Below are 67,577 nucleotides of genomic sequence, written 5' to 3'. Positions count from 1 at the left end.
TAACAGTGAATGGAATCTGTGGTAAATCCTTTGTCACAATCATCTCCAAATCCATAAAATAAACCATCTTTCAGAAAAACTCTTTGAATTTAGTGTATGTATTCTGCAAAACCATGAGAAAAATCATACTATAGTGAAACTCTAAGTGAATTAAGTGTTTTAATGTTTTGTACTTCATATAGGAGTAAGGCTTTTGTGTGTAATCAATCTAATAAAGTTTATGCATATTACCCTAATCATTTGGGCCTGTGGAAGAAACAGAGGGCTTATCATGACTTATTTTTAAAAGATCTTAAGCCAACGCACATATAGTCAGTAAACCAACAGCAGTTATTGTCTAGAAAAAAATGGATAGTGTAATAATCTGTTCAAGCACTATGATATCTCTTTTTAATTTGTTTGAACCAGCAAGCTAATGGGCAAAACCACTTTTTGTGCCTATGGGTGGGAGAAAGGGCTAGTCAAAGAAACACACCTTGGACCTGAAAGCAGAGCCAAAGGAAAGCACTTTTTCTCTGAATCTAGAACTGGCTAAAGAAACAATATCTCCCTGAAAACAGCCCAAACATTAAAAATTGCCAGTGAAAGAAACACACACTCAAAACACAACTAAATAATAAAGCCCCATATTCTACCCTTCTCCAAGTCAGCACAAATGTAACCAATCCCTCAGTATAAAATCCAGCCCATCTCTGATTTTGTTCAGGATCAGGAATTATAATGTAGCAAATTCCCTCCTTCAAAATCTCCTTTGATGCACCCTGGTTTTAAAAAGACCTATATGAGCCATATGCAAATGCAGTAGCAGCTGCCCCATTCCACACTGGCAGGGTTACTTATGCTTTTGATTTCTTCCTCTCAAATCTGTTGATTAGAGATTTGTGTGAAGACATTCTTTCACTGGAATGCTTCAAAAACTCCTCGAGTTGTGCCTAGACACAATTGTTACTTTCATTTGGAAACCCTTATGAGAATTTATACATTTCAAAAACTGAAGCAATTATTGTTGTCCTTCCTTAGTACCCCTGGCCTTTAAATATCTATAAGTAATGTACAAACAGCTGTTTGTTATTTTCCTGGCCTATATTTAACTTTTTGAATATTATATACAAATTACTTCTTATTTTACTATTACTTATTTTACAATTATACTCGAGTTACTCCTTACTGGTTTTTCATGCTGTACAGCTAACTTCTTTTTAATATTTACACCATACAACTGCTGATGCTCCCAGGATATCCTTAATGCCCCTCAAAGCACCCTTGGATATTTGTGGTGTCCCTATGAAGACACCCCTCCCAAGAAAGCTGGACAGCTGGATGTCACCAATAAGAACTGCTCCTATGAGGTGAGCTAGGGTTCCTGGATAGGGAATCCTCGAGGCCAAAGAAAAGTCAGAAGAAACAGAAGACAGGATATAATCGGGAGGTGTGTCCAGTCATGCTGAAGCAGCCAAACAGCCCAGGGTTTATTTTAGAACTTCCTTTAATACAAAAGCAGATCCAAGCACAGCACAGATGATCAGTCAGTATCTGACCACAAGGTCATTCCTGTCCTTGAGTTAGTAGCCTCTCCACATTTATCTGAACCCAATTCCAATTTACCATATCCATTTAATTCTCATCTGAGGGAAACCAAGGATTATATAACTTGATAGTTTCAAAACACATCTCTAAGTCTGATATAGGCACATGGATGCTGTGAGTTTCCAACAAATTCTTAGGCATAGAATGAAAGAGAAAAGTTATCTTGTCCCATTACCTTGTAATTACGTTTCTTATTATTTGACACTCCTGACATTCTTTCAGGGTCCCTGTTTCAGGCACCAATAGCTGGGGTGCCTTCCCCAATTATCTCTGTTATGGATGACTCTGTGTAGTACCACCAAAATCAGAACACAAAAGATGCAGGGTAGAAAATACAACTGCATACTTTATTGCAAAGTCAGTGCTCTCTAATAATACTCAAATCACAATCCAAGCTAGGTTCTCATAATACTTGAAATAGTTACAGAAACTACCAACTTTGATACAAGTTATTTCAATAGTTTTGTGCTTTAGTTAATCTAAACAAGAAGTCTGTTGTTATGGGAATAACGTTAGCTGTAATATAATATATACAAACACTTCATCAGAAGACAAACCACAACCTAATCATAGCGAGTGAACTACGGTGAACTTCTGTGTACTCAAGGACTGACTATTGGCAGGGCATTCTACTGATAGAGGAGGTATGCTTTCTCCTTACTTGGCCTGCCAAGCATGTCAGCAAGAGTGCGACTTCAAGTCACCCCTGCACAGAGTTTCTATGAAGTTCAAAGATAGCCCTTTACAGTTATGTTTCTGCATTAGCATAATCTCTGACTGGACCTACTGAACCTCTGATCTCTTTCTGTCCTTGAGTTGTTCTCATGGGTATCTTTTTCACAATCACTGGAATCTAACCACTATAGCTATTTATTGTAAATTCATCTCAAGGTTTTTTTTTCCGTATTTGAAAATTTTTTATACCTACACACCAAAGGAACAAATGAAAGAGCGGAATTTAAAAGAAAGAAAGAGAGAGTCAGCAAACCTGGAAGAAGTCTAGGTAACTGGAAGAGTGGATAGGTAAGGAGAACCTTGAAATGTTGCCCAATATGGTAGCAATTAATAACATGATCAGTGAAGAGGCAGCTTGATTTAAATGAGATACTTAGAGTACTATATACTATCTCTACTCCAAAGTTTAGTAATCAAAGTTAATACACTTAGTAAACAATGTATGACTGTATTCACAAGTTGAAATTATTCATATTTCTTCTTTCTGCATTTCTGTTATGACTGCCAAATTGCTTGAAACATGACTTTGATCGCATTTTTACTTGTGCCCATTTGTTTTCTATTGTGATATCGATCACAATGTCCTTAGCAGCTTGAGGAGGAAAGGATTTATTTGCCTTACATTTCCCAATTCAACCTGTCAATCAGGATGTCACTGCCAGAGCTAAAGAAGAGGAATGTTGACAGGTGCTTTGCTCCTCATTTCTTGCTTAGCCTGCCCAGGGGTATCATAATGCATAGTGGTCAGGGTGATCCCACTTAAATCATTAATCACAAAACATTCCTTATAGGTCAGATCTGATAGAGACATTTCTCTTTTGAGATTCACTATTTCCAGATGTCAAAAAGTTATACCACAGTGGGGAAAAACTAAATGACACATTATTGAGCAGAACAACTTCTCAGTTTTCGTTCTTCAAGCTGCGTTTTGATTTGGAGCAATCTGAGATGAGTCCAACATTGTCAGTGAAGTCAGAAAGCTGTAAATTCAGGACCGAGATGAGTTGGACAACAGAAGTCCAGGTGATTTCTGCTGTTGTGAATCACAGTGGCTGCCTTGCTGAAGATATGGTTTGATGCCTTTATATCAGGCATAGACACTTTCCTGGACAACATATTGAAATGTCAGTACTTTTGAACATGTTAATATACTAGGGTACACAGTGTTCAAGGATCACAGCTAGAAAGAATCACAGATAGCTTTGTATCCTATAAAGGTGCAACTGTGCAGAAGAAGGTAGACTAGTCCTCTCCTAAGTAACACTGGTTGAGATTCAGGTAAATGAAAGCTAACACCCTCACTAGTGCCTTCTACTCATGGATGCTGAATCCTGTTCTACATCCTATACTGAGCTACAAGCTTTTATTTATTTTTGGTAAGGTCAGGAAATTCCCTGGAATTCAAATCATATGAGGCTTCCTATTCCTATGAGAAACACTGGTGACTGTTAGGGAGATAGCTTCTTAGCAGGATATCTGTATGATTATGAAGATCACCAAAAGTAATGTTTAATTACCACAGTTTAATTGAGCTTCTTGAAAGTGGTCCCTGGAAATCAACATAAATTGCCATAACAGTAGCAATCATCAAGGGTCAGCACCCAGGGAATATAACATGGCCTTCAAGTTGACTCTTTGGGGATGGAGCTCTGGGAACTGAGGGTTATGAGCTGGTCATCCTAAAAATTTTAGTTTATCTGCTTGGATGCCCTAAAACTCATCAGACCATGGAAGCCTTGTATAAAGCACAGGTAAGCGTGTGAGCAATGAGAGGTACAGGAGAAATCACAGAGTGTAAAAAACACATGAAGAAAGACCTAGTAACTCACATCATGGCAATGACAGGAAAGAGAATTGGATTGGGGGTAGGGGTGATCTAAAAATCTAGTGACATGGAGTTCATGAGGTATTTTGAATTTCTTTGTGTGGAAAAGTATATGGAACTGAGTATAACACCTATGCTTCTGGGTGAACCGGCCATTGACTCTTTTACAACAGCAAGCAAAATGATTGGCACAGAAACTAATTATATAATACAGAATATGAATGAGAAATGCAATATAATCATAATGTGATTCTTAAGAAAATGGTAATCAAATTCTAAACTTTTAGAAACTAAGACTCATGTTTTTAGAATCAGAAAAGAATGGGAGAAAATACTCCAAATTTGCAGAATAACAATTATAAAGTAATACTGAACATGTTGTAAATCATGAAAACCTAAATATTTTAACAATGCTTTTAAGCCTGAAGGATACCATGAAGTGAAATATGACAGGCATAAAGAGTCAAATCTCATGTGAGTTCATTTGTATGTGTTGTTTAAAATTTCTGTTATTAGTTGGGGGTATAATTATGGTTACCAGAAGATTGTGAGTGGTCATCAGGATGGAAGATAGAAGGTGGTTAAAAGGAATATTTTCTTGAAGTAGGAAGAGGGCTACAATTAATATACTATAAAAATATCATCCTTAAGAATAGCCACAAATAAAATATAATATTGTGGAATAATTCTAAAAAAGTGGAAGACCTGTATGACAAGAGCTTTACACTTTGGAAGAAAGAAACTGAAGGAGAGACCAGAGAATGGGAAGATCTCCCATGCCCTTTGGTAGGTTGAAAATAATATAATAAAAATAAAATCTTTCCAAAAGATATCAACTGGTTCAATACCATTCTCATGTAAAACTCAGCAAAATTTTTCAAAAACCTTAGAGAAAATACTCAACTTTATATAAAAAAGCAAAAAGCCCACATCATAAAACCAACCATATTGAATCACAAAAAAAAGAATGTGGGAAGTATATTTGAGCTCATTTGCACAGGAGACCATTTTCTAAATATAACCCCAGCAGCACAGACACTGAGAGTAATAATTAATAAATGGTACCTCCTGATACTAAGACATTTCTGTGAACCAAAGGACATGATCAACAATACAAAAAAGATCTTCACCTACCCCCCACTGGACAGAGGACTGATCTACAAAACATACAAAGAACTAAAAAAAAATTGTTATCAAAAGAACAAATAATCCAATAAAAAGTGGGGTGCAGACCTAATCAGAGAACTCTCAATACATGAATCTAAATTGCCTGAGAGAAACTTAGGGAAATTTCCAACGTCCTTAGCGTTTAGAGAAATGAAAATCAAAACAACTCTGAGATTCCATCTTACATCTTTAACAATAGCCAAGATCAAAAAAACCGATGACAACTTAAACTGGAGAGGATGTGGGATTAAGGGAATGCTCCTCCATTGCTGATGGGAGTGCACACTTGTACAGCCACTTTGGATATCAATATGGTGATTTCTCAGAAAATTAGGAATCAAACCACCTGGTGATGGTACTTGCCTTTAAACCCTGCACTTGGGAGGCAGAGACAGGCAGATCTCTGTGATTTTGAGGCTAGCCTTGTTTACAATAGCTACTTCAGGACACGCTCAAAAGCTACAGAGAAAAAATGTCTTAAAAAACCAAAAAATAAAAAAAGAAAGAAAATAAGGTAACAACCTATTTCAAAACACAACCATACAACTTTTGGTTATGTACCCAATGGACGCTAAACCACACTACAAGGACAAGTGCTCAACTATGTTCACAGCAACATTATTTTTCACAGCCAGAACCTGAAAACAACCCCTCCACTGAAGAATTGATAAAGAAATTATAGTATATTTGCACAATGGATACTACACAGTGGATAAAAATAATGAATCTTGAAATTTATGGCCAAATTACTGGATCTAAAAAACATCATAAAAGAGTGAGTTAACCCAGACCCAGAAAGACAAATATAATATGTACTCACTCCTAAGTGGCTTTTAAATATAAAACACAGGACAAACATCTTACAATTCACAATGCCAGAGAATATAGACAGCAAAAAGGAGCCTACTAGTGACATTCATGGGTCTATTCTACATAGGACATAGAGAAAAGCAATATCTGAATAAACATGGAGAATGTGGATTATGAAAGAAGGGGAGTGGAAAAGAAAAGAAAGTAGTGGAAAAATACATAGTTGAATAAAAAACAGTTAAAAAATCCTTGCTACACAGAAGTTCATGGAAGAATTATCCAAAGTGATAGTAATAAATGAATATCTGAAATATGGAACTTTGCTTAATTATGTAGCTGAATAAAATAACTTCTCAGGCTAAGGAAAACTGATTTATGGCATCTAATTAAAAATAATCTATACATACTTTACAACAGAAAATTGAAGATTCTGCTTTTGTTGCCACAGACTTTCCAGGCTAATATTTTGTCTTTCTGGGTTCTTTGATTGAGTTCAAAACTCTATACTGATAGTTGTCCTTAGTTATGGTGTGTGTAAATATAAAAGTTGAGACTCACAAAAGTAGGATAGATGATATACTTTACTTTGCCAGTTATAAGTTGACTAAATATTGTAACTATAATTAAACCAATTAAAATGCCCATATTTTATTAAGCACAACACTCTTGGGTGGCCGAGAACATGGCAGGGGAGACAGAAAACCTGGGAGCACATGCAAACCTCAGACTATGGGTTCCTTTTCTAGAAGCCCACTTAATACCCTGTTGAAGTGGTCTTAACCCCCTCTTGAGAAGGGATCAGGACCTGGCATGCTGGGATTTGAAGTCCAAACCAATGAAACTCCCCGGCTGGGTCTGGGATGGATGCCAGGGGCTAGGGTATTGCTCCCAACTTAATATTCCAGACCCTTTGGATATAGGAGTCACAGAAAGTTGAGATGATAATTATGACTGATATTTTAGGAGCTCTTTGGAAAAGTGATAAACTCAAGTCTGGCTACTTCCAGTGGGCATGGGATGTCATGGGAGGGGCAGAGTTGAAAGTTGGTGGGTGTAGAAGGAGCGGTGGGCTGCTTGCCACCTTGCCCGGCTCCTGCCTGCCTGGCTAACTTTTCCAAAAATAATTACACGGAAACTGTTTTCTTTTAAACACTGTCTAGCCCAGCTCGCCAGCCACTTATTGTCTAACTTTCACATATTGATTCAACCCATTTCTAATAATCTGTGTAGCATCATGAGCTCGTGGCTTACTGGGAAAGACTTAGCATGTCTGACCTGGCAGCTTCATGGCGGGCAGCTCTCCTGACCCTGCATTCTTTCTCCCAAAATTCTCTTCTGTTTTCCCTGCCTGCTTATGTTCTGACCTATCAGGCCAAGCAGTTTCTTTATTAATTAACCAATGAAAGCAACATATAGAAAGAAGACTCTCCAACATCAGGTGGGTATAGAAAGGCATTAAACTGAGAGCTTAAAAAATGTCCTTGCATACATAAATTTCTTTCTTTCTATCTTTCTTTCTTCCTTCCTTCCTTCTTCTTCTTCTTCTTCTCCTTCTCCTTCTCTTTCTCCTTCTCCTTCTCCTTCTCCTCCTCCTCCTCCTCCTCCTCTTCCTCCTCCTCCTCCTCCTCCTCCTCCTCCTCCTCCTCCTCCTCCTCCTCCTCCTTCTTCTTCTTCTTCTTCTTCTTCTTCTTCTTCTTCTGTGTTCTTTCAAGATAACGTTTCTCTGGGACAGTCCTGACTCTCCTGGAACTCACTCTGTATACCAGGCTGTCCTTGAACTCACTGACAACCACGTAGTTCTTCATCCTGAGTCTTAAGATTAAATGTGTGAGCCACCAACGCCTAGCAAGATGCTATTTTTCTTAAGAAGCCTTTAGGGGTGGGATGTATCTACTGCAATACCTCCCCACCCTATCTTTTTTAACTTTTACTTGTCCTGTCTCTCTCATCCATTGTGGTCTTCACATTAAAACCCTGTCAGTGAAGAATAACATGCTGTTTTCAGCTCACTGGTGTACTTAAGAAAATATTCTGGGAATATCTTTGCTGTGTAACTCTCCCATCTGCCTAAATGTCCAGACTGGTAATTTGCCCATTTCTATTTCAATTGTTCAAAATATAATCTGGATTATGAGCCTAAAGGACACTTAAGGATAATACCATATGTGGAATACAAAATCTGTCTAAGATGTCTCCTCTTTGAGCATAAGCCAGAGATTAATGCATATCATCATTAAAGAGATTTTTCTGTACTAATCTCCTAAATGTGTGAAGTGACTTCTCAATGGAAAGGCATATTAATTCTAGAGCAGTTATATTTCCCTCCTGTTAGAAAAGTTGTTTCTGAGACAATTTCTCCTAGGTAGACTCAAGTGGTCTTCATCCCTGTCTGATAGTTTTCAGTGCAATTACCTTGAGTGTCCTCTATGTTTTGCCTTCAAAATTTTTAAATGATTATACCACCTCACAGTTTTAAAATTATATATTTGAGTCATGTAGTTGACTATTCAAGGCAGGCACAGTAAAAGGATTTGCATATGGACCATTCTTTCTATCTTCAAACCAGAATAAGAGGAATAAATTATTGTATACTCTGAAGGAGAAATAGCATTGGCATTCAGTTGTTGGAGTCACCATTATAAAATATTGCCTGATTGTGGTAGTGGGAGTGATTTTGTATTTTCCCTGCATGTTTTAATTAATGTCATGTGAATGAACACAGAACAGATTGTGTGGTTGTACAGATTGGAAAGGTTATCTTGAGCCCTAAAGCATTGAACTTGCAATTACAAAACTATCCTATGCACATATGATTGATCTTGCTTGACACAGTTATGTCAGCTCAGAGATGGGAGAAACAGGCCTCTGACTGTAACTCTATTTTTCAGGATCAGATCTCAGCAGCCAACTTAAATATATGGGCAACATCCACCTGTCTCTTATTAATGACATCCTCTCGTTCGGGGAAGGGTCCACTCTTTTCTCAAAGTCAATATAGAAATGTTGTATTTAATTTTAGGGCTGGAGAGATGGTTCAGTGGTTCAGAACACTGACTACTCTTCCAAAGGTCCTGCGTTCATTCCCAGCAATGACATGGTAGCTTACAATCATGTAAAATGAGATCTGATGCCCTCTTCTGGCCTGCAAGCATGCATGCAGGCAGAACACTATATGCATACTATATAAATCAATCTTTTTAAAAAGTGCATTTTTATCATCACTTTAAAAAATCACTTTTTGGTATCATTTTCAAACACTTTCTTAAGTGTTTTGCTACTCTTATCTCAATTTGTTTCTGTTTTGTCATGTTTCTAAGTCATTATTATTTTCATTTCATTTCTCTAGAGTTATCTTGGTTATTGATTTCTGTGTAGAGCAATGTCTCCTATAGTTAAAGCTTGCTCATTCTTTGTAAATGAGAACTATTTTGAACACCTAATTTTACCTCTCCTGCCCAGTGGTGGGACAAATGTCCTGTATCTCCTTCCAGGTTGGACCTTAAGTAGTCAGTGAGAATGAAAAACAGAGCAGTTAAAGAATGTCAGCTAATCATACTGGCTTGTGTTGGGGACTTACAAGTGAAGAGGGACTGGTACAAGACTTGAGCTCATTGACCACCTTTAAAGCTGGTGGAGGCACAGTGCAGAAAGGGAGCAGCTGGTCTAAGGGTGAGAGCTTTCCTTCTTCAACAGTCATTGAGGTTAGCTATGTGGAATCAGGTAGTCAATGGTCCATGCTCTATCAATGTCCTGATTGACCACTGTTTTCACTCAGTGTGATTATTCAGTTGTAGGTGGCCTGAAATTGAAAGCACAGTGCTGTTCACAGTGGGGCAGGTGGTTTTGGTTTCCAATGGATTATGTATTATTAAAGTGGGATGGAAATGGAACCCACAGCATTCAGTTTGAGGATTCATGGAAACAGGTCTTTCCCATTTGTGTCTAAGAATTCTATAGACATAAAAGAGCGTTATAGTGACTGGCTCCTTAATTTCTCTGGTCATTCTCAATATCTGACTATGGCTTTTTATTGTTGAGAACAACTGGAATTTGTGCTACAGTGATATGTAAAATAAATTTCATTAATCCATTAACTTCCAAAAAGCCAACAAAACTTTTTCATTCATATTGTTTTTTAGAGTCTAACATCATTATTAACCCATCCTTTAAAAACTTTTTTAACCTGCCAAGATAGCTTTCTTTATTAAAGGGGAAATTGAGACAACTGTTATTATTGAATTTTTGGATATCTGATAGAAACACGCCCTAAAATCTGATTGGAATATCTTTGGTAACTCCTATGGTCAACTCAGGTTCTAATTTTATATCTTCAGTTGTAGCAACTAAAGCGATACACATACCACTAAAAATCACTTTAGTTGAGATGATACTAGAATAAGATACTTCCATTTAGCAAGCGATGTTGAATTTCATTTAGTATGTTTATTCAGTTATGTTGATTTATTCTTATTTTATGTACATTTGTGATACATGTGCATGTATGTCTGTGTGATGGTGTCATGTCCCATAGAACTCGAGCTGAACACAGTTATGAGGTTTCATGTGGGTGCTGACAATTAAACTTGGGTCCTCTAGAAGAACAGTCAGTATTCTTACCCACAGTGTCATCTCTCCAGCCACATCAATCAACTACAATTCTAAATGTGGCTTTAGAATTGGGGAAAGAAGTTTTTTTCTCATTTCTGGTGGTTGGAGCTTTAATGGTGGTATTTTCCTTTTAAGCATCAATTTGCTTAATTTTAAATTTTAATAGATGTGACCAAATGACTGCAAGATTAAATTAATAGGTAAATATCTTTCCACAAACAAGTACCAGTTACCTTGATCAAAACAATTAACCAAATCTTGTCATGGATCAACAGTTCTTACTGTTTAATAAATTTTTCATCAGAAATAACACTCAACACTATGCTTCATGGTTTCCTGTATTTTTTTTAACTTATTGCAATACAAAAGTTTATTTTCTGTAAATGTATATAATGTGGTATTGAAGTATTTGCTGAAAGAGTTCAGATGTGTAGTTAGAGTATAAATTCAAAAACTAGGAACTAGCTATATAGAAATTTAACTGACTGAAAATGCCAGTATATTAGTCAGGGTTCTCTAGAGTCACAGAACTTAAGAACTAAATCTTTCTCTCTATCTTTCTTTCTCTCTCTCTTTCTCTTTATCTCTCAACTCTGTGTGTGTTTATATATTTGGATTATTTTGAATAACTTACAAATTTCAGTTCTTCAATGGCTTGCACTAAATGGAAAGTCTGAAAATCTAGTAGTTTCTCGGTCCCACAAAACGGGGTTTCCCAGCTGTTTTGTGTATATGTTGGAATCTCAAAGAAGTAGACTTCAATGACAATGAAGAACCACATATGTTGACAAGGTGAGGGAAAGCAGAGAGAGAAATGACAGCTCTGCCCTCTATTTCTGAATTATAGCTCATTCCAGATGTAGTAAAGTTGACAACCAAGAACAGCTATCACAATGCATCCCTTGTCAACTTGTCATATAATCATATCAACTTATCAATTTCTAAATGGAAAGCAATAACCAGTTTGTAATTATGTCTAAACCTAATGTAAGTATACCAAATACAATTCCAAAGAGATTATAGGTTTAGAATAGTGACAATGTCCCTTTGAGGACATCTTTCTAGTGTTTCAAACTTACTTCCAATAATCACTGATATTCTGTTAATTGATGTTGCAGCATGTGATAAGGAATTGAAATAATATAGCTATAACAATACAAATGCATTATTAACAAAATAGAATGGAAGCACTCAAGTCAGTTAAAGTTTTCATTTCTGCAATGGTCACATGGCCTTGGACGGTATTTAGAACAGTCATTTTCTACTATACATTTTGCATTTCTTTCACCCTCTGCAAGCATATCACATGGTTTGGGGTCTTTTCCTAGAGAAGTGAACCATACCTTCACTTCTGATAGGTATGTGACTTTGTCATCCTTCCCAGATAAAACTGTTGTATTTTCCCATTAACTTTGATCCTAAGGCACAATACCACAAAGAGATATCCTAAAAAATCTCCTGAACTCCAGACATAATCCGTCTTTCTCCATTGTGCAGAGATAACTTAATTTTCCCCATGGTAATTTGAATATATCACCCTGCTTAAGTTGTTATTTCCTTCTTTTTCTGGGGACTTATGGGCATTCAAAGCACATATACCAGAGGGAAGTTTACTTTTAAAGTATAATAGTATATTTGCTGTGTCTCTTGACAGAAGCCCTTCCCTGTTGGTACCAAAACTTCCTTGACATCAGAATTTATGGTGGCAGAAATAGGAACACAAACTTTCCTAGATGAACAGTTGTCATAATAGTGAGTAGAAATATTCCCCTTTCAGACCTAAATTCCTGGGCCAATGGATCCTGGCTACAGGAGACACCATATCAAATATTGTGTGCTGATTCAGAGCACATAGGACTTTCTGGAGGACATTGTCACAGCTCTAAATATGCTGAAGCCTAATTGGTGCTGTAATTGTTTTTTCAAATGAACAAAGTCCATTCAACCTTTCTATCAGTCCACCTTCTTCAGGATGCTGGAGAACATGGTAATAGCAGAGGATTCCTTGATGCAGGCCCTCTCTCAGGCTTCTCTGGCTGGGAAGTGAGTTTCCTGATCAGAAGCAATACTGTGTAAAATACAATGCTCATAGATAAGACATTCTGTAAATACATTGATCATGGTTTTATAGAAGCAGTACATGTAGGAAAGGCAAATCCATAACCAGAATAAGTGTCCATTCCAATAAGGACAAAATCTTGTTGCTGAGGGGCAATTGTCTTCTACCCTGTAAAGTTTTGTTGCTTGTATTGCTATAATAGAATGCTTATTGGCCAGTAACCAGGCAGGAAGTATAGGTGGGGCAACCAGAACAGGAGAGTTCTGGGAAGAGGAAAGGCTGAATCTGCAGTCTCACCCAGACTAAGAGGAAACAAGATGAGAAAGTCTCACTGATGAAAGGTACTAAGCCACGAGCCACGTCGTTAACACAGCAACATTTATGGGTTAATGTATGATGCAAGAGTCACTAAGATGACTGAGCTAACCCCTGCCTTTGCCACTGTGAACACTATATTGTCAAAATTTTCCAGTGATTTGCTTCTTGTATGTTATTCAGTCTCTCTCTCTTTCTCTGTCTCTGTTTCTCTGTCTCTGTTTCCCTCTGTCTCTCTCTCTCTCTCTCTCTCTCTCTCTCTCTCTCTCTCTGTGTGTGTGTGTGTGTGTGTGTGTGTGTGTGTAGACTATGTAGAACAGGCTTTAAAACCCACAGTGATCTTCCTGTCTTTCTTGTGTTGCATGAAAGCAGCCATGTCCTCCCTAAACAGCTTTATCAGAGTGAAAGCAATGTTGTTCTGAGGTTAAGAGAGATCATCATAACTATTCATCTATGAGCACAGTATACAGTGCTGTTAGTGACTTTATCTTAAAGTTTTCTGGTTTTATGCTCTCCATCTTTTGTGTCTGTGAGAATTATTGTATTGGTACACTTACCTTTTAGATCAAACATCAATGTTGATAATTGACTTTTCACATTGTCATTTACTGAATTTTCAACTAAGACCTTATTGTAAAATATGAACATGCCAGAGACATTTCTTTCCACCACTTTTATAATTTATATATATCCCAGCATGACTGAGGAAAGAATGTCCCTAAATGCCCCTGCTTTTACATTGTGATCATGTTCAGAACTGGATTTGTTAACTGAGCATGCTTAAGAAGAGGGAGGATATTACATGAATATGTTCAGACTCCCTTTGTAAAATCTCCATGCTGCCTTTGTTAGGAAAATGGCTGCTTTGGAAAAAACTCCCATGGTTTCTATGTCTCCTGCAGGGACAAAAATTTCCTAATTTCTCTATCTTGGCTCTTGAGATGACTATTCTTGGCAGTCAAACTGACTAATTCTGGGATTATTGACTATACAAAAATTGGTTATATCTGAGAGGGATTTTACATCATTAAAGGTTTTGAAAAAGCAAACCCTTCATTCATGTGGATCATCTGAGGTGATAAGCTCCACATTTGCTTTTTTTGATTTTGTTTTGTTCTTTTGAGACAGGGTAACACTGTAGATTTGGAGCCTGTTTTGGAAGTAGCTCTTGTAGAGTTGGTTGACTTTGAACTCAAAGAGATTTGCCTGCCTCTTTACCCAACTGCTGGGATTAAAGGCATGCACCATCACCTCCCAGCAAGCTCCACTTTTAGCTGCTTGGTGGCAGTGCACACTTTTAACACTATCACTCAGGAGGCTGAGGCAGTGAGATTTTCTGAGCTTGAGACCAGTCTGACCTACAGAATGAGTTTAAAAGCTACACAGACAAATTTGTCTTAAAAAGACCAAGGAAAACAAAACAAAACAAAACAAAAACAGAAAAAGCAAACAAACAAAACAAAACAAAACAAAGACTATGATCCACTTTTAACCTAGATCTCACCTTCTGGTAGCAGCCGATATATAGAAAGGATATTAAAGTAAGAAGCTCTCTTTTTGCTCTGGTATCCAGGTCTGGCGATCAAGTTCATTCCATTGCCAGCATTAGAGCCGACCTCTTTGGAATTTTGGTGTATACTGAAAACCAGCTGAGACATTGAGCCTCATTGACTGAACAACTACTGGGTTCTTCACTTGATCTTAGACCAAAGGCTGTGAAGCAATCTACTGGATACTTCCAGTTTTTATTGGTGGGCAGCTATTTTTTAGACGACCTGGACCACAGCTTGTGAAATTTTCTAATAAGCCCACTTTCTAATAAGATGGTGAGATTCATTCTACCAGTCCTGTTTATGTAGAGAATCTTGAATAATGCAGCTGCATGGTTATATGTACCAGTACATGGAGGAATATTTGCTGGCTAACATCAGTGCACATAAAGACATTCTTCCCGGCTCTATTATTCTCTATGTATTCAAATTTCCACGAACACTATTCTCTTTATTATTTTTCATTTGTCCAGAATTTGCTCTGAATTTCAGGAATAAAACTCAAAAATCCATGGAGCCATCACCTTGCCTTCTAGTGGGGGAAAGATCTTTTTGAGATCTGGTTCCTGCTGTTTTCTCACGGTTCTCTGAAATCCCTGTGACAACCTGGTAAAATGTACCTTCTGTTCATCTGATCTCAGCATGATATCACACAACAAACATTTCCTTTTGTGATCTTAAAACTCCCTTTAGTTGTTAATAGTCTAGGCTTCCTTCTGCATGTAGGACAGGAAATCATTGCACCACCTAGCATAGGTGCATAACAAGCTAGCTAGCCATGTTATGTCCTGGAGGAAAAAGGCAAAGTTTCTATGGAGTACAAGATTGTGACAGTGTCTGCTACTGGAGACAGGCACAAGTGATGCTGAAATGTTTATCTTGGCAGATCTAGAAAAGACCTTTGATGGGGGGCAGAAAAGAATGGCCAGAATCCCTTGTGCTGGGTCTGTAGCCCTTTGGAAGGTGTTCTTGCCACTCAGGCCTCTGTAAACAATCCGGTGCTCCAGGTGACCTGCCAGTCAGAAGGGGTGCAGCGTTCTTCCTGGGACCCACCTCCATGTCAGGCTTTCTAGAGCAGCTGGCACCAGCGGATTCCTGTGCTGTGGTGCATTTGCTGCTACATAGAGATGAGGATCTGAGAGCTTTGGTGAGCTGGGAAACAACAATATGATGAGCAAGGGAATGCAGGTTCCAGATGGGGAGGAGCAGAGGGTGTGGTATGGGAGGCAGTGTGGTGCATTCTCCCTGGATCTGGGTGGGACCCTGCCACGACATTCCCTGTGTTGTGAAGTCCCATGCGGTCCTTGCTAATTTGTGGGCCTGCGGGCAGGCCTCTGAATAACTTAGCTCTGTGGGCTTCATTTGTTTATAGAGAGTTTTGAGCAGGGAGCTGTGTGTACAAACATCTTAATAGTCAATTTCTGCAGGGTTGATACATTCATGGAAACAAGTTGACAAACTTGGAGAGGCCTAGTTTCTCCAGTATTTTCCTGACATTCAGTACTTTTCATTTAACCTTCACATATAGTCATCATTAATTTTAAATTTCTGGAGGTTGTCAAAGGATTCTCGTGTTTTTGGTAGCACTCCACTGCTATGCTGTAATGTGGAAGAGTAGAATTGGTGACATATAGAGTATTTACCAATGTTTAGGAAATAGATAAGTCTCACAAAGTAGAATTTAGCTGAGGGACAGCTGTGTCTAAAACACCAAAAATTTAAGTATATGCTAATCAGTACTGGTAGAGATTAGGATGCTTAGGTATGCATTGTTCACTAGTATTTTGCAGGTATTTGTCTCAAAACTATTACAAAGAAGCCATCACTGACTTCAAACCTGTCACTAGGCCCTTCTGCATATCAAAAGTCACCTCTAACAAGCTGCTCAAGGAGGCATTACAGGGTCACAAAGAACCTTGTGGCCTGGTGTGCCTTAAAGTTCCTGTTTTCTTTTTGAGAAAAGCATAGTTTTGCCAGATGGGCAATATGACATCAGGTGACAAATCCTTGAATGGCAAAATAGGGTTGTGGTAAGAACTGACTTGATCAATTGAGGCTTTCATTTAGGAACTCATGCAGGGAGAGAGAACATTCTTGGGAGCATCCCCTAAGGGGCAAATGTATTAATAATAAAACACAGTTCTTTTTCTAAAACCAGGAATATGTTTGAAAGAGCGGTAATGGTCGAGGGCTAAATCTTCCCACCATATTTAGCGATGGTTGTCACCCCAAGGCCACTCTGCACTTAGTAAAGGTCTTGAGATTCCCTGTGTTGCCCTTATGTAGAATTGTTTGACTAGCTTTCTCCTAAATTTGTGTGGTTGTTTCTCCTGACTTCTGATAATTCTCCCATTTCCTTCCATTCCCCCACCCCCCCGGAAGTATACAAGGTACAGGATGCTTTTCTTCTCTCTATTTCTTTTTTGTTTTTGTTTTTTGAACAGAGTTTCTCTATAGGACTGACTTGACTATCCTAGACTGTCCTGACTCTTCTAGAACTCACTCTGTTGACCAGGCATGCTTCAAACTCACAGAGATTACTTGGCTCTGCCTCCTGAGTTTTGGGATTGAAGGCGTGTGACGGCACTGCCTGGCAAGAGGCTACTTTCCTTAAGAAGCTTACAAAGCATAGGACATTCTTCACCAAGACCTCCTTAGCCTACCTTTTATCCTTTTTACATTTTTCTTTTCCTGTCTTTCTCATCCCTTGTGACCTTCACCTCAGAACCCTGCCAGTGAAGAATGCCCTGCTTTTTCAGGTCACCCCTGTACTTAAGAAATTATTCTGAGAATAACTTTGACTCCTGTCTACCCAGTTGTCTAATATGGCAAGTTGTCTGTTTTTATTTCAATTGTTCAAGGTGTATCCTAGAGCCAGATCCTAAAGGACACTCAAGGATAATAGCATATGTGGAACTCAAAATCCATCTTAGCTCTCTCCTCTTTGAGCATTAGCCAGAGATGGATGCATGCCATCATTAAACAGATTTTTCTTTATTAATTTCCTAAGTGAGTAAAATGGTTTCTCAATGGAAAGCCGTATTGAAAGACCCCAAAAGTCAGAGGGGTCTCAGTTGGAGCCCTCTGCCCAAGGACCAGTCCACTGGATGCAAGAGCAAGAGGCAGTCTATTGAGTACACAGGCGCCTGCAGATGCCTCAACAGCTTAGCTGAATGAGCATGCCGGGCTAGAGATACAACATGCATTTATAGGGGGTTCAGGGGTTACATAAGAGGCTGCATAGCAACAAGCATTTCATTGGTTCTCACATGGTGGACTGGGTCAAGCTTAGAATAGGGCAGTTTATCCATCTGCAGGTTATCAGAAAAACCATAAGATCTTGATAAAGCCAAGTTTGGCACTCTGGTTGTTTTGATAGAATGTCATAGTGACTTGATGTTCCCACTATCCTCCTGTTGTCCAAGTTTCTACATAGTTAGCTGACCACAGATATTCTCTTCAGTAGGGCCCACCTGGTTCCTCTTTTTGTGCATGAGGCCGGTATCAATTGGGTGGGGGTCTTTCAGTATCAGTTCTAAAACAGCTGCATTTCCATCTTGTTATAAAAATTTTTCTGGGACAACTTCTGTTATATTGACTTATGGGGCTTGGTCTGTTGCTGTCCAGGGTAATGACCTTGCTGTCCTCCATATTTTACTTTCAAAATTCTTAAATAAAAGGACTGTACCACCTCAGAGCTTTAAAATTATGAATTTGTCTTATGTAGTTAAGTATCCAATGGAGTCACAGGAAAAGAATTTGCATATGGAACATTCCTTCTGTCTTCAGATCAGAATAGGAGGAATAATTTAATGTGTACACTGCAAGGGACACAACATGGGTAATCAGCTCTTGGTGCCACCAGTATGAAAAAAGGGCCCAACTGTTGTACGGGGGAGTGATTTTGTAATTTCCCAGTATGGTTTATTTTAATTAATGCCCTGTTAAGGAACACAGAGCAGATGGTGAGTGTTGAACAGTTGGGAAGGTAATTGTGAGCCAATGAACGATGAATTTGCAATTAGGAAACAATCCTATGAATATATGAATGATCTTGCCTGACACAGTTGTGTTTGCTCAGAGATTTGGAAAACAGGCCATTGACTACAGTGGTGTCCCAAACCTGAGACAGACAGCAAGCCAAGTTAAATTGACTTTTTTCTTGTCTTGCATGGAAGCAGCTGTGGCCTTCTGCCTTGCCACCCTGCTCAGAGCAAAACCAGCTGAACATCAGGCCTCGTGAGCTGAACAACTACTGGATTTTTCACTTGATCTTTGGGAAAAGGGTGAGAAGCAATCTACTGGCTTCTTCAATTGTCATTTATAAGTAGCTATGTTTAGACAACCTGAAAAACAGCTTGTGAGACATTTTAATAAGCCCACATTTTATGTACCTGTTGAGTTTCATTCTACCTGTCCTGTTCATGTAGAGAATCTTGAATACTGCAGTTGTATATTTTATTTACCCGACCATGGAGTAAGATGGGCTGGCTAACAATAGTGCTCATGAAGACATTCCTTCCAGCTTCATTATTCTCTACATATTCACATTTCTATGAACAGTACTTTTTTTATTATTATTCATTTTCCTGGAGTTTGCTTCGAATTTCAGTAATAAAACTCTTAAAGAAAGGAGCCATCATCCAGCCTTTTGATGGGGGAAAGACCTATCATCTTGTTTCAGACCTGGCTCCTGCTTTTCTTTTTTCTGTTGTGTGAAATATCTGTGAAAACCTTGTAAAAAGTATCTTCAGTTCATCCAACCTCAGCAAGAAGCATGAACAATCATCTCCTTTTGTGACCTTAAAATTCTCTTTAGCAGTTCATATTCTGGGCATTCTTCCCCCTGTGGGACAGGGAATCCCTGCACCCACCTAGCACAGCACAGTGCACAGTACAAGCCAGCTAGCCACGTTGTGTCCTGGAGGAAAAAGGGAAAGTTTCTAAGGAGTGCAAGATTTTGAAGGTGTCTGCTTTTATAGCCAGGGGCAAGTGCTATTGAAATGCATATCTCGGCCTATCAAGAAAAGATCTTTGACTCAGGTGGATGAAATGACCAGAAACCTCTGTGCTGTCTCTTTAAGTACACTTCAGCCTTGTGGGAGGTGTTCTTGTCACTCAGGCCGCACTAGCCAATCAGGCCCTCCAATTGACCTGCCAGTCAGAACTAATGCAGGCCTCTTCCGGGCATCCGCTTTCCGTCTCGATATTGCCGATTTTGCTGAGGACCTGGCACCAGTGGTTTATGTGTTGTGGTGAAGTTGCTGCTGCTAGGAGATGATGAACAGCTTTGGCGACCTGAGAAACGACAGCATGGTGAGCTGGGGAATGCTGTCTCCAGATGGGGAGGAGCAGAGGGTGAGTTGAGGGAGACAGGATGTTGTGTTCTTCCGGGATCCGTGTGGGAACCTGCCGCCAGATTCCCTGCCTTGTGAAGTCCCGTGCGGTCCTGTAAATTCCTAGACCAAGGGGCAGGCCTCTGAACAACTTTGCACTTTGGGCTTAATTGGCTTTGAGAATTGGGAGCAGGATGCTGTGTGTACAAACATCTTTTTTGTCAACTTCAGTATGCCAAAGACGGAGAAGCCTAGTTTCTCCAGTTTCTTCTTGATATTGATCACTTTGCATTTAACTTTATGTACAATCTCCATTTATTTTTAACTATGCGGACGTTATCAAGGCATCTCACCTGTTGGATAGCACTGCACTTCTAAGCTGCAACGTAGAAGAGTAGAAGTGCTGATATGAAGGATTTGCCAATGCTTTGGAAATAGTTTAGTCTCACAAAGAAGAATTTAGGCTCTAAGTCACCCAAAAGATAAATGTGTTGTAATCAGGACTGTTAGAGATTAGGATGCTAGGGCACACCGTGCAGAAAAGGAGAGGCTGGACTGAGGGTGAAAAATTTCCCATTTCTTAAGTAGTTGAGATTATCTATGTGGAATCAGGTAGTCAATTGTAGATGCTCTATCAGTGTCCTGATTGACCATTGTTTGCAGTCTACAGACCAGTGCAAAAAGGAATCTGGGAAAGGGACTGACCTTATCTTTAAACCTAATTGCTATATTTACTGTAGTACATCTATAATAGAAGATCTGGGTAAAATGTTGTGGTCCTACTGAACAGAACTTTTCCGCATTAAGACATTGATCTTTCGAGAAAATACATGAGAAATTTTTAATGTGGTCGAATACAAATCCCTAGTCTCTGGAGTACATGGCCATAAAATCTGTCTCAAGTTTTCAAAATAGTTTTAGAGTTGACAACTACATCATATTTGCATTCTCCTTGCTTCCTCCAAGCCCTAATATGCCTGGATTGTTTTATAATTCCTGGTCTGTCTTTCTTTAACAACAGTTACAAAGTAACCATAGTTACACAGTGACAGTAGTTACTTTATGAATGTGACCTGTGTCTTTAGGATTAATTAGATTATTACTTCATCAGGCATCTTAAAAATATGTTCAGTTAACAGAATGGGGTAATTAAGACACCCAAAGATAGGTTACAGAATGGATTAAATTTTACTTTTTTAATCCTAATGGAAAGGAAACAACTGTGGGGAGACATTGGATAATAAAAAACTCTGCTGAGTTAAATCAACCTCTTTGCTTTAAAGATATGTTGAGCTCAGTATAAAAAAGCAGGATATGTGTTAAGTTGGGGAATAAAGATATAGAGACCATCAAAGGTGTTAGGAGTATTTTCCTAATGTGAGCTCTCTGCCGATGAAAAATTCCAATCAACTCAAATCAAAACAAGCCAAATTAAAAAATAAGTCCAGGTTTAATGGGAGTTCTGCACTCTCAGGTGGCCCCAAGGGGTCACGAACGTGACCACTGGGAGGAAGGGAAAGAGACCACGTGTTCCTCATTTGGGAGTTCACTTAAATATTCTGTGGAAGTGGTTCTGAGCACTCCACAGGAAGTAGCCAGATTTGAGTCTACATCCTTTTTTCCAAAGAGAGCCTAAATGTTTTTCATATTTACCACTCCAATTTTCTGTCACCCCTATATCCAAAGAGTCTAGAATGTTAAGTTAGGAGCTTAGGCCCCAGCCCTTGCATCTATTCTTGCCCCCTGTCCCAGAGAGTTAGCACTTTGGACCTGGCCAGCTGGGATTTGGGGGATGTAGACTCAAATCTGGCAACTTGCTGTGGGCACAGGGCATCATGGGAAAGGGGAGAGCTAGGAGTCCACATTCAGCAAAAGGTGTGGCTGGAGAGGCATCTCAAGTACTGGCATCCCAGAGATGTCAGGCATCTGTTCCTTGGGGGAGGTGAGAGGCAGGTGTCTAGGAAAAAATTGTTATCACCAAAGATGAGTGTGCCAGAATGAGGAGCAGGTAGGTGATGTAGTGGAGAGCAGGCTGCATCCCTGGCCTGGCTAGCTTATACCCAAAAAAATCACACAGAAATCTGTATTTATTAAATCACTGCCTGGCCCATTAGTTCTAGCCTCTTATTGGCTAACTCTCACATCTTGATTCAACCCATTTCTAATAATCTGTATGTGACTATGAACTCATGGCTTACCGAGAAAGATTCAGCATGTCTTACCTAGCAGCTTCATGGCAGGTGGCTCTCTCTGACTCTGCTTTCTTCCTCCCAGAATTCTGTTCTGTCTTCCCCACCTACCTGAGTTTGCCCTGTCAACTAGGCCAATGAAAGTAGCACAGACAGGAGACCCTCCTACACCAGGTAGGCTTTAATTTGTCAAAACATGGTGGGATGGTCTTCAAGGTTCCTGCTACACCAGAGAGTCTGCAAGACATTCTGAAAGACACAGAGGAAAGTAACTGATAACATTTGCCAGTACAAGCTGGGACAGTCTTTCAAATTCCCTGCTTCACTGACAAGTCTGTCAGATACTCTAGGCCTGTAGGTTAAAGATTTATGGCCCACGGATGCCGAGGAACTTCAAGTGACTGTCCAGGCAGCCAGAATTCTCTGACATCAGGTATTATTACATCCTTCTGGGATCTGTGATGGAGCAGAAGACTGAACAATTAGATTTATAGTTTTCCTTACTTATGATGGAAAGTAAATTAGGTGAAAAAGTTTTGAATTACTAAAATAGGGTAGGTAATAGAGTATTTTCTCTAAACTTGCTAAATACAAAAATAATGAATATTTTAAATATTATTAAATATCTTGATAAGTGGATTGTTGTATGTAGTTTAGTGAAAAAACCCAAACCTTTTATTTTAGTTTAGACACAATGTGGAATTGTTGTGGAATATTTGTATGACAGGATTTCTTGAATTCCTTTCTCTTGCATTTTTTAACTCTGTGTAGCTGTGTGACTTTGCCTGTTGAAAATACTTGATTGGTCTAATAAATATCTGAATAGCCTATAGATAGGTAAAATTGGGATAGGTGTGGCTGTTGTTCAGCAAGAATAAGTAGAAGGAGAAAGAGAGAAGTATCCAGGAACAAGACAAGGAGAGACAGACATCAGGGGCTAGTCACCCAGCTATGCAGATGAATAAGTAAATAAAGGTATATAGAATAGAGAAAGATAAAAGCCCAAAGGCAAAAGATAGATGGGACAATTTAAGTTAACAAAAGCCATGTAAAAAGAATCCAAGCTAAGGCTTGGCATTCGTAGGTAAGAATAAACCTCCATGTGATTTATTTAGAAAGCTAGTGGTAGGCCTCTAAAAGTGCCAAAGATTAAAAAAATCAACTAAATAATGAAGCATCCTTTGTGCATATGCCCAAGAGTGGTATAGCAGCATCTCGAGGTAGATCTATTCTGCCATTTGGTTTTCATAATAGCTGAATAAGTCTGTAAAATTTATTTCCCAAACAGGAACCAGAGTGAAGCACTTAAAGTACTGCTCAGTTCATGCCATTCTAATGTATGAGTCCTTCAGCGACTGTGACTTGAAATTCCTAGGACTGCTCTTACTACCGAGAATGGACTTTTTTGTTTTTATTTTGTTTTTTAGCACTGATTTGATGTTCCAGTAATTGTTTTTAATACTTTGACTACATGTATTTGTGAGCTCTTGAGATGATTCATCCCATCAATGCACACTGACATACATGTACAATAAATTTGTTCCAATGGTAGAGAGAATCAGTTCTTAAAAGTTATACATTGGCCTTTACATATGAGGTATAGCATATACCAGGATTCACCTTGACCTTCTTGGTACATTATAGCTGTTATAGAAAAGTAATAATAGCTTTACTTAAATACAGGTAATGTCTTCATGCTTTCATAGGTCTGAAAATATCAATGCTTCTTGTGCTATGAAAAAAATAGAAAAACATGTGTGGTCTAAAAATTTTCTGCCAGAATTACTTATTTTGCTCTCTAATCTTTAGTAGGGGTGGGTGGCCTTGACTTCCATATGCACCCAAGGATGGCCCTGTCTTGATGCGCTTATCCTCACACAATCACTGTTCAGCTCATGATTTCTGTATGTAAAATGTGACAGTGTTGCGCCTTTTTCATACTGCATAGGTTTAGATTCAGAGTTGAAGGATGCTCTTGATTTTCCTTCAGATCTATGTGATTTCTTCTTGTTTTTGGTCCTTCATGGCCCACGTCTACAGAAAATAGTACTAAGTCATCATTATTACTTGACTTTCCTTTTTAAAATTTTATTTGCTTTTACAACTATTATTTTGGGATATCTTTTATTTTCCATTATTCTAGGTAATTTTTGCATTGGGAGTAAAACCCAGCAGGGCTTCTGCTAGCAGTTCTTCTACCACTGAGCTGCTCCCTTCCTAGAAATACTTGTTTAGGGGCTGGAAAGATGGCTCAGTGGTTGAGAGCATTGCCCGCTTTTCCAAAGGTTCTGAGTTCAATTCCAGGCAACCGCATGGTGGCTCACAACCATCTGTAATGAGTTCTGGTGCCCTCTTCTGGCCTGCAGACATACACACAGACAGAATATTGTATACATAATAAACAAATAAATATTTTTTAAAAAGAATCAATAAAAATCTAAATGAGGGGGAGCAAATGCCTTAACAACTAAAACATAAATAAGAAATACTTGTTTAATATTGGAAAATGTGTTTTCTTCACTATGATTTCAGTAAATAGATCAAGTGTTTCCATAACAGTCGATGGTACAGTCAAACAACGCATGTACAGAACACAAGATTTAGATGAACTGAAATGTCAGATAAAATAAAATCCAATCTCAGAAAACAAATCAAAATATTAAGGATCCCTGAAATATTAATCCTAATGAGATCTCACTGGACTCAAGTCGTTTCATAGCGAGGCATTCATGTGACCCTACTAACCAACCCATCACAGGAAAACTCCTGGGAACCCAAGTGGCTGCTTCAGACACTCAGAAAATGAAAACCAGGTTTGATCCGACACACCCTTAATTTGGCTTTAAAGCCAAGCTTTTTCATGTGTTTTCTTCTCTGCCCATCACTTTTAAAGAAACATTTCTGGGACAGCTTGCACTGAGAACTGTTGTTTAAGTTCAGGTTTGGCACCACAGCAAGTCTGGGTTCATGGTGATGCAGAGACGGCCTGCGAGGTGGGTCCAAAAGGTCCCCTCACCTTCTCCTGGAGATACACAAAACCCAAAGAAATGGGTCTGTGCTCAGGGCACAGGGGCTTCAGAGGATCCTTATGAAGACATTTAAAAATGGCAAGTGGGACAGGTGCACGGTGAGAAGGGCCGAGTGGCCGGCTCTCTGTCCTGCACCACTGATTTGATGGAAGACGAAGGACAGGGTGGGCCGGTAGGGAGGAAAAGGCAGACAGCTAATGCGTTTCATTTAACAGCTACTATAAATCAAAGACTTAAAGGAAATTAAAGACCTATCAGAATAATTTGGCAACTTTAATTCTTAGGAAGATCAAAGTTCTCTCCAAACCTAATTTGATGTTTCATTACTAAAAGCGCAGACCAGAATGGTACAGTGTTACTGCAGAAGATTAGGGAAGAGCCTCGGCTGCTTCACTCACACTCATTTGAAGAATGGATGCCTCCCTACCTCAAATGCTCTAGGGAGGAACTGCTACACTTACATGGTTCCTTATTAAATTTGAAAAGTGCCTCAAAGTTTGGACACCAGAAAGACACCCCGAAAAACATGTGTCTAAACTGCAACTTGAGGTTAATATGACTAAAGCAGTTACATAGTGAGAAGTGCTGAAGGTACATGATGTCTTTCCCGGCACAGGCGTGGCCACGGTTCTTCACCAAATGGTGTAGCCACCATCTGAGCCACCCATGAAGAAGTTTTCCTTGCGCTGAGTCACAAGGACGTTGGCTTCCTGCATGACTGCAAGCTGAGCAGCGTTGGGAGGGCATCCAGGGGGTGGAGGGGGAATGTTGCCAGCGGTAGGGCCAGTGCCAAATCTGGCACCTGCATCATACCCTCCTTCTACCAGCACTGCTGAGCCAGGTGGATAGATGGGACCGACTGGATAGTAAGCCATGGGGACTGTGGAGCCTAAAGGCCCAATAGCCACAGACTGGGCCATAGGCAGCTACAGAGAGGCGCCAGGAAACGCAGCTGACGTGGTAGGGACTGTGGCTGCCCCTAGATGAACAAAGCTTGGACGATAGTGCTCTGAGTACGCAGGCGGAGCGTCTGTGTAGGGTGGAGCCTGAGGAAGGTGTAAGGTCTGAGGGTATATTGGATTCCCAGGTGGTTGCACAGGGTAGGTAAGCTGTGTTGGATATTGACCTTTGCTGTTCGTGGTGGCTACGGGTCCGCTTCGCTCGGCGTCATGGACGGTTATTTTTTTCATCCTTTTCCTGTTCGGAGTCGCTCTGTGTCCGGAAAATGTGTTTTCTTCACTATGGTTTCAGTAAATAGATCAAGTGTTTGCTTAAAAATTATTTGTATTGTTTTTCAGTTCACTGTGGCTTTTCTCACAGTAGGATAGTTGTCTTTATAGATTACTTCATTTCTTAATTTTTAAGTTTTTTATCCATGTATCTTACCTTTCAATAAAGACTGAAGCTTTTCTTATGGATGCTATCATGTCTGTACTTAAGAAAATATATTACTTTTTGTCACAAAGTCAACAAAATATCTTAGCTAAATAATATTTACAATGTTGTTAAACTTCTATTTAATAAAGTAATTGCTATATTTGAGCTAATTTTTCTGAATAACATTCCTGGAATTCATTTTTGTAACCCCAGCTATTCTGACACTTGGGGAAATATTGCTAACTTCTAAGAGCTGGGATTATACATCATGACCTGGAAAATATCATTTTTCTTCCAGTTATTTCTTACCTTGTATATGTCTAAGTAAATGATTGTGTATTCTAACAAATATGAAATCTGCTAAGAAATGCTAAGAAATCTTGCTTACAACTAGACAGTCATTGGGAAGGATGTTTCCTATTCTTCAGTTGGAAGATAGATTTTTTGAGCTCAGATTAGTTTAATTCAAGATACATTTTCAGACCTATGAAAGCATGAAGACATTACCTGTATTTAAGTAAAGCTATTATTACTTTTCTATAACAGCTATAATGTACCAAGAAGGTCAAGACCATTACAAATTAGGGAAAAAAATTTTGTTGCAGTCCTGGAGTAGGTTCTTCTAGGCCCCTGAGAACACATTGTTGTCCATGTAGGGAAAAATCTAGTGCCTTGTGTTTTCACAACATTAGACTTGCTTAGCCAGCTTGGTTTTGGGGATCAGTTTGGTGTTTGCCATGGATTCAGGGTCCCTGGGTTAAAAATGAGGTGTACACAAGATTAAACATAGCCAGAAATCCTGGGGTTTCCTTGTCTATATTTCAGCAGCTATTTATGGAATCCTGGTGCCTACACGTATGTCTGTGTGCCACTTGCATTTCTCTTACCTAGTGAGTGATTCCCTGCAAATGGAATTAAAGATGGTTGTTGGTTTCTCTGTGGATGTTGGAAATCATTCCAGGCCCCTTAGAAAAGGAATCAGTGCTCTTTATTGTTGGGCTTTTGCTCCTCTTCCTCAATCTTTTGCCTATCACAGATTTGTTTCATCTTGTCTGTGATGATATTATTACTATTGTTTGTTTAGTTTAGTATTTTGAGACAGGCTCTCAGGTAGCCCAGACTAATTGTGACCTCCTGTGAATCCTTGAACTTCTGATCCTTCTAAGTTTCCAGAATTGCTGGGATTAGAAGTGCACACCACTACCACAGCTGCTACACATGTTTTTGGTGATGTGAATGCAGGGAAACACTCCACCAACTAGGCAAGCTTTGTCCACAGCACCTATTATGTTGTCTTTTCATTGAAACATGGTAAACCGAATTGTCTTCATTTTCATCATATTTTCATTGAGTTCACTAATTTCAGTCGTTAGACCTGTCCTGAGTGACAAATTAATTAGATTTTATTTGAGTGAATGTTAGAGGCTCTGAAATGGATTACTTTGAAGGAATACAAAATATTTCAAGAACTCTTGTCATTATTCATACTGTCATGCATTTGTAGTTTCCCACTCCTGTTTGAATCTTAATTATGTCATAATACTTCTGAAAATCAGCCCACTGTCATCTTTCCAGTACTTTCCTGTCATCCTTTTGTAAAATTTCCAGTTTAAGCAACTATCATTTAGTTAATAGATGTACTGATAGTTCATCTGTATTTTAATAAATAAAACTTGCCTGAAGATCAGAGAGTAAAGCAGTTGCACTGATCAGCCATACTGACCATGTAGTGGTGGCACACACCTTTTTTCCCCATAACCCCACTAGTTTGCCTTAGAAATTGGGCAGTAGTTGTGCACACCTTTAATCCCAGCACTAGAGAGGATTATAAGATTGGAGGAGTCTGATTTCAGGCTCAGTGTAATTCTCATGATTCTTGGAAGCAGTCTTGAAAATTGCCATTTCAGGCTGAGTTAAGAGTGTGTACCTGATTGCTTTGCTTTTCTGGTCTTCAGGTTGATCCCCCACATCTGTCTCTGGGTTTTAATTAATCAAACTACAAACAGGTGTTAGGATGATATATGATGTTCCAGTTGCTTTTCTTCCACCTAGCCCCTAACTGATCAGAAACATGTTGAGAAGTTCAAGTTTTTGACTGTCTTAGTTTGTTATTCCTACATTATCCATCCTTTCTTATTTTATAATTTATTCATTTATTTATTTGGTTTTTTGAGACAGGGTTTCTCTGTAGCCTTGAAGCCTGTTCTGGAGCTAAGTCTTGTAGACTAGGCTGATCTCAGAGAAGCAGGGATCTGCCTGCCTCTGCCTCCCTAGTGCTGGGATTAAAGTCGTGCATCACCACTGCCTGGCTTACAATTTCATATGTAAGTTTAATGTACCATGATCAATCCCACCCTTTATTTCAACCCCTACTGTGCCCCTGTCTCTTTTTTGTTTCCTCTTCTCCAGTTCAGTGGATGCTTTTAGATTCATGGAATTCACTTAGTCCTTGTGGGAGGAAAGGGTTTACTTGGCATACACAGACCACCATGAATGCAAGTCAGTCAGGAAATCAATACAGAAACATAGGTGCAGGAGCATAAATAGAGACCCTGGAGGAATACTGCTTCCTGACTTGTTGTTCCTGACTTCAATTTTCTTTCTTTATTCTTTTCTTTTTAAATTGAAAATATATTTTCAGACAATATATTTTGATTATGATTTCCATATCCCCAATTCCTCTCACATCTTCCCATACAACCCATACTACCCCCCCATTTCTCTCTCTCATTAGAAAAGAAACACACATCTAAAAGTTCTGTTTGCAATCTTATACACTGCAGAACCACCTGACCAGGAATAGTGCAGCTCTACAGTGGGCTGGTTCCTCCGTCATGAATCATTAATCAAGAAAATCCCCAATCACTGAATGTTTTCCTTTACAAATAGAGTTGAATAAAATTTTGCTTTGTTCTTTGTGAACATCTCATAAGAATGCTCCAGATAGCCTAAAACGCACACTGTATAGCTTAATAAATAAATATGTTGGATATTTTAAAACAACTTCCAGGAAACATTCTATTCTATACAATTAGCTCATTTTTCCAGAGCATAATAATTTTCTGTACAAGATGGCATATCCAAAATAGTTGTCTTTATATTTTCTTAAATTTCAATAAACTGGAAGTGGGAGAAATTTCACACTGCTTACATTTTCTCCATTCCTCATTACTTCATTCTATGAAATTAGAATCAATTTTTCTTGAACAGTTGGTAATTTAGGAACATTTTAACTAGTTTCTCTGTAATTATGGTATTTGGACATTTTGTTTTAGTGCTAAGACTCCAACTGTCGAAGGTGAAATAATGCCTATTAAAGTAAACTTTACAGCTACCAGTAAACCAGGTATTTTTTTTTACTTTTAGTTTTTCGAGACAGGATTTCTCTCTGTCTTAGGAACCTGTACTAGAACTCACTCTATAGACCAGGCCAGCCTTGAACTCATAGAAATCCACCTGATTCTGCCTCCTGAGCACTGGGATTAATGCCATTTGCCACCACCACCTGCCAGTTACTTTTTAAGAATGTTTTTCTAAAATAGTTAGAAACAGTTAATTTGAGGCAAAGGAACTGGTGGCACAGATCATGCTTTCTTTGATCCATAAACCAGTTCCAAGATCACGACATGCTGACATTTTTTCTTAGGCTTGTTTCTTGCTAGCTCTTATAACTTCCCTGTTTCTCTTTATCTACATTTTGCCTCCTTCCTTTCGGTATGTCCTATATTTGTTTCTGCTTCTGATATCTGGCTGGTTGGCTGCTGCCTAACTTTAGGTCCTGGGCTTGTCCCTCTCATTCTCGTCCATTCTAGCCTTGTTCTCTCTAGATTCCTCCTCCAATTTATCCCTTCTACCAGCCAGTCCTGCCTTCTGTTAGCTATTTACTGTTCAGCTTTTGGACCAATCAAGTGCCTTAGGCAGACAAGACAAAACAACAATACCTCTTTACACAATGAAGCAAATGCAACACAACTTCACATAGCTAAAATAATATTCCATGGCATAGACAAATGTAACACATGCTGACATTGTGAAAGTATCCTTCCACAACAGGGACAGGGGCATGAAGTGATTGGAGAGAGGAAGGGGAAAGAAGTTGTCCTTTGTTTATGTTTTAAATATTAAACACGGAGAATAGAGCTAAATAGAGAATTCTCAGAAAGTGAAATACAAATGGCTGACAAACATTTAAGTCTTTAACGCACTTATTAAGTATTGGGGAAATGCAAACCAATTACTATTTCTCTCTGATTTGATTTCATTAATGTCAATATACCTATTTTTTTTTAAAAAAATGACAAATCCTGGAAACAATGTGCCGAAAGTTGAACTCCATTTCAGTGCTTAAGGAAATGCAAGCTGGTTTAACCATTTTTAAACTCAATCTGGAGGTTCCTTGAAAGGCCACCTCTAAAGATACTATGTACCCAGCAGTACCACCACTGGCATAAACATCCAGAAGTCTATATCATGTATGGTAAATCTGCTAATTTATGGTCATTGTAATTATATGTACAATAGCCAGGACACAGAAAGCACCCTAGATTTGAATCAACTGTTTAATGAATAATAAAAATTGTTATAGTCATATATGGTAACATTGAAGCATTGAGAAAAATTAAACTACAAAGTTCACTGCCTGATATTTTGTTTGTATTCTGATAAATAAAGCTTACGTGAAGATCAGAGGATAATTTCCTATTTCTCCACTGGCTTTAGCAAAAGCACTGTGGAATCTGTGTGTTTATAAACAATTGAATATTGAACATGTGTATTTACATTAATAATACAGATAGTGTGCATTTGTTCTTTCATTCCCCTAATGATAGGATATTCTCTGGCACCCTATAGGCATTGTTCTTACTGAACTAGTTCACTCTTAATAATTCCTGCTCACTGTCTTAGGTAAAATGACTCTTCTGAATCTTACCCTCTAGGACTTCAATCTACCCACTAAAGTTTCAATATTCATGTTGCCCTCTAGCAACAAAAATCTGTCATATTAATGAACTCCTAGATATCTGTCTCCACTTCTAACTATTCCTAATGTTTAATTTTTCTTTCTTTCTTCTTCTACTTCTTTTTTTCAAAATAATGTTTTCTAATTTCATCCATTTTCCTGCAAAATTCAAGCTGTTGTTATTTCTTTCTGTTGTGTAGTACTCCATTGCTTAAATGTACCACAGGTTTTTTTTTTGTCCATTTTACCGAGGGGCATTTAGGTTGTTTCCAGGTTCTGGTTATCACAAACAAAGCTGCTATGAACATAGTTGAGCACAAGTCTTTGTGGCACAATTGAGCATCTTTTGGATATATACCTAAAAGTGCTATTATTGAGTCTTGAGAAAGGTTGTTTCCAAATCTTTTGAAAAATTGCCACCCTGACATCCAAAGGCGATGTACCAGCTTGCATTCCCACCAGCAATGCAAAATGTTCCCTTTTCCCATAACGACTCCAGCATAATTTGTCATCAGTGTTTTTGATCTTGGCCATTTTTACATGTGTAAGATGGAATCTCAGAGTTGTTTTGATTTGCATTTCTCTGATGACTAGGGATGTTGTACATTTCTTTAAGTGTCTTTCAGCCATTTTAGATTCCTCTATGGAGAATTCTCTGTTTAGGTCTGTACTCCACTTTTTTATTAGACTATGTGGTCTTTTGGTGTCCAATTTCTTGAGTTCTTTGTATATTTTAAAGATCAAACCTCTGTCTGATGTGGTGTTAGTGAAGATCTTTTTCCATTCTGTATGCTGTCCTTTTGTGTTGTTGACCATGTCCTTTGCTTTACAGAAGCTTTTCTGTTTTAAAAGGTCTCATTTATTAATTGTTTTCCTCAGTATCTGTACTGCTGGGTTTCTATTTTGGAAGTGGTTCCTCGTGCCAATGCATTCAATCATACTTCCCGCTTTCTCTTCTATAGGATTCAGTGTCACTGACTTTATGTTGTGTTCTTTGATCCATTTGGATTGATACTTTTTATTTTTTAAATGAATATTTTTTTTATTTTATTTTGTTTCAAATGACAGATCTGCTCAAGGTAATTTTACTCAGTTTATTTTTAAAAGGATAGGGCTATTTAAAAGACTATACATAAAAAAATTTTTATTATAAGGTCAAACTTTTCTATACTGAATTACAAAACTTATAAAATTATTTATTGGAGTTTCTGTCAGTTGTGGTGACATCTAAAGAACATGGCCTAGATAGTATTTTGCTGTTTAGGATGCTAGCACTAAATGAGCAAATCCACTAAATGAGTACATTTAGTAAATTTTAGTGAGACTCTAATTCTATAAATACTGAAATAATCAGCACATATGCATTCAGCTAATAAAACAAAGAACATGTTTTTGAAAATGTATTTAAGATATATTCAAAAGAATTTATGTCAGGTGAATAAAACATGAAATTTTTCTAAAATGGTATAACAAATGTTAGATCCAAAACAAAACAGTAAGTTAGCAGACTTCTACAGAAATGAACAGACTATTCTGCAATCCTAACAGAGCAAATCTTCGCCACAGTGAAAGTCAGATAATATCAGATCCTGCTAACAGCCTGCTTTCTGGTTGCCCTGAGTTGTGGCTCCCACCAAGGATATTGTAGTTTAGAGAGACTCCACTGGGCTTACTCTCATACCTGGTTGTTATTGTAACCACATGTAAAAATAGTACAAATCATGAAGCAAGAATAAATGTTCTTGAACGTTAAGTTTACTATAAGGAAATGCTCAGGAAAGGAAAATAGCTTCAAGAATTATGTCAGTGAGAAAAAAAACTATCTTTAAAATCTCAAAGAAGAGTATATTCATTTGCTTTTAATTTTCTGAAGTTTTGGACCTAAAAGTTTAAAATTCTAGACACTAATGTCTGATTTACCTAAGAAAGTAAGTGGGATGCCCAAGGTCTCAGGACTCTACCCAGCACTCAGTAAGTGGCAGCCATCAGAGCCTTGACAACAGTCTAGTAATACATAGGACTTCAACCTTACACCCAGGACCATGGAACAAAAATTAGCAACTATTATTTATAAAGATAGCTTTGAGGAAAGAAAAATGGTAGAAATGGCTACTGTGCCAACAAGTAAGTTCAATTCCTAACACCACCAAAAAAAAAATTAAATAAAATAAAGATGATAACTTAAAAAAGAGTAGAAACATATATAATATATATAGAATATAATATATAGAACATAGAGTGTATATATATAGTGTACTACAATCGACCTTGAATTTTTTCCAATAGATCAAAATCATACTAATGTATTTATCTCAATATTATATCCACCTTTTTTCTCTAGTAGAGAGACATTGGCTCTGACCATTAATCCTTTATAATCAACCCCATTTAAATGGAAATAAACATCTATAAATTATCATTTTAGAGATTATCATTTGAGCATTATTTTCTTCAAATTGCTTTCTCTTGTTTTTTGGGCAAAGTATTTTTAGGGTTCATAGAGACCTTTCCGGGGATCATGTTTCATCAAATCACATTAGCCTTAAATTAATCTATAGTTTTTCATCATCTGTGGAAACAAAAGCAGAACATATTTTCCAAGTTACATATCATTAGACTCAAATTTTGAAGTCAAGATACTTTTAAATATATGTGTTGGTTTAGCTTAGGAGCCCATACAATAAAATGTCTTTCTGTAGTTAGCTCATGCACAGTTTACAAATTCATAGAAAACACAATAATATACATAACCCAGACTTCTGCCTTTATTTTGCTGTTTTTTTACTCTATTTTTTACATTTATTTTCTTTATTTTGGGTTTTTTGAGAAAGAGTTTCTCTGTGTATCTTTGGTTGTCCTGGAGCTAACTCTGTAGCCCAGACTGTCACTGAACTCACAGAGATCCTCCTGCCTCTGACTCCCAACTACTGGGATGAAAGGCATGTGCCACCACACCTGACTAATCTATTTATTTTAAAGGAATTTTTTTCCCTTTTTCTCTTTTCTCCCAAGCCTGAATGTATTTTTTAAAAACTTTTTAACTGTTTGGACCATATGTATTTCCTTCTGAATCTGGCTTTACCATAGATCTTTGTCTTTTTGGGGGCATATTAAGTATTTTTTCTTTTGTGCATTTCTTTACTTTACTTTAAATTTGTTTTTCACATTTTACATACCAATACCAGTTCCTACTCCCTCCTCTCATCCAGTTCCCTTCACCTCTGCTCCACACATTTCACCCACTCCTCAAAGAAAGTAAAGATTCCCATGGGGGGAGTCAATAAGGTCTACCATATTGTTTGAAGAAGGACCAAGGCCCTCCCTTCTATATCCAGGCAAAGCAATGTATCCATCCAAAGAGAATGGGTTCCAAAAATCCACTACAAGCAGTAGGAACTAATCCTGGTCCCACAGTCAGTGGCCCTGCAGTTTGTTCCAGTTGTATAACTGTCATCCACATTCAGACAGTCGAGTTTGATCCTATGCTGGTTCCTTCCCCATCAGTCTGAAGTTGGTGGTCTCCAATTATGTCAGGTAAACTGTTTCAGTGGGTATCCCCATCATAGTCTTGACCTCGTTGCCCATATTCTGACTTTTACCACTCCTTTTTTAAAGGAATGTAAAACTATTTATTGACCACTCTTCATTATTTACAATAAAATAAATATACAGCTGGATGACATTCGGATACTACAAAGTTACTTTTCTGGCTCATTGAACCAGAACCCAAATACTGAAAAGATTGATCCTATCAATAAGGAATGAGACAGGGTAAAGAAAAAGCATGTAAGTCATTAGTTTATATTACCAAATTTTGTTCATTTATGTCAGTAGGTCATCTCTAGCCATGATTCTATTTCCACAGCAAACAGATATTCCACACATCATAACCTTTTAGTAGATTTCAACTTTCTACAAAGGAATGGTTCACCAGAGGAACCTTATATGCCCAGTTGTCTTTTTGCTTAGTTTTCAGAGACAGGGATTCTCTGTATATCTCTGGTTATATAATTTTAGCTTCTTTTCAAAAATCAGGTTTTTATAGGTATGTAGATTCATATCTGAGTCTTTGTTTCGATTTCATTTGTCAACATGTCTGTTTTTATGCCAATACCAATCGCCTTTCATTACTATAGCTCTATAAGCTGAGGTGGTGATACTTCCAGAAGTTCTACTACTGTACAGCATTATTGGCTTTCCTTGGTGTCTTGTTTTCCCCTATGAATTTGAGTAGTGTGCTTTCAAGGTCTGTGAAGAATCATGTTGGGATGTTGAAGATGATTGCGTTAAATCTATAGATTATTTTTATGGTAGGGTTGCCTTTGTTATTATGTTGATCTTACCTATCTAAGAACAACATTCCATTTTCTGGTATTTTCTTCAATTTCTTTCATTAAAGACAAAGTTTTGGTCTAACACATCATTTTCTTCTTTAGTTAGTGTTACCTGAAGATATTTTATATTATTTGTGCCTATTTGAATAGTGATGCTACTCTGATTTCTTTCTCATGTTCTTTATCATTTGTATATAGAACGATTACTGTTTTTTTTTTAGTTGATCTTGTATCCTGACACATTACTGAAGGGATTTATTAGCTGTAGGAGTTCCCTGAAAGAGTTTTTTAGGTCACGTATGTATAATATCATGTCATCTGCAAATAGCAAGCAAAAGTTTGACTTCTTTCTTACTAATTTGGATCCTCTTGGTCTTTTTTTGTTGTCATTTACTCAAACTGGAACTTCAAGAACTATGTTTTATAGGTATGTTGAGAGAGAACAGCCTTGTTTTGTTCCTCATTTTAGTGATTCTCTCCATTTAATTTGATGTGTACTGTTGCCTTTTGTTTATTTCTTTTATTATGTTAAGATACCCTCCTTGTATCCCTGATCATTCCAAGACCTTTTTCATGAAGGGGTATTAGATTTTGTCAACTACTTTTTCAGCATCTAATGAAATGATCGTATTTTTTTTTTATTTATTTATATGGTGGATTACATTGACAGACTTTCACGTGTTAAACCATCCTGCATCTCTGGGATGAAGCTGACTTCACCATGGTGAATAATTTTTTGGATGTGTCTTAGATTTGGTTTGCAAGTATTTTACTGAGTATTTTTGCACCAATGATCATGAGGGAGATTGGTCTGTAATTTTCTTTCTTGATTGAGTCTCTTTGTGGTTTTATTATTAGGGTAACTGTAACTTCATAAAAAGAGTTTGGAAATCTTCTTTCTCATTGTATTTTCTGTAAAAAAAAATTGAATAATATAGGTGTTAACTCTTTTTTGAAGTTCTGCTAGATTTCTTCACTGAAACCATTCAGCCCTGGATTTTTTTTTTGAGGGGGGCTTTTGATGTCTGCTCTAATTCTTTGCAGGTTATAGGTTTATCTAAATTGTTTTCCTGGTCCTGATTTAATTTTGTTATGTGGTACCTATCCAGACAATTGTTCATTTACTTTACATTTTCCAATTTTTTGGAATACAGGTTTTGAGGTATAACATAAAGATTCTCTGAATTTCCTCAGAGTCTTAGGTTATGTCCACTGCTGTGGGACAATGGTCTGTACCCTGTCACCTCTATTTTAAATGAATGCTGAATGTCCAGCAGCCAGGCAGGAGATATAGCCAGGGCAATGAGAATTCTGGAAGAAGTTGGCAGTCATTACCCAAGACAGAGAGGACACCAGACCCAGAGCAAGCAAGATGTGACTGCCTTGCGGAAAATTGTATCAAGCCACATGACTAACACAGACAAGCATTGTGGGCTAATGCATGTTATAAGAGTTAATAAGAAGCCTTAGATACTAGGCCAATCAATTTATATTTAAAGTATATCATTTTGTGATTTCTTTGGGACTTAAAGACTGCAGGAATCAGGAAAGACAGAAACCTCGGCAAACAATCTACCTTTTCATTTATGATTTTGTTAATTTAGATGTTCTCTCTCTCTGCTTTTTGGTTAACTTGGATAAGGGTATGTCTATCTTCTTTATTTTTTCAAAGGACCATTCTTTGTTACATTGAGTCTTTGTATTGTTTTCCTTGTTTATATGTTATTGATTTCAGCCCTAAATTTGATTATTTCTTTTCATCTACTCATCTTGAGTGAGACTGCTGCTTTTTATCTGGAGCTTTCAGGTGTTCTCTTAAGTTACTAGTGTGAGATTTCTCCATGTTGTTTATGTAGGCACTTAGTGCTATGGATTATCTTCACAGCACTGCTTTCATAGTGTCCCAAAGGTTTGGGAATGTTGTGCTTTGTTATTGTTGAATTACAGAAAGTGTTCAATTCCTTCCTTCTTTCTTTCCTCCCTCCTTCCCTCCCTCCCCCCTCTCTCTCTCTTTCTTTCTTTCTTTCTTTCTTTCTTTCTTTCTTTCTTTCTTCTTTGACCCACTGTGATACAACTGAGCACTGTTCACTTTCCAAGAGTTTGTAAACTTTCTGTGATTGGTGTTATTGAAGTCTAACTTTAAAACATGGTGATTTGATAAGACTTGGGGTGATTCCAATTTTTGTGTCTGTTGAAATTTGCTTTGTTACCACATATGGAGTCAATTTTGGAAAAGGTCCTAGAGGTGCTGAAAACAACCTTCTGCTTTTGGGTGGAATATTCTGTAGATGTGTGTTAAGTCCATTTGAGTCATAACATCTGTAGCTGTCTTAATTCTCTGTTAAGTTTCAGTCTGTTTGACTTGGAAAAAGTGGGGTGTTTAAGTGTCCTACTATTAATGTGTAGAGTTTGATTTATGATTTAAGCTTTAGCAATGTTTCTTTTACATATTTGGGTGCTTTTATATTAGGGGCATAGATGTTCAGGACTGAGACTTCATCTTGATGGATTTTTCCTGTGATGAGTATGAAGTGTACTTCCCCATCTATTCTGATTGATTTTAGTTTGCAGTCAATTTTGTTAGATATTAGGATAGCTACACCTGCTTGTTTCTCAGGTTCATTTTATTGACCATTCTATGGTCAAGTGGATGGACAAATAATCAGAACAAAAGTCTACTCAGAATTTGTACTTTTTATTCAGGGTGAGTTTGAGTGTGTCCATCTGTAACATGAGGGGCCCTGCTTATTAGGGTTTCTGTCCTGCCCAGTTCCCCACAGTTGGCATGCCCCAAATAAAATCAATCACACAGGAGATCTCTATAAGTTATAATGCTGATTGACCCATTAGGTCAGGCTACTTATTAGCTAACGCTCACATCTTGATTAACCCATTTTTCTGATCTATTTTAGCCATAGGCTCAGGACCTTTTTCAGCAAGACAGCTCACATCTTGTTGCTCCAGTGATCTGGGCAGGAGTGAGGGAGGGAGCTTCCTCCTCCCTAGTCTTCTCCTATTTTCTTTGCCCCGCCTCTACTTCCTGTCTGGTTGACCTGTCTCTACTTCCTGCCTGGTCAATCAGCGTTTTATTAAAATACATGATTGACAGAATACAGACAATTACCCGCACCATTTCCCTCTTTTTTTTTAAACAATGAAAAATATCCATAGTCCATTTTTGGGGTAATGTGGGCATAGTATTTCAGGCTACTTCCTGCTGGTTTATGGGTGCTTATAATCTCATGGGGACCTAAAGAAAATCATGAGTGTGATTGTGTGCATGTGAGAATGCTGATGTATGTGCACTGCAAGTATTACAGCTCCAGAGGTAAAGGGCTCCTGACTTGTCAGAAAGTCAGGCTATACTTCATAGTGTTACAACTCTGGGGGAAGTATCCTAACTTTTTGGGAAGTTCAGATATACATACAAGTGTTATAGCTATGGAGATAAAGGTATCCAAACTTCTCAGGAAGTCAGGCTATACCTACAATTCTGAAGGTATAACCTGGTTACCAACAGTCATGAGAAAAGAAGGTATCCTTACTTAATGAGATGAAAGGCCATATCTGAATCTGGGGTCTGGTATGGGATGGTCACCCACAATATAAGGAAACCATGCTCTTCTCTGAGAGAGAGCCATTAGAGCTGATTTCCTCTCTGCTTCTAAGTGAGATTTACTGCAGAAATATCCTTTTAATCTCAACTACTGCAAAAGTTGTTATTACTTCTGCGTCACTCTGCTAAGGAGAAACCATGCAGAAATGGACCAATCTGCTGTTTATGAAAAGAAGTTATTACTTTGTTTGGCCATGCTACCCTGTTGGATCTTCCAAGAATAAACTCTGATCTGTGTCACCAAATGATCGTGACCCAAAATTCTTTCAAAATTTATTACTGATGGAGGAATCCAGGAAATTGGCTGACTCAGCAAATGTGGAAAAAGACAGTTCCCAACTGAACACAAACAGGGGATTTTCTAGGGCTTCTTAGGAATGGAGTTTTCCAGGGAGAAGACTTTCAGGGAGGGTATTAGTCAGATTTCAATCCCCTTGAGCTTAGATAACCTCAGATTGGTTAGATTTCATAATTGGGAATTAGTTGGTTTTATGTTCAACTATTGGTTGATTTTCCTGCAAAGGGATTGTTTAGTTTTATGTTCAGTTGGCCAGAGGCCAATTTGGTTCTGGTTCCAGGGCCAAAGTGTATTCTTTGGCTCTGGTTTTATGTCAGGCTGTGTTCCTTTTGTTCTGCTTTCAGGGTTAGGGTGTGTTTCTTTCACTAAATCAGTGCTCTACCCTCGTCTTCTACCTTCTCTCATGAACTACGTGCTACCAATTTATTCAGAAATCTTGTCTTTTTCTACATACCACATATATCCATGATACCTCTATTAGGGTCCTCTTTGTTGTCTATGTTCTCTGGGATTGTGTATTGTAGGCTGGTTGTCCATTGCTTTATATCTGAAAACCATTTAGGAGTGAGTACATATTTGCCTTTCTTGGTCCGCGTTAACTCATTTTATATGTTTTATAGATCCAGCCAATTGCCCAGAAATTTCAAGTGGTCATTATTTTTTCCTTGTGTACTACTTCACTGTGCAAATGTACAACAATTTCTTTATCCATTGTTCAGTGGAGGGGTTGTTTTCAGGTTCTGGATATGACAAATAATGTTGCTATAGATATATTTGAGCACTTGTCCATGTGTTATGATTGAGCATCCTTTGGTTATATACAAAAAAGTGGGATTGCTAGGTCTTGAGATAGATTGTTTCTTTTTTTTTCCTTTTCTTTTTTTGATTTTTCAAGACAGAGGTGCTCTGTAGCTTTGGAGCATGTCCTGAAACTATCTCTTGTATACCACACTGGTGTCAAACTTACAGAGATCTACCTGTCTCTGCCTACCAAGTGCTAGGATTAAAAGCATGCACCACTACCACCCAGATTGCTTCCTAATTTTCTGAGAAACCACCATATTGATATCCAAAGCAGCTGTACCAGTTTGCACTCCCATAAGAAATGTAGGCGTATTCCCTTTATCCCACAACCTCTCCAGCTTAAATTGTCTTCAGTGGTTTTGATATTGCCTATATTTACAGAGCTAAGATGGAATCTCAGAGTTGTTTTGATTTACATTTCTCTAATGACTAAAAATGTTGGGCATTTCGCTAAGTGTCTCTCAGTTATTATAGATTCATTTTTTTTGAGAGTTCCCTGTTTAGGTGTGTACCCCATTTGTTATTGGATTTTTCTGATAACCAATTTCTTGAGTTCTTTATAAGTCTTAGAGATCAATCTTCTATCTGATGTGGGGTTGATGAAGATCTTTTCCCATTCTATAGGCTGCCTTTCTGTCTTGATGACAGTGATCTTTGCTTTACAGAAACTTCTCAGTTTCCGGAGGAACCATTTATTAGTTGTTTCTCTCAGTGTCTGTCCTACTGGAATATTTAGCAAGTGATCTCCTATGCCAAAGCATTCAAGTGTACTTCCTACTTTGTATTCTATGAGGTTCAGGGTGTTTTTTGTTGTTATTGTTTTTGTTGTTGTTGTTGAGGTCTTTGATACATTTTGACTTGGTTTTCCAATAAGATCCCTTGGTCCTCCTGTCTGTTTTTCTGCCAATACTGGTCTGCTTTCAGTATGGTAGCTCTGTAGTAGTTTGAAGTCAGGGATTGTGATGACTCCAGAAGTTATTTGTTGGACAGGACTGTTTTGAGCTTCTTGTATTTTCTTTTTGCTTTTCTATATGAAAATGAGTATCAAATTTTCAAGTTCTGTGAAGAATTTTTCTGGGATTTGGATGGAAATGGCACTGACTTTGGAGATTGCTTTTGGTAAGATTGCTATTTTTACTTTGTTAATTCTACCTACCAAAGAGAATGGGACATTTTCTGGTGTCCTCTTCAACTTCTTTCATCAAAGAGTTAAACTTCTTTTTTTAATATTTATTATGTATACAATATTCTGTCCGTATGTCTGCAGGCCAGAAGAGGGCACCAGACATCCTTACAGATGGTTGTGAGCCACCATGTGGTTGGCAGGAATTGAACTCAGGACCTTTGGAAGAACAGGCAATGCTCTTAACCACTGAGCCATCTCTCCAGCCCCCAAAGACTTAAACTTCTTGTCATACAGATTTTCTACTTGCTTACTTAAAGTTACTCCAAGATATTTTATGTTATTTAAAGCTATTGTGAAGAGTGATGCTTCCATGACATATTAATTCCAGCCATCTTGCTCTTTAAAAAATATCCCTTGTAACCACCTTCTAACTATCTTCCTGATAACCTTTCCCAAGTTACTGGTCACCATAATTTTTCCCCAACTGCTAATGGAACTTTTAAGTGCAAGTTAACTCATTTGTCTCTTCATGCTTGACATATTTTTCTTTATGTTATCCATTAGGCTCAAATACATTGTTGAACATTGTAGGCTTTCATCTTTTACAAGATGTTACAGTTCTATTTTCCTTATTCTGCAAATTTAGAAATGTTGTTTTCCATATATTTTCTGATTGTGAGAACATGAGTCATTTTCTTCTAAAGATTTACAGTCTCATTATGGTTTTCATAAAAGAATTATATTATTTTTTATTGATTTCTTCATTGTTTTTTGCTATTATATCATTGGTTTCTGCTCCCATATTCTTCATTGCTGTTGTTCAACAGTGCCAGGCAGGTACAGCCAAGAACAGAGGTGTTTTACTTGGTCCCTTCTTGATTTCACACATCAAAACATTAAAAATACCTCAGGAATTCCTATCTATAGATTTTAGATCACCCCCAGCTCCAACTCTATTTCCTGGCATTACCATGATGTGAGTTTCTAGGTCCACCTTCATGTGTTATGGGAAGAGACTCGGGTTCCTTCTGCAGTCTCTGATTCATCCTGCACCTCTCAGGACTCACACCCTTATCTGTGCTTTAGCCAAATCTTCTTATGGTCTGATGGACCTTGGGGAAATCCAAGTACATAAATCAAAGACTTAGGCTCATCTGCTCATACTCCTCAGCTCCCACAGTTCCAAACCCAGAGAACCAACTGGAATGCTAAGTCATTTTCTTTGGGTATTGTCCCTGGAATAGTTAGTTATGTTGCTATGGCAATTCATACTGAGTTCCAGGGAATACTTCCAAGAAGGTCATTAGACTGTGATAATTGAACATTGCTTTTTGCGTTTATCATAATCTTACAAAAGTCCTGTTAAAAAGCAAACACTTACCTGTCTGCCATCAATGTTTCTAATACCAATAGGGGTGCTCATGTGACTTAAATTCCAGGGAATATAATATTATCATAAATAAATAAAAACTTGTTGCTCAGTATAGACTCTAGAATAGGATTCAGAGTCCTTCAGTAGGAGGCAGATGTGTGTTGGTTTTCCACTACCATCTAGTTTCTCCACAGCAGCACCTGTGATTCTTTTGAGAAGACCAGTCTACCTTCTTCTGGACAGTCATACCTTTGTAGGATACTCAGTTATCTCTTCACCTTAGCTTGGTCTTGGATTATAAACTGACTTCAGTGACAAAGACAAGTGGCTGTTAAAGGTGCTAAACATAATCAAATAATCAAATGTAAAAAAATAATCAATGTAGACTAGAATCATGCTCTGAACCTATATCATTCAAACCTCTCCACAGTCACTGAAGTACTAATCAATTAATTAGTCTTGTGGAAGGCCCAGTAGAGGTGGAGATTTTTTCTGGGTACAACTGTTCACAATTGCTTGTTCTTTGCCCTTGGACAGAAAATCATAATGGCTGGATCAGGTTGTTGAGGAATTTTCTAATGACATGGGGGCCAGAAAGCAGAAGGAAAGAATACAGCAAAGATCAGGGAAATATATAACTTTCAAGGCATATCTCCAGTGATCTTTTCCCTCCAAGTAGATTATAATCATCCCACATTCCTCAAATGGTGTTACGATCTGGGAAATCAGTCAATAAGCACATAAACTATGGGGTTATTTCATGTTCAAAATGTAACCATGCCAGTAAACTCCTAAACTGCACATATAGACTTCATAATTGATATGCATTTAATGTTTGTCTTCTCATATATCAGTCTGTTTACCTAATATCTAACCATCTGTTCACATTGTTTTTATAGCCTGCTTTTTAGAAAATGTCTTTGGAACTTTGAGTGTTAAAGTCTTGTGTGCAAAAATTGGGTACTTGATTTTGTATTCCCAGTAGCCAAATAAAATGTAGTTATGGATGGCTATGCCTGCGATCCTAGCTAAGATAAGGTGTAGAAAAGAGGATCCCTGGGATTTGTTGATTGGCCAGAGTAGGAGAATCAGAAAGCTTCAGTGCTGGATTCTGTCTCAAAACAGTATATACATAGAGAGAAAGGGGAGAGAGACAGACAGAGAGAGAGAGAGAGAGAGAGAGAGAGAGAGAGAGAGAGAGAGAGAGAGAGAGAGAAGGATTGAGGCAGGCCCTTCATATCAACTCTGGACTTCACATAAACATGTTATACTGCATTTGGGGGCCCAGTCTCTAGGCTACATGGTATTTTCTCAAAAACTAAACCAAAACCAAGCAGTGAGAACAAAAAATCTGGAATTGAGTGTGGCTGAGAAGACAGGAGAGCTTGTTTTGTGAGCTTAAAGAACTCAATTCAAGGCCCAGAATTCAAGCTGAAGAGAAAAAGAAAAACAAATATGGTCACAGGGACGTTTAACATAGTACTATGACACAGAGAACATTGGGTACCTAGGGCTTATTGGCCAGATAACCTAGCCTACTTGGAAAGTTACAGAGCAATCACAGACCATATCTCAAAAGAAATAACAAATAAGTTTGAGAAAATCATAGGAATAACATCAGAGTTTCTTCTCTGTCTTCCACAGGTATACACACAGACAGACAAACACAAAATCGCATACATACATATATCTCCATAAATATGTATACACACTCATGCACAAACATACACACACAGATATGCACTGGAGCATACAAACAGATATACATACAAATGCTTTGCTTGTATAGCATTCTAAATGTTTATTTACACCTATTTATATTTGTAACCTGGAAATTCCCAGCTATTGAGTAGGGTTTACATTAAAATGATGTTACAGTTTCATGAGTACCCAGGTTTTGAATATTGAGTAAGCCAAATCCCATTTCCAAGTAACGTCTGAGTTGGGAAAATTCTCTAGTATACTCAAATGATTAGTCATTTAAATTAGTTTATTAAAGCACTGACTGGCCAGAAGCTGGGCATGAGGCTGAGGGATCACGACATGAATGTGCCATGCTGATAAATGTTCTACCAATGGAAGATACTAAATAAGAAATATGGGTTAACATAAATGTAAGAGCAGGTTAGTAATAACTATGATCTTTTGGGTAAGTATTTTCAATTCTTAAAATCATTAAAGCTCCTGTGTGGTAATTTTGAGCTGTCAGTTAGGGAAAAGTAACTGTTCACTAGATAGGGGTCTGGAGAGACTCAACAATAGTGAGGATTCTAGCCTTATGGTCACCAATTTGTTGTTGTACAAAGAGTTCCTAAATAGTTCAGATTAGAAATAATGAAGGCTTATTCATCTGGGCATAAACTATCGGAAACTACCATGTATTGTCGTTATTTAAATTGAAACACAACAAGGCAGTCTATTTCTTCACTTTAATTTTACTTTTGGTGTAGTATGACTCATTGGCAAAAGTTCTCAGACTAACAAAATAAAGCAATTTTTCAGCATTTTTATGCCATAATAGCACATTTGCATCTCATAACAATTATTGCTTTAAAAAGCTTGATATTTTTGTTCTCCACATACCAACTTAATGAACTTTAAAATAACCCTTTAACAGTGGTTGCCTCACCTAGAGTCATTCTTTGTCCTTCATTTTTTATTGCTACCTTAGATTCTCATTTTTTATTGCTGAAGCTCTCACTTCCACATGATTTATGAGAGCACAATAGTGATTAGAAACAGATGGGAGAAATAGATGGGTTGACATACCCTAAGCTGTAATTACATTTTATTTTATGATGGACACAGTACTAACTGTGACAGTCCTTTATGAGTTTCTGAGCTTTTGACCATTGTTATTGTCCTCCTTTATTTTTTAGCACAGTGGCCTCATGAGACAATACATTTTTTTCCTAGAAGTGAACATTTAGGTTGTTTTTATATTTAGAATACCATGAATATAACTGCCACAAGCATGAGAATCCAATACTTCTTAATTCTAATTTTAATAATGTGGAAAATATACTTAGGTGATTGCTGGGATCTATAGTAATTTATGTCATTTTATGAGTACTACTCTGTATATTGTGAAGACACATAAAAATATGGCTATAAAGAGAACGTCTGGGCGTAACACTTTACTATGCCCCCTGTGGTAATGGTGCTGGCCCCGGGGGTAATATCCATATGTATCAAAATAAATACACTAAATATGTGTAATTTTACATCAACTCTAACAATGCAACATGCTGTTATTAAATTTTAGCTGATATCTGTGGGAAATTCCAATTCACTGCTATCAGAGTTCATTTCCCATGATACTACACAATCTCATGTCACATTAAGGTTCACTGTTAAATTCTGGAGCATGCATTATTTTCGTTGTTTGTTTTCTCATTTAAATCATACCAAGTGTTGAATCTTTTAGGTGAAAACAACAATGTATTCTTTGTCACTATACTATACTATACTATACTATACTATACTATACTATACTATACTATACTGCAGTCTTCTTTCTATGTCTCTTTACATTTTCCAAATACACACTCGAGAATGTTTAGAGTCCTGGGTGAATGGCCTAGGTCAACACATGAATGAACAGAACCATTGTCTATGATATGGTCCGCCAAACTTCCAGAATATCTGACAAGTCAGCAAACCTTCTCCTGCTATTCAGAAGGCAATGTACCTCCACTTCCCATGCTCCCTCACATTTTCCAAGAGCATCATAAGAGGAGAAATCTAGAAAAATCCCAAAATATACCTCCCAACCTCCCAATTTTGCCCCATAAAATTACCCAGCTGGGCCTTGGGATAATAGCAGTCCCCCTACTAGATGAGGAGAGATCAAAGATTAGACTGCACAAGCCTTCCCAGCTATGGCCTTCCACCCTAGAGGAAGACAAGACTTTCATGAAGTACATTTGTATTTCAGTAGGAACTCTTTCAGTCTCTCAGTACACTTCCTGTTCCTCTCCAAGATACAGTGTCCCTTGTGTGCATATTTCATTACACACTCAATGTCCAGGGCAGACAAGTCTCTGCATCACAACTCATAAATTCTGCTGCCAAAGAAAGGTCACATTTCAACAGTGATTGCTTTAAGAGTAAAAAGAGGCCATGAATTAAAAAACAATGCAGTCTATGGAAAGGCTTGGAAGAAGAATAAAGAAGATGGAAATTAGGCAATTGTTATCCCCAAATATTATTTTAAAAAGTTGAAATAGGTTTTATGGCCATATAGTGCAAAGTCGAAAGATTTATAATAGAGCACACCAAGTTTCAGTCATTTTCTCTTGGGATGTTCATCTTAAACCTGTAAAATAACAGTTCTTTTAGGCAGAGTTATCCAGTTATATATCCAGTTATATTTGTTCAAATTAGTGTATCTACAGTAATTTGTTTCCATAAAATAAGTTCTACTCTTTTTCCAGGATCTAGATTTCCTGGTCTGAGGATGCGAGGAATGACTAGTAAGGACATTTACAAATTACTACATGATAATATATAATAATAATAAAAATGAAAAACAAAAACAAATAAACAAATATGAAACAATCCCAAATATGAAATGATCCAAAATCCTAAACCGTTTGAGTGCCAACATAACAGAATAAGTGGAAAATTATATTCCTGACGTTATGTGATAAGCTGCAGTTAATGTACATACACATTAATCACCTTCAAGGCATCTGGATAAGGCATATATGAAACATAAAACAATAACAGGTTAGACTTGATTATCAGTCTCCAGTTATTCATTTTGTATATGCATATCCCAGTATCTGAAATCATCTGACATCATCATACCACACAAGTACGGTACCACCATTTTGGATCAGGGACACTCCACATCCCTTGAGATTTTCCTCTAACATCCCCATCAGGAGAAGATCCTACAGTTCATGTGTTAAGTAGGTGCAGAGTTATGGTTCACAAGGAAACAATCTTTTCTTTGACTGTGACACATACAATGGGGGCTACGTTGAAGACTGGCAACTACCTCTTGTTATTCTCCTGTAGGAGATAAACTCCTAAATATTCTGGAGATACACAGCAGGATAGTATTTACCACAGGTTGGGAAGGGTGACAAAAATGGACAGAGAATTATTGAGATAGAGATTTAATGATTAAACAGGTTAAGTTCTAGTACTCCATAGCAAAGTAGGGACACTATAGTTAACAATAGTTCATTGTATATTTTTAAATTTATAAGAGGAAAGATATTTAAATGCTTTAAACACAAAGAAATGATAAATGCTTGAGGTGATAGACATGCTAATTACACTGGGTTGATCATTGCCCTTCATATACAGGAATTCCAATTCCATCATACCCCATGATGATACGTTTCAATTATGACTAAAAATGAAATTAGCCATAAAAAAGATAATGGTGCATTGTTTAATCAAGTGATCCTCACATGTGTTAATATAGAACGATCACTGATGGACAGGGCATCTTTCTACTGGTACAATCCTGATTACTACAATCTTGTTGATTTGTCTCTTATAGATATCAAATTTTAATTGATTTTTCACTTGAAACACTTTACTCAAATGAAGGACTGTGTTTTCTTTCACTTATAAGTGGATAATTGGATCTTATTTGAAATAAATCTCTCTGCTGTGCTTTTCTAGGACTGACACACACACACACACACACACACACACACTAGTTAGATCAACAGTAATCTTTCCTTGCATGGAGGAATGGCAGTTGTATAACGAATCTTTAACATAACTTCCATATAGTGGTAACATCTAAATTTTTGTGAAGAATCAAGGATACTCATTGCAGAACTGGAAGGACTGTGGTGTCTGAGTCATTTGATTTCTGATCCTCCTATAGAAGAACTGCTAATATTGAGAGACCCAGCTGGCTGTCCGTAGCCAGTGAGGGATTCTGGGAAGGGTTAGGAATCAAGAGTACTAGTGGCTGACAGTTTGTGAGTTCTTTTCATGATTCTCTTCTGTCTCCACTGTAGGGAGTGGTAAGGAAACCACAAGCTACCCCGTAACGAGTGGGGGGTGTTCAGAGCAGGTCTGTTGAAATGTCATCTCTGCTGGGACTTGGAAGTACCATGATCCAGACTGTAGTTTTGGTGGTCTATGTGGTTCATGTTGGCAGTGGTCCTTGTTCTCTGAGCCTCCTTGTGTATGGATTTACTGGGGAAGGGGAGACTCTGCATCCCTGGAATGGAAGGAAATGATGCTGGTTGTATCGCTGTCCACAATGCACACCTGAGCACTGCTTTTGTTGTACACTGGTAAGAGAGATTAGAAAATTGAAGGTTTAGTTTCTAGAAGTTCTGAATATTGCATTCCAATTTCAGGTTTGTGTTATCAAGATTACAAATAGTGTAGGACCTGGTAGAGCGATAGTTGAGTAGAATGCTTTTAACCTGGTGGTGCCACTAGCTGCAATGGTGTTATCCACTGAAGCTTAGTTCAAAAGGAGTTTCTGATTTGCAGAGATTTCACAGCTGTGCATTGTATTAGACAGGTAGACAGGGCACAAGCCACATATTCAACTTTATGCCATGTAGCAGGAAGCAGATTTTAAATCATTTTATAGGTCGTTTTGGGCTTGAAAAAGATTAATTAGATTAACACTTCATCTGGCATCTTAAAATATGTACTCAGTTAACAGAAAGGGGTAATTAAAGCCCGCAGAGATATGTTACAGAATAGATTATTAACTTTTAAATTTTTAAATGCTAATAAAAAGGATACAACAGGTGAGGGTAAACACTAGATAATAAAAAAAAATCCCTGCTAAATTAAGCCAATCTGTATGCTTTAAAGATACATTGCATTCAGAATAAAAACCAAGATATGTATTAAATTAGGGAAGAAAGTTATAGAGACCACTTAAATCCTTAAAGATTAGTTTCAAAAAAAGATCTCTTGAGTAAAAGAGATAATAGTTCATAAGAGAGCATTATCATTCAATCTTAACTAATTTCTAAGACCAACAGATGTTTTCCTTTTGATTAACTATAATTTCCAAAAATAAAACTCCATAAAGTTAGGGTTAAGGCAGAGTTTTGTTTTGTCTTTACGAGGTCTGCCTTTTTATTGTACTTGGGCATTATCCTTTGCAGCTCTTAATATTCTTTCTTCATTCTCTATGTTTTACATTTTGATCAGTATATGTTGGGGGAACTTTTCTTTGGTCCAGTCTATTTGGTGTTCTCAAAACTTCTTGTACCTTCATAGATATATTCTTCTTTGGGTTGGGAAAGGTTTTTTCTATTATTTTTTTGTTGAGTATAGTTTCTGTGCCTTTGAGTTGGTGTTGTTCTCTTTCTTCTATCCCTATTATTCTTAGGTTTTAATTTTTTTTCATGGTGTCCCAGATTTCCAGGATGTTTTGTGTAAGGTTTTGGTTGGATTTATTTTCTTTAACAAATGATTTGATTTCCTCTATAGTATCTTCAGCACCTGAGATCCTCTCTTCTACCTCTTGTATTCTGTTGGTTACACTTCCTGCTGTAGTTCCCATTTGTTTACCCAGATTTTCCATATACAGAATTCCCTTCATTTGTTTCCTTTGTTGCCTCTAATTCAGTCAAGTCTTGAGTCATTTGTTTCATCTGTTTGATTGTTTTTTCTTGTTTTCTTTGAGAGAGTTATTGATGCCTTCCAATTTTTTGTTTGTCTTTTCCTTGATTTCTTTAAGGGAATTTTTATTTCCTTCATCATCCTCCTATACTTACGTTGGGAACCCCATCATCCTCACAAAGTTACATTGAAAATCATTTTTTTTTCCTTCTCCTGGGTTAGTATTTAGTATGATTACATCTTCCTGTAGTATGACCACTGGGTTCTGGTGTTACCATGTTGCTTTCTATGTTGTTGGATGAATTCTTGCATTGGCACCTACCCATCTCATCCTTCAGTTGGTACCAGCACTGTCTTTGCCTCTTGGTCCAATTTTTGAAGTGGTTGTTTTTGTCTTTGCGACCTGTTCTTGGACAACTCTGTGTTTCAGAGAGCCAATGCCACTGAGGTCTGTCTTTGCACTCTCTCTTGGCCTGCTCTTTTGTTCTGCATTTCTGGGTCACTCTCTTGGTCCAGTCTGTGCAGTCACAGCTTGTGCTTCAGGGTCCCTGTCTTGGTCTACCCTGTGAAGCTACATTTGTGTTTTAATGTTCCTCTGAAGTTCCAAGTGGCTGGGAGGTAGGATGGGGGGTTTTGGTGGTGGAGTGAGACTGTAGCTTTCAGGCTCTGATGGATGGTGTGAGGGTGTTTCAACAGCACACCTGAAGGAAATTTTCCTGTTGGCTGTCACATGAACTGAAGCAGGTAGTGTTGGGGCCCAGAGTTTTGCCCCAGTATGGAATTCCTAGAGAGGTTGTCCTGCTGGGCAGGTCATCACTCACCTCTTGGTATTTTCTGTGTAATAGCAGGCTGTGCTTCAGAGTTCCACTTAAGTTGGGGGTGCATGGATAGGAGGGCTTGATGCAGAGTGGGACTTGTAACTTTCAAGGTTCAATGGATGGGATGGAGGTGTTGGAGCAGCCTACTTTCAGGAAACTCACATGCTAGCTGGCTAGGGAAGCTGAGGCCACTGGCGGTTGTCCTGGGATTTTGCTCTGGTATGGAGGGCCTAGAGAGTGGGGTGTCCTGCTGCATGGTCCCCACTGTGTAGTATCAGGCTGTGTTTCAGAGTTCCATTGAGATTGTGGCAGGGGTTTGGAGGAGTGCAATAGGAGATTTGGGGCAGAGTGGGACTCGTAGAATTCAGGGTCCAATGGATCATGAGTCTATTTCTTAAGCTTCAGTTTTTAAGTTTCTTCACTTGTTGCTTGTTTGTTTGCTTTTCATTTTCTCAAGACAGGGGTTTTCTGTATCTTTGAAATCTTTTTGTTTTTTGTTTTTGTTGGACTTTTTTTTTGGTTTTTCAAGACAGGGTTTCAGGTAGTTTTACAGCCTGGCCTGGAAGTAGCTCTTGTAGACCAAGTTGGCCTCAAACTCTCTGCCTCCCGAGTGCTGGGATGAAAGGTGTCCATCACTCTTCTCTGGCCAACAAGGCTTTAGTGGGTTTTTCAAGAGAAGGTTTCTCTGTGTATGTCAGGCTCTGCTGGCACTCAAACTATACAGCAGGTTGTTCTCAAACTCACAGAGATCTCCCTGTTTCTTCTACACAGGTACAGGAGTTGAAAGCATGCACCACCACTTCCTGGCCAAACATGCATTTCTTTATATTCTTTTTTGTGTGTGAAAATATGGTAATATTTATTGTTTGATTCCATACAATAGAAACTATTTTTACACTTGCATAACCACACAGGCGAAATGGGACCAGTGTTGTACTAGATATTCTAAGAAATTCATTCTGAATTAAAGGAGGATTGTTTTAACTGACCGAGTTTTTAGATGTAATTTTGCATGAATTAGAATCAGTGTGTTCTCTTAAACTTCTGTATGAAACACAAAATCTAGGGAGAGTTGATGCATTGGTACTAGATTTGAAGAAAGTTTACAAACTTCCCATTCATTTCATGTCTTTGCTGTCACTGTCCCCTTCTATCACCATGGTGAATTCCTCTCAGCTCCCATATCATTTCCAAAGGAAATTTCAGGCAAAACTATATGTCTTCTATGGAAAAGGACATATGGACATTCCCAGTTGCCCCAAATGTGTTTCCTTTTTTTGGCATAATAGATAAAAATACTAAGAAGAGTTTAAAAACCAAAATTCTGATCTCTTTGAATCAAGAACTATGATCAATTTACCTGGTCCCTTCAGGGACTATTATTTATACTTCTCTTGCTACTTTTTCTCCTAGACTGAAATCAGGTACAAATATTTGATCATGTAATTTGGGTACTTTTGAACTGTTCCTTACCTATTACTTCTGATTGTAAATTAGAGGAAGTTTGCTGTTAGACAAGGGTCATGAACTTTTTAAAGACTTGTCAATTGTATTGTTTTAACAAAATGCTCATTGGCCAGTGGCCATGCGGGAAGTATATGCTGGATGACCAAGCAGGAAGTATAGGCAGGGCTGATCAGAGCAGGAGAATTCTGGAAAGAAGAAAGGTTCAGCCTGCAGTTATCACCCAAAGGCAAAGGATATAAATGAGATTGCCTTGCTGATAAAAGGTACCAAGCCATGTCACTGACACAGACAAGACTTATGGGTGATTTTAGGATGTAAGAGTTAATAGGAAGCATGACCTAATAGACACAGCAGTTTATAATCAATGTAGAACTTTGTTTGGTTTTGGGGACTAATGACTATAGAACCAGGTGAAACAAATGTTAACAAATGTTGTCAACATGAATAACTAAATCCAATTTAAACCAGAGAGAGCTTGGAAATTAATTCAAGACACAAAAGAACAGAGTTAAGCATGGTTTCTTGGTATCAGCATTTTCTTAGCTGGGCTCTGATAGAGGCAAGTGTTGCTCATTTAAGAGAAGCTTCCTGAGTCAGTTTTAGCTGTAAAAACCTTGCAGCCCTTTTAAGAAGCACCACACCAAACACTTAAATGGTGTCTATGTACAGTTACCATCATGCTTCTTGGTGGTGCTAAGGACCTTGAAACTCCATAGAATTGTGGCATTAAACATGGTTCCTGCCAGTACCTCAACCCTGAGGCTAGACTCACCGAAAGCTAAGGAATCAGGTGGATCCAACTGTCAAAGCCAAGTCTTTAACCATAGCCATATTGCTTAGCATATTATAGGGGTAAAGAGAAGATTCAATAATCTACACTTTTATCCTATCATTTCATTGGGTGCCTTTTTTAGGTGGATGTTTCTGCCCCCAACAGAAACTCTCAAATACACAGCAGCCGCTTCATAAACAATTGACCCAGAATGCTTATGAATGCTTGCGCCTTGGCTTAGGCTTATTACTAACTCACTCTTAGACTGAATATTGACATTCATCGCAGCAATCATGCTACCCTTTAAAGTTCATTTTATTCTTTTTTTTTCTCTCATTCAATGATATATCTTTTAATATACATATTTCAGCTGGAATTGGAGGTGTATGGCTGTAATCACTGTACACAGGAGTGTGGGTGGGGGCAATCTCCGTGAGTTTGAGGGTTTGAGGTCAGCTTGTTTCCCATAATAAATTCCTGGTATCCATGTTTATGTAGACATATCATGTCAAAAAAAGTCCCCGAAGAAAGCCCACTTCAAATTATGGAACTTTTCCTAATAAAATTTGGCTGCACTTAGACTGAATTCAACCATCCTTTTTATCTTTACTCACATAGAGAGAGCTGTCTTAACAATGAAAATAGGAATGAATATACAAATTTCGTTCACATTCTGTCCAAGGGATCCTTTGCCAACCATCCAGAGGTGACTTTTTTTAATTATTTATTTATTATGTATACAACATATCCTTCCATGTATGCTTGCATGCCAGAAGAGGGCACCAGATCTCATTATAGATGGCTGTGAGCCACCATGTGGTTGCTGGGAATTGAACTCAGGACCTCTGGAAGAGCAGTCAGTGCTCTTAACCTCTGAGCCATCTCTCCAGCCCCCAGAGGTGACTTTATCTTTCAAGTGATAAGAGACAGAAGAAAGAGTGAGTCACCTTCACCTGCAGCATTGTATTGACATATGTGGGACCCAGAGAGTTGTCTCACAAGTACTAGTCCTCTTGGGTACCCATCTTTGATTCCTAGCATACACATCAGATTGGACAGTCCTCCCTGTATTTGTAGGTTCTGAAGATCTGGTGCATTCTTTTGGCCTTAGGGCACCAGATAGGCAAATGTTGAAGAAAAAGGTTTGTGGGTGTCTCTATGTTTTAAATATGTTTTCTTCATGTGTACATATATGTAACAATATTAAAAATACATAAATATTAATAAATATTCATGACATAGTTTTAATAATATTTTATGTCAAAGGCAGATAAGAATCATGTTGCTCAAAAACAAGTAAAATTTTACTGCAAGTGGGTAAATTAGCTTCAGACATGGATGATCTCTGTATTTGTGTATTTAAATGAACATGTTCAGTCCTGAAACCACAACACACAACGAACAGAAATGGACCCAGCAGATTCTATTCACATATTTGTCCAAACTTATTAGAACATACTTAACAATGAAGGAATTGGAAGAGAAATATTTGGAAAGGGATAAAGAGAGGACACAAGAGGGTAAAGAGATGTAATACATTTTAATTTAAATGTGCAAAATATATTTTAATAAAAATGTGACTTAAGAGATAGCTTAGAAATTAAGAGCAATGGTTATTTTTGAAGACAGCAGGGTCATGTTGCTAGAACTCCTGTAACTCAGGTTGAAGTGATCTGATTCCCTCTTCTGCCTCGGCAGGTCTTGACACAGACACACAATTTGGGCAAACATTCATACATATAAAATGAAACTTAAATAATACAATCCTGTAGAGTAAATTTCACAACCTTGAAACAGAGAGTAGTCAGGGCTAGTTAAAATGAACTATTTTTGGTCCTTCTTAGAAGTATCTCTGGTCTTCCTTTGAACCACCATTTTCAGTGTCAAAAGAAGCCTTATTCTGAAGTTAGAAGAGCTCAGAATAGCTGCTCATTTAAGACAATCTTTTATAATGTGGACAGGACTTTCCCATACTTTTGTATTTGTGGTCTATTTCCTATTATGTGCATATATCTTTTAAATTTATCTTTTAGATCTTGCTTGATCAGAACAATAGTTTTGGTTTGTAAATCTCCATCTGCCTACTTGGTTAGACATGCCTTCTCCTGTCTTCCTCCCCTTTTGGTTGTTTTGTTTTTCAAAACTAGGTTTCTCTATAGTTTTGAAGCTTGACCTGGAACTAGCTCTTGTAGATGAGTCTGGCCTTGAACTCACAGAGGTCTGTCTGCCTCTGACTCCCTAGAGTTCAGATTAAAGGTGTGTGCCACCACTGCTTGACTTCTGTCCCTCTTTAAGTTGTTCACAGTATAACCATGGTCCTGAACTCAAAAGAAACTTCAAGATGACAGCATATGTGGAGTGCAAAATGTTTTCCAGACTGGCTCCTCTTTTTAGCATTAACCACTACTAGATGCCTGCTGTTGTTACAGCAATTTATGTTAATTAAATGTTTAAGTTTGTGGAATGATTCATGCCTGGGAAGGCATATTAATTCTAGAACATCAGTCTTGTAGAAAAATGTTTCTTAGACAAAAATTCTTTTGTTGGATCATGTAACCTTGATACCACTCCATTGCTGCCCAGGAAATTGACCTTGCTCTCCTGGTGATTAAACCAACTAAATTTTTAGATTGAAGAACTCAGTCACCACTTGGTTGTGAAATTTTAAATTTGAGTAATGGAGTCAACTGTTCATTTCAATAACAAGAAAAGGATTTGTGTGGAGCATGGTTTTGGCCTTCAGAACCTGACAGTAAATACACAGGCTGTGTATCCTATAGGGGAAACACTGTAGGCAGGCAGCAGTGAAGTCACCATTATGAAATAAGATATGATTGTAGATGGATAAGTGATTTTGTAATTTCCCAGCATGTACTGATCCATGTCATGTAATGAAGGCAGGCCAGATTTAGGTTTACAATGTGGGAAGGTTAATTGAGCCAATGAATATTGAAATTCCAACAAGGAGCTCTAATATACAGATATGTTCAGTCTTGTTTGTCATGGTTATATCCATTAGCTCTGGCTGTGTTTGTCAGGTGACAGCCCCAAGCAGCTAACATTGTATTTAAGGACAGCATGGAATAATATCTTATTAATGCCATTCCCTTTGAAAGAGAATGGTTTTGTGTTTTTCAAAGTCAGTCTACCTTTATGGTTTTTTCAGCTACTTTTTAAAAAACAAACTATGAGTTTCAATTTTTAACTTAGAATATCTTTAAATGCATCATTGTGTGGGCCCCTTACATCCCTTGCTCCCTGGGATGCAAATCAAGGACTGTTTTGGCAACCAGCTAAAGCTTCCTGCTAGTTCTGTTTGTTCTGCTCTAGCCTGGTAAAATAGCGTAAAGCTTTAAAATGGTAATTTCTCAACCTGCCCGGAAGTGCCCAGGTGCCAAGATCCCTCTACCCTGTCTGACACTGCTCTGCACCCTTCACCCACCTGCCTGCTGAGAAGCTCACTCGGTGCCAGCTTCCCCATCCCCCTCTGGCTGGGAGGGGTTCTCCTTGTCTGGGGCCAAAGTATTTAACCCTGGTTTTTGGCTGAATAAAGGGGCATTCTCCTCTTGGCGAATGACTCAAACTCTCTGTATGTGTGTGCGTCTTATATTTTATTGCCTGGGACTTTGCCCAGCTCGTGTAAGGTATGGAATCGCGGTCCATACCGGTAGGGAGGTGATGCAGACCTCAGGTGTGGAGGAAATGTCCTCCACATCATTGCTCTAATTTCTTATTTCTTCCTATTCCCCATTATTTTTAGGTCATTAAGAATTTCTTTCCATTTTTTATCAAGTCTGTTTTTTACTTGTTTATGTTTAAGCAATGTCTCCGGTAACTTAGGCTGGCCACACACAATGCCATTGAGAATTCCATTGCACATCTAATCCTGCTTCTGCTTCCAAGTGCTGAAAAGTCCTGCAACTGCTTCATGGCTGGGCCTTAACTGGTCAGTGAAAAAAAAAATAGACTGGTAAATGGGGGCCCTCCTACTTCTCTGGGTCATAATTCCAACTTAAAAATGAAGATGGATTGTGTACAAATTGAGTTCGATGACCAACTTAAAGCATGCATAGTCCCAGTACAGAAAGAGATGGACAAGAAAAGCATGAATACTTACTAAAGTAGTCTACTTTAGAAATAAGTAGTGAAGTGATATAGTCAAGATGATTGATTGAAGGGTGATCTGAATTAGTAGTATCAATAAAATCCCAGAGTCAGATATTGGGATAAAGCTGACAGAACAGAGAAGCAACACAACAGCCACATTCACTTCTTGCCCCTCCAAATCTCATGGATATGGGGAATATAACTGAGATCATCTTTTAGGTAGTGAGTGATTTTAGCCTCTCAGCAATCTCCCCAGCTCAAGACTGAGGGCCTCAAAACCAATTTGAGGTTGACAAATGAGACAGATTTCTGCTGGGCACATTGTTCCCCACCAATAATCCCAGCACATTGAATATGGGCACAGGTGGATTTTGCCTTTCAGGTCCAGTTAGTGTACATAGCAAGAACCTGTCTCAAAAGAAAACATTAAACAAACATCATTCGTGCTGAATTTGGTGGTTCACACTTTAGATTTTAGTGCATAGCAAGTTGATACAGGAGTATCACCAATAGATTCAAATCAGGCTAAGGTATCTTGTGAGACCCTGGTCAACAAAACTTCCCCTCCCCAAACGTTTCAGACTGCTGTTCTTTTTACTGTTTCTTAAACCTAACAAAGCTCTACCCATTTGTTTTGGAATGCTGAAACCAATACCTGAAATGAAAATGGAGAACTAATTAGCACTTATTGCAGATTCTAACTTCATAAATCTCAAGGGTAGAAATACTATCTAAGCACTTTTCACTCTTTTAAATAAGTGAGCCTGTTAAAATAATCTTAAAATGTTTTTATTAAGTATAAAATGATTTACTAGCTAGGGACTTGAGAGTAAAATCTATCTCAGAAAAATATTCAGGTTGTTAATTCAGCCAATCCACTACAAAATGTCTGGGTTTTACCTTGCTGTGGTTTAAGCTTTAATGTTCGTATATCCCTTGTAAGCATCCATTTACTTAATTTTAAATTTTAATAGACTTGAATAAATGACAGCAAGATAAAATTTAATGATAAATATATTTCTACTCACGAGTACCTTCACCTTGATCAAAACAAATGATTAAATCTTGCCATAGAGCTAATGACTCATACTGTTTGATAAATTTTTCATCAGTATAACACTCAATATTACACTTCATTTTTCCCATACTCTTTCAACTATTACTGCATGAAAGGTTATTTTCTTCATGTGTATTTAATGTGATTCTGAAGTAGTTGCTAAAAGTGCTTCAGGTATGTAATTATGGCATAAATAAAAAAATTGGGAACTAGAAGTGGATATAGGAGCAGGGAAGACAATATCGACATTAAGGCATCCATTTTAGGGTTGGCAAGAGACTTGAATCTAGAGGGAATCCCAGGTGTCCATGGGATGTCTCCAGCTAGGGCCGTCAACAGTAGGGGAGAGAGTACCTGAAAGTTCCTTTCCTCACTATCACTCTGATTATCTCGTATATCACCTTAGAATCTTCATCTGGCAACAGATGAAGATAGAAACAGAGACCCTCATCAGAGGAATAGACTGAGCTCCCAAGGTTCAGTTGAAAATTAGAAGGAGGGAAAAGACTCAGTACCACTTGGGGTTGGTCCACCAACTGAGGCAGATATCCCGATTTTTATGTGACAAAAAAATAGAAACTTGAACATAATTAACTGTTCTTGTAGGACCAGGAAAATGAAAATGTAATGGCAGAAAGTGGGTATTGACATCATTAGATTTCAGTTGAAAATAAAGTTGATAAAAAAAAACAATCCTTGGTTCTTTTGTCTGATTTTTTTTTTCCAGGACAGGGTTTTCCAGTGTAACAGTCCTACCTGTCGCGGCGCTAGCTCTTGTGGACCAGGCTGGCCTCAACCTCAAGGGCTTTACCTGCCTCTGTCTCCCCAGGGCTGGGATTAAAGGCATGTGTCACCACTATCCAGACATTTGTGTGAAATTTTATCTCCAAATTTTTTATTATTCTGCCTATGCTCTAGAAATTTAGTGATGCCAAATTAAAATGTAATGGGCTAATGTCTTTAATGGAATATTGAAGTTGTTCAATGGTTATCACTGATGACTTACTTAGCTGTACAATAAAAAAACCAAGTAGGGCAGAAATAAATGAAAATGAAAAGGTAGTTTCAAAGGGCATTTATGTGTTAATACAGGCAGGATTTTTCAAAGAGTTTATCAACATTACAGGAAAAGCCATTGCTCTGGACTGGAAGCTTATCAAGGTGCCCTAAGAGTAAGACTCCATACATATAAGCCTTCAATTTAAAGATGGTTGAGCAAAGTGACTCAGTCTCAGGAAGCTACTTCATTCCAAACCTTCTACACTTGTGGTCCAATCTCGTTAGTGCTTTTTGCAGTTAAACAAAAACCCTACTTCTCAGGATCACCAGTAATGTGTTGGTCTTGGGAACATGAAAGAATCAAAATTTAGGATCATAGATTTTTAGTTTATGGTGACAGTTTACCATTGTTTCAGGCATCTGTGTTTGGCAGAGTCAGAAGCCCAATGAGGAGACAGTGAGAGTTCATGGCATGAAGCTGAGAAGATTGAAGCTGGGTGTGGTGTTGTTGGTTGTTTCTTTTACTCCCTTCTTCCTTTAGGGCCAGCCACCCAGTTCACAATTAAATTTCACACATGAAATCTTATTTTTTTTCTTATAAATACTTGACTTTGGCTTGTTTCAAGGCAGGTTGTTTTTAATTTAACTGTTCTCTCTGCATTTCCCCCTGGCCTTTATCGTTATTCCTCTCTTTATTTCTTACTCCATGGCTTGCTGTGTAGCTGGATTAAAGGCTCCTGTTGTTCTCTCCTTATGCTACCTCTTCTTTAATCCTCCCAGATTTTTCCTACCATTTATTCTCTTTTTCTCACAGGCCTGCCTGTCCTTTCTTGTCCTGCAATTGGTCATTCAATTCTTTTTTAGACCAACTAGGTATTTTAAATAGGCAAAGCAACACAGCATCACACAACTAAACCAATGGAACAATTCTTTGCATCATTAAAACAAATGCTCCACAACATAAATAAATATACCACATTTAAAAATATTATTTCAAAAAACACTGGGTTACATTTTGAGCCCACAGATGTTAAGATTTCTAAGTTATGACACAACTTCCATGGAGACCTAGCTGCTTATATTGAGAGTAAGTTACCAAAGAGAGAAATGCATGAGAAGTTGCAGGGATAGGGCCATTTAAGTCATTTGAAATTGAAGCCCATACATCTGACCAGAGAGCTACAGGATTTGACGGTTGTCTGGCTCTGCTTCAGTCTTGCCTTGGTCCAATCATCCCTTACTGTGTCTTTATTTTTCTCTTTTGGAATGTTAATGTTATTTTGTGCCATTGATGTTAGGAAGAGGTAACGTGTATCAGGTTTTATAAGATATTGTTGTCAACAGATTGTCCTGAGTGCCAGAGGGGACATTGCACATTTGGACAGTGTAGGTACCATTGCAGATGAGGATCATTAAATGTCTATTCTTGAAATGACTAAATGCATTTTTTCCATTGTTGACCATGAATCAATAATGACTGGGGTCAGAATGTACTTATTGAATGAAAAACCTCCCAGAAAACATCATGTATTTGAAAAAGTTTCTCTCCTTGGTGACTTTCTTTCAATTTCCTGTGAATCTTTAGTAGGAGAAGCCTGTCTAGATGAAATTCCTCACTGTATGTGGTGAGTCTCAATACCCTTAACTATTTCCTGACATTTATATCTACTGTTTTGTGTTTGTCATTAATTTGACAATTTCTTACTTATACTGAAATGATTTTGCTATCATTATAGGCTTGGTCTATATTTTCTATATCTTACCTATATTCTATAAGTAAAAATAAGATATAGCCGAAACAGTTGCTTTTACGGAGTTTGGAAACCTGGTATTTTAATTGTTTTGTTTGCTTGTCTAAGTCACCCTTACTATGTGGCTCCAAATTCCTGAAGGTAAAGGGGGAGGCATCATTTCTGGCTCTATTCATTTTTATATTATAGGGTGATAGCCCTGGAATATAGTTTTTTTTATATGTCAAGTATATGTTGCTGTGCTGAGCTTGCTTCATGTGTATCTTGAATTTTAAAATTTGAAAGAGGGTTTCACTCTGTTTCCCAGGTGTCATGTATTTATGACATTAATACTGCCTGAACATTTTGAGTCAGTTAATTGCAAGTACATGAACTTCGTCTGGCCTGTTATGCTTGATTTGATATTTTTAAAATCAATATGACTCTTTTATATGTCTGCATGGAAATTCATTACATGGGTACCTGGTCATCAAGGTGATCTAAAGATCTCAGAATTCCTGATCAAGGAACAATGGAAAGTTGTGATCCCTGTGTAAGAACTGGAAAATGTGCCCACCTCCATTCAAGACCAGCAAGAACTCTGAATTACTCTGCCCTCTCTCCAGCCCTGTGTTGATTATTTATGACCAACATTTATATTTCTAGTGTTTTCATCTGTCCATTTTAACTGCCTTATACACAAAGTTGCTTTCGACAAAATGTTATTGGAATTACAGTTTAAATTATGGCACTTAGATAGCTGGAAGATGAATACAAAACTAGAGTGAATGCAAAATTATTTGTAAGAACTTCAATAAATGTCTTTCAGTTTTTTCTGTTCCATTTGTCTGTTTCACGGATTTTGCAATGGGGACAGTGTCTTAATGTGTCCTTCCACCTGTCCTGGACCTGATTGCATAGCCTTGACTGACATTCAACTTCGAGACAAATATACCCACCTTTGTTTTCTGAGTGTTGTGGTTAAAGACACAATATACCCAGTGTGTCCATATTACTTTTTATTTTGTGGTCTGTGACTCTTCATACAATTTTCTCATGCATACTGTATACTGTTGATCTTTTTTGTTGTCTCTTCCTGTCTGTCAGTAGACATTGATTTTATGAGGTGATATCCCATATAAAGGGTAGAAATGACAGAGTTTACTCTGCTTTTCAATTTCCTTCCAAAGTGACTGTCTATGTCATGGAATAAGAGTAAGGAACCCCAGAATCATATGTCTATACTCTGAAAGAAGTATGCATTTCCAACTTTATCACTGTCATGCTTTCCATTTTACATGTGTGATATATTTTAGAAGGCAGTGACCTATGATGATGTGTATATCAACTTCACTCAGGAAGAGTGGGATCTGCTGAATCCTTCCCAGAAGAATCTCTATAAAGATGTAATGCTGGAGACCTACAGGAACCTCATTTCTATAGGTAAAAATGAATTTCCTTCATGTTTCAAAATATAGAAACAACTTTTCCTTGGTTAAGGATGTTGTTCTGCAATTTGATTTAGAAAGAAGAATGAGGTGAATAAAGCAGCAATAGTTCTTAGGTGCACTTAAGATAATAAGCTAAATGTTGCACATTGTTAAATGATATGACAGATATTCTGGTCCTGTATTTCAGGTTACATTTGGGAAGACCATAACACTGAAGAACTATGGCAATGTTCTAGAAGACATGCAAGGTAATTTTCATGAGCAAGTTGATAACAATGTGCCTCTGATGAGATTGCACTTTTTCCTAGAACTTTTAAATAAAAGTAGCAATGCAAATAAGCACAGCTTTAAGTGCATAGATGGTTATTAAATTCTCAGAAATCCATATACCTCAATTTCATGTCTGTGAATTATTCTTCCTTTTCTATGTGTATATAAGTTTATGAGCAAAGGGATATGTAAAGATTTAACATACATGTCCTTAAGGACAAAAGGAAGATCAGCAGAAGTTCCCATGTAGAGTATACTTGTTGAATTTGATTCAAGGATGCAATACTGATGGGTTTCTACCATCATTATTAATATATAAACATTACGAAAATGCCACATGAGTTCTAGGTTTGTGCAAATACTTATGAATGTCCTAGTTCACTTAGAAAATATATATGATTCACAGTATAGTAAAATTTATGAATGCAGTAAACTTGGTATATCTCTCAGTGTATTCAGTTTTCTTCCAAAAAGTGAATAATATAATATGAAATGTTTTTGTAAATGCAAAAAGGTATACCATGAAACAAAGGAATTTATCATTATACTCATATTTCTAGGTGCAACCTGACAATTAATTAAAAAGCAAACATGATTTTAAACAGAGTTATGATATCTTAATGCCTAATTCCTTTTAGAATTGGATCAAGTCATAAAATTAATTCATATAGATATAAGGTTCAACAGTGTCTTAAATGTGGTAAATCTTTTAACTGTGCCAATTATCCTTGCAGGATTGAAAGGAATCAAAATGGTGAGAAGAACCTTTCAGTGTATACTCACTGTGTTAAAGCCTTGTCTTATGACACTCACCTTCTACAGAATGAAGAAATACATATTGGACAAAAATGCTCTAAAAGTAAGCAGTGTGGAAAAGCCTTTGCTTATCTCAATAATATTCAAGTGCTTAAAAGAAAGCACACTGGAAAGAAACCCTATGAATACAGTCAAGATGATAAAGACCTTGTTCTTCATGAAACTCATCAAAGTCATAAAAGAATACATTCTGGAGAGAAACCCTATGAATGTAATCAATGTGGTAAGGCCTTTGCCCAGCACAATAAACTTCAATTGCATAAAAGAACACATACTGGAGAGAAACCCTATGAATGTAATCAGTGTGGTAAGGCCTTTGCCCGACACAATAGTCTTCAACTGCATAAAAGAACACATACTGGAGAAAAACCCTATGAATGCAATCAGTGTGGAAAGGCCTTTGCAGATCATAGTAATCTTCAAAAGCATAGAAGAATACATACTGAAGCGAAACCCCATGATTGTAATCAGTGTAGTAAGGTCTTTGTATTTCACAGTGCTCTTCAAAACCAGAAAAAAACACATACTGGAGAAAAACCCTATGAATGTAATCAATGTGGTAAGGCCTTTGCCCAGCACAGTAAACTTCAATTGCATAAAAGAACACATACTGGAGAGAAACCCTATGAATGTAATCAGTGTGGTAAGGCCTTTGCCCGATACAATAGTCTTCAACTGCATAAAAGAAGACATACTGGAGAAAAACCCTATGAATGCAATCAGTGTGGAAAGGCCTTTGCAGATCATAGTAATCTTCAAAAGCATAAAAGAATACATACTGGAGCAAAACTCCATGATTGTAATCAGTGTGGTAAGGTCTTTGTATTTCACAGTGCTCTTCAAAACCATAAAAGAACACATACTGGAGAAAAACCCTATGAATGTAATCAGTGTGGTAAGGCATTTGCCTGGCACAGTAGTCTTCAAAACCATAAAAGAACACATACTGGAGAAAAACCCTATGAATGTAATCAATGTGGTAAGGCCTTTGCCCAACTCAGTACTCTTCAATTGCATAAAAGTACACATACCGAAGAGAAACCCTATGAATGTAATCAATGTGGTAAGGCATTTGCCTGGCACACTAATCTTCAAAAGCATAAAAAAACACATATTGGAGAGACAATCTATAAATGTAATCAATGTGGTAAGGCATTTGCCTGGCACAGTAGTCTTCAACAGCATAAAAGAACACATACTGGAGAGAAACCCTATGAATGCAATCAGTGTGGTAAGGCCTTTGTATTTCACAGTGATCTTCAAAATCATAAAAGAACACATACTGGAGAGAAACCCTATCAATGTAATCAATGTGGTAAGGCCTTTTCCCTGAACAATACTCTTCGAAGGCATAGAAGAACACATACTGGACAGAAACCCTATGAATGTAATCAGTGTGGTAAGGCCTTTTCCGAACACAGTAGTCTTCGATTGCATAAAAGAACACATACTGGAGAGAAACCCTATGAATGTAGTCAATGTGGTAAGACCTTTGCCCGGAGCAGTTATCTTCAACTGCATAAAAGAACACATACTGGAGAGAAACCCTATGAGTGTAATCAGTGTGGTAAGGCCTTTGCCCAACACAGTAGTCTTCAAAACCATAAAAGAACTCATACTGGAGAGAAACCCTATGAATGCAACCAATGTGGCAAGGTCTTTGCCTATCAAAATAATCTTAAATTGCATAAAAGAAAACATACTGGAGAGAAGGAAATGCTATCAGTGTTATCAGTGTTGTAAGTCTTTTGCACCGCACAGTAATCTTCAATTGCTTTGAAGAACACATACTGGATAGAAACACCATGAATGTAATCAGTGTGATAAGGCAGTTCCAAGTTGCTGTCATCTTCAATTGCATTAAAAACACGTTGTAGAGAGAAACACTATGATTGTAATCATTTTGGTACGGCCTTTTCATAACACAGTCATCTTCAAAAGCAAAAGATCACATAGGAGAGAGAACCCCTATGAATGTAGTCAGTGTGGTTAAGCCTTTGGAAACCACTGTACTGTTCATGGTAATAAAAGAACACACAGTGTAGAGAATCTTTATGAATGTATATCAGTGCAAGACACAGACTGGAGAGATAACAGTGAATGGAATCTGTGGTAAATCCTTTGTCACAATCATCTCCAAATCCATAAAATAAACCATCTTTCAGAAAAAGTCTTTGAATTTAGTGTATGTATTCTGCAAAATCATGAGAAAAATCATACTATAGTGAAACTCTATAAGTGAATTTAGTGTTTTAATGTTTTGTACTTCATATAGGAGTAAGGCTTTTGTGTGTAATCAGTCTAATAAAGTTTATGCATATTAGCCTAATCATTTGGGCCTGTGGAAGTAACAGAGGGCTTATCATGACTTATTTTTAAAAGATCTTAAGCCAACACACATATAGTCAGTAAACTAACAGCAGTTATTGTCTAGAAAAAAAATGGATAGTGTAAAAATCTGTTCAAGCACTCTGATATCTCTTTTTATTTTGTTTGAACCAGCAAACTAATGGGCAAAACCACTTTTTGTGCCTATGGGTGGGAGAAAGGGCTAGTCAAAGAAACACACCTTGGACCTGAAAGCAGAGCCAAAGGAAAGCACTTTTTCTCTGAATCTAGAACTGGCTAAAGAAACAATATCTCCCTGAAAACAGCCCAAACATTAAAAATTGCCAGTGAAAGAAACACACACTCAAAACACAACTAAATAATAAAGCCCCATATTCTACCCTTCTCCAAGTCAGCACAAATGTAACCAATCCCTCAGTATAAAATGCAGCCCATCTCTGATTTTGTTCAGGATCGGGGATTAAAATCTAACAAATTCCCTCCTTCAAAATCTCCTTTGATGCACCCTGGTTTTAAAAAAAGACCTATATGAGCCATATGCAAATGCAGTAGCAGCTGCCCCATTCCACACTGGCAGGGTTACTTATGCTTTTGATTTCTTCCCTCTCAAATCTGTTGATTGGAGATTTGTGTGAAGACATTCTTTCACTGGAATGCTTCAAAAACTCCTCGAGTTGTGCCTAGACACAATTGTTACTTTCATTTGGAAACCCTTATGAGAATTTATACATTTCAAAAACTGAAGCAATTATTGTTGTCCTTCCTTAGTACCCCTGGCCTTTAAATATCTATAAGTAATGTTCAAACAGCTGTTTGTTATTTTCCTGGCCTATATTTAACTTTTCGAATATGATATACAAATTACTTCTTATTTTACTATTACTTATTTTACAATTATACTCGAGTTACTCCTTACTGGATTTTCATGCTGTACAGCTAACTTCTTTTTAATATTTACACCGTACAACTGCTGATGCTCCCAGGATATCCTTAATGCACCTCAGAGCACCCTTGGAATTTGCGGTGTCCCTATGAAGACACCCCTCCCAAGAAAGCTGCACAGCTGGATGTCACG

General features: G+C 37.7%; 1 protein-coding gene and 1 pseudogene across 2 annotated transcripts; one reads left to right on the top strand and one right to left on the bottom strand.

Annotated features, from left to right (window-relative positions):
- Positions 1–19,862: 19,862 nt before the first annotated feature.
- Positions 19,863–66,323, top strand: LOC148117629 (uncharacterized). 2 transcript variants are annotated; one of them, XM_087902341.1, is made up of 4 exons: positions 19,863–19,972; positions 62,933–63,059; positions 63,255–63,315; positions 64,072–66,323. In XM_087902341.1, the coding sequence occupies exons 1-4, from the start codon at positions 19,934–19,936 to the stop codon at positions 65,894–65,896; spliced, it is 2,052 nt and encodes a 683-aa protein (XP_087758467.1). In that variant the 5' UTR covers positions 19,863–19,933; the 3' UTR covers positions 65,897–66,323. The 2 variants fall into 2 exon arrangements, with proteins under 2 accessions (XP_087758467.1, XP_087758466.1); XM_087902340.1 differs by having other exon boundaries at positions 19,874–20,014.
- On the bottom strand, positions 25,661–26,637 carry LOC148117630 (DAZ-associated protein 2 pseudogene; annotated as a pseudogene).
- Positions 66,324–67,577: the final 1,254 nt, after the last annotated feature.

The sequence above is a fragment of the Myodes glareolus genome, chromosome 27 (assembly GCF_982192425.1).
Source record: "Myodes glareolus chromosome 27, mMyoGla1.1, whole genome shotgun sequence".
In the NCBI taxonomy this organism is placed as follows: domain Eukaryota; kingdom Metazoa; phylum Chordata; class Mammalia; order Rodentia; family Cricetidae; genus Myodes; species Myodes glareolus.
This window is presented reverse-complemented; position numbering and strand designations above follow the sequence as displayed.

What these genes read in the sequence shown, in the direction of transcription:
- LOC148117629 (XM_087902340.1), top strand. Translation starts at nt 19,934, where the DNA reads ATGATGAACAGCTTTGGCGACCTGAGAAACGACAGCATGGTGAGCTGG. An exon ending in CAGATGGGGAGGAGCAGAGG is followed by an intron (nt 20,015 to 62,932) that starts GTGAGTTGAGGG and finishes GATATATTTTAG; the next exon opens with AAGGCAGTGACCTATGATGA. An exon ending in CAGGAACCTCATTTCTATAG is followed by an intron (nt 63,060 to 63,254) that starts GTAAAAATGAAT and finishes CCTGTATTTCAG; the next exon opens with GTTACATTTGGGAAGACCAT.